Here is a 72,089-nt window from a genome sequence, read left to right on the forward strand (position 1 = left end):
AATCACATTATTTTATTAATTTGCTGTGTGTGTATCCTCATAAAACTCTTGTCCTCCGCTGCTGCGAGCCACACACACACTGCTTTCTCCTCCCACTGAACAGCTGTCCTGTAGCTTACTGGGGTGTGAGCTCCGATGCACCGAGGAAAGGGACACACACACACGCACACGAATCGCGCATGCAGAAACCCCCTGCTGGCTGATTCTGCCCACCAATCGAAGGCGGTAGGCATTATTTCAGCCGGCCAGATTGTAGTATGTACTCGGCCCCAGTTGGACAGCTGGGGAGGAAGTCTGAAAAAAGCGCCTGATTGCCCGTTGACCGCTGGAGATAGGCAGAGTACACCCTGGACAGAGAGCCAGTCCATCGCAGGGCAACACAGGAAAAACAATCACACACACACACACACACACACACACACACACACACACACACACACACACACACACACACACACACACACACACACACACACACACACACACACACACACAATTTAGACAGACCAGTCAACCTAACAGTCATGTTTTTGGACTGTGAGTACCTGGAGAGAACCCACACATGCACAGGGAGAACATGCAAACTCCATGCAGAAGGATCCCAGGCCGGGAAGCGAACCCAGGACCCTCTTGCTGCAAGGCAACAGCTCTAACCACTGCGCCACCGCACAGCCCTATCTGACCCATGTGTGAAACCAAATTCTGGTCCTGTACCCGACCATACCGACGCTACTGTGTAAGCGTTATTAGATCAAGTTCACCTCCAGCAAGACTAACACTTTAACATGCATAAAAAAACAAATAATTAAAAATAAAATCAATTTCAGTATGTTTATGGCAAAAGTTTGGTTTTCTGATATGCATGTAAACACAACGAATTTGAACGACAACCCTAGATTCCGCTCCTCGAGTGAGCTCTCCTTAAAGGTCATGGCCAGATTATATATTCATATATATAGGATGGGTTGCCAGACTAGGTCTCTATAACAGTGGTTCCCAAGTGTTTCAGCTTCAGACCCATAATAGCAATTGTGAATACATGCCACATGCCAATCTAAAATGCTTAAAAAGATAAATAATTCAGGAAATTAAAAAAAAAGTCCTTCAGCTTCAGCTCTGACCATTTAGTTGAGTATAAATCAACAATTGCTCTAAAAATATAGCTTCAGCAGTTGTTTTTCAATTTTATTTCACTTTCTGGAAATCACCTCTATACCCTGTGTCTATTTCTTGGTTACCCACACTGGGATCCCAATGCCGACTTTGGGTGTAGAAGTGTAATTATGTTGCTTTTAAGCTTAGTATATTACCTTTACTTATGACCAATAAGCTGTGATATTCTTTAGAAATATAGGGTATCACTCTGATTGGTCTTTGAATGTTTAATCAGAAGAATTAGGATTCTTTGCTTTTTCAGTGATCAAACACACTTCGTATCAATTCAGACAGTCAGGTTTATAAAAGGTAAGAAATTTATTTTCTAAACAAAACAAGACAAGTTAAATAAGACGAATGTGATGGATGATGATTGAATGGTGTGTGTTTATCATAACCTTGTATCTAGATGAAACTATGTTCTGGGTGTGAAACAAATTTGGTCTGCATTAAACTATGAAGTTGGTTCTTATCAAAACAGCATCAGACGCAATCTTGCTGTGTTCTACGTACCTCTGAGGAGACTCTCCTTCGGATCCGAGATCTCGGGTGGTTGGGTGACCCCAAGGTACCGAAGTTCGTAGAAAAGACCGCAGTACAACAAGGTCGATCTACAGTCGTCCCCCGGATCACAACAGATAGATGAAATTGTTTGCGTCTAGAACAGCTGTTTCTGAATAGCTGAAGAAACCGTTTGCTGTGTCAGCTGTAGCGTGTAGGTTTTGACAGCTTGTCAAGAGATGCGGTGGTTAGAGAGTTTTCCCCCGGCGGCGAGTCAGGAGTTCTGCTCGAAAACTAAAACTGGATCACTCTGCAAGTGATTCTGTTTTAACCCTTTAGGTGCCATAGTTTTTTCAGTAAAATATGAGTTTTTTATATCACTATTTAAAGAGCTTGTAGCTGAAATCTGGTTAGAGATAGAATAATATTGTAAATTAGAAAAATCTTCAGTATGAGCCAAATTTTGTCATAGGAACAAATTCACTCACATAATTTACATATTGTGACGTCACCAGGTGGCAGCCATATTGGATTGCATCACATTAGCAGATTTTTTTATGTTTTTGTCTTATTTCTCAGTGTTGTTATTGTTTAAGTTTATGTTTATGTTTATGTATTTAGCAGACGCTTTTATCCAAAGCGACTTACAAGTGATAATCGGCATATTGCCCTTGAGGCTAACAACAACAATAACAACAACAACGCTGACATCAGTCATGGAGAGTAGGGAACAAGGAGTGGACAGTAGAGAGGAGGGACGGGTGCAGGCAAGGTGCTAGTTACGAAGATGCTCTCTGAAGAGCAGGGTCTTCAGGAGTTTCTTGTTTATGATACATACCTACATATTCCTATGTGGACATATATATATATATATATATATATATATATATATATATATATATATATATATATATATATATATATATATATAATCCTCAATCTCAGGCTTTTTCCACAAGCCCAATGCAGAACTGAATGGCAATGAACGCTTTCATTTACGAGCTGCTCGAGCCCCCCCCCCGCCACCTGTCTTTCCCCGACCCCGTGGTTTCTCCCCCTCCTGCTCCAATTCCCATGGATTACACCCCCGGGACTGAATCAATCACCAGCGGAGTTTTCACCGGCCCAATCACCGCCACCACATCCCTCCCCACGGAGGTGATGCGGGACATCTGACAAGGTAAGGTCTGGATGGACTTCTTGTGTAATCGCGTCATCGCTGACAGACTCCCTGCTGCTGCGCACTGAAGCCATGCTTTCCGTCTCGCTTGAAGACCGCAGATCATCCAAATCTGCCAGTACTAGACGAAGAGCTTCGTCAGCACTGAGCATTCCTCTCTGCCTTGTTTTTTTCCTCTACCAGTCGCTTGCTCGCTTGCGCTTGTCTGCCACCTCGCAATGTAACATATTAACTGCATGAGGGATCATTTCTGCTGCTGTGGCTTATTAAATCCAACATTGATGCTTGTCGCTATTCTGCGACTTTGGCGCTTAAAGGGTTAATATTCCCATGTTATGACTTCAAGGCCAATCACGACAAAAGAGGTTTAGAGGTGTTAATAAACAAACCTCAGACCACACGTCGTTTCCAGATATAAGAATGTTCTAGTTCTGTGGATAAATAATCTTTGTGTGCAGTGACACTAACTTTAATTTATCTCTAATGAACATTGTATATGAGTGTAGATAATGATTCACTTGTTAAACCAAACATTACTGATCATAACATCAAAATGTTTTATCGTAATATTAACATTCATTTCAACTTCATTGAATTAGGCACAGGTTGTTCAAACATTAATATTAATATTCATAAAGCATTTGTTCATTCAACCATATAATTATTTAATGATTATTTAACTTATGAGTTGTACAAGTTCATCTTTCATGAGAGTGTGCAATCCTGCATTCTTATCAAAAGCAAGCTTTGTTTGGGAGGCGGACATCTTGTCCCCCCTGAAATGTCAACAAGGACAGCAGAATCTTCTTGCTTGTTGGAAGATAAAATGTAAAATCCACTTTAGAGGATGGAACTATGTCTGTAGATGACCGGTGGCATGTAGGTCAGTATGTAGGTGAAAACTGACCATTTCTGGATGTTCTACATGGGAAAAATTGCTCTACTACCTCACTTCATACAGAAAGTTGTTCTCAATATTTTGTTTTAGGAATTAGATGCCTAAAATGAGCTGTTTGAAATTATTTTGCACAGAACCATTTCTCACATACATGAGAACAGCAGCTCTTTTCAGAGCCCCTCCCAGATATCAGAGCTTCTCAGCTTATAGTAGCCTGAGCAGGGGATGGACTGGCACTGCTGAAATTCCTTTACGTGAGAAAGAGCTATGCAAGGTCTTGGTAAATGTGTTTTGTATTAACCATAAAACTGTTACAATTTAAGAATAAAAAGTCAAAAATTGTCCCTTTAGGTTCTAGTTACTCTGTGTAATCCTGACTGGTCGGCCGGACCCTTATGTGTTGATCTGGGTCCCTCTCCTAGCCTTTCAGGTAGATGTGACAGTGTTTGATTATTCTGAGCCTGGCTCTGCTTGAAGTTTCTTCGTGTTGAAAGGGAGTGTTTTTCTTGCTCCTGTCACCTGCTGTGCTTGCTCAGGTTGGGAGATTGCATGGAAACAATGATTCAGTGCAATCTGCTGATTTCCCATTTTACAAATCTGGTGCTTGATAAAGGCTCTGAATCAGATTACAATACAATCTGCTTGAAGTTACAGCACACACCTGGCTTTTACATTCTGTTTTGATTAAATTTTGGTGACCACTTTGTGTGGAGCCCATACTTTAACTGGCTCAATATTACTGTAATTGTAACTTTGGATTACTTCTTTTCCAATTGCTGATGTGATTGAGGGGGAAGTCGACTCATTCATTGTGCACAAGCTGAGTTCCACAAATCTGATTAGAAATCAACAAGAAACAGCCTGATTTTGATAAACATCACTGGGGTCAACATGCTGGTTTCACTGAACAAACAGGAGTTGAATAGCTTAACTCCAGGGGAGGCCAAATCTTCTTATGAGAGCAATGTGCAGGGTCAAAAGTGTCGGCATTGTTCTTGCAAGGCTGTTACAGTATCTCTCTGTGAGCACTACCCTATCATTACAAATCCGGGAACAACTTAACAACCCAATTGGGGAAAAAATGCATTTATTTCAGTTAAAAGCAGAGGTAAAGAAATCTAAAGGCAGGATTGAGCTGAAGCATGAGCTGCTTTAAAATAATGGGAAGCGGACAAATAAAAAGATGGGAATTAGAAAAAGAGCATATTTGGAGGAGGAGAGCAAACAGAATAACTTGAAGAGAAGAAAATGGGGGAAGAGTGTCTTCTGTCTTTTCTAGTTGCCATGGACACCAAGAAAGCTGAGTTGCTGCAATGCGAGCCTTATTCCCCCCTTTTTTGAATGGAAAGTCACACACACACACACACACACACACACACACAAACACACGCACGCACGCACACACACACACACACACACACACACAACAATCCAAGCATTACATCGGTTATTATCACCATCACACATGTGCACACACACAGCCTTAACTGCTGAAGCAGAGTAAACGTAACACCACCAGAATCCTGCAACAAGACGACGTGCAGAGATTAAGTCTTCAGGACACCTGTGAGTGTCTAATTATCACAAGGTTCAAGAGCCATGTCACGACACGCCAGCTTTATTAATACATGGTGGGTGCAAATGATATGCTAAGTTTATTCATGCTGTAATAATTTTATTTCGAGTACTCTGTTAAAATTCTTTGGAAGCTCCCACGTCTGTGTCCAAAAGAGACAACAATTTAGCATTTTTATGTGTATTTATTTGTATATATTAGATGAGTTTGGCAGCAAATTTAAGACATCCGCTCACTCTGCTTTTTGTTTTCCCGAGAAAATCCAGTTATCAGGGTTCAGGTAGAAAAATCTTCACTGACCAATTTAGTGCTCTGAGCCTCTCAGCGGAGTTTATTTATCAGTTGTTTTTGGGTTTCATGGTCAATGTTTCTTTCACAAAGCATCAGCAGGTCCTCAGTACTATTAGCACAGGTACATTAGTTTAATCTGAGGTTAAAAAAGAACTTTAACACACACACACACACACACACACACACACACACACACACACACACACACACACACACACACACACACACACACACACACACACACACACACACACACACACACACCCTTATTAATGCTTGAAGAAGTTGTCTTTCAGAAACTTCCCCTCTTGCATCCTGCAGGATCCTGACCTAAAGTGGTGCTTCAAGTCCAGGTTCCTCTGTCTGCTGCATCAAGAGTCACGCTCAGCCATGCTTCCTGTGTTGATGAAAGCCCTAGAAGGGTGTAAACTTCAGGTACTTTTTGACCTGAACATAATAGTTTTGCTTTTAAATTGAGGTTTTTCTGTCATGGGTGTTTAGACTGTATTCATCTTTGCCACAACGGACTTCTGTTCTCCAGAAAGAATTTGTTCCAAAGCTGATCTTAATTTTTACATCATATGACAAACCCAGCAGTTCATGTTTGATGACAAAAGAAAGACTTGTCTAATGGAAGGCAAATGTTATTATTTGTTATATAGAAAAGGGAAGCGTGTGTTTTTCTTTTTCATTTTGAAATTTTCAGTAGATTTGAAACTTTGAATGATGTCTGCATGTCAAACAAAACACACAGATGGCAGTATGTTAACGTAGTGTGTGGTTTTTAAGTTAACCCATACAATTGTATAGACCAAAATGATTTATTGTAAGTATATTTTACATTGCATGGTTCCTCTGCTGGGGTGTAATTTGTATGCAACCTCAAACTACTGTACACAACATAATTTGTCGTCCTGTCAATCACTGAAACGAATCAGTGAATGTGAAATTGACTGTGTTCCCATGGGGGGCTGATGGTTTGAGTAAATGTATATCTGGAGTAACAACACTACAATGCCCTCATGCACACGTTGTCACTGATTGTCCCACGAGAAATATGGAGGGATGTCTGCCTGTTGATTACAATAATGCAGAAAGGATCATTAAAGACAGTAAGACGAGTAAAAGATTTATTATCTGATTCGTTCATTTCTGGATATAAACCTTAGTTTAGAAAAATCTGATTAAGGTGATCGGTTTTGCAGTGATTTCAAATAGTACGCTGATTTCACGATGAGGCGTGCGTGCGTGCGCGTGTGTGAAGGGGTTGGGGTGGGGGTGGATCTCATTCTCTGATTGGCCATGTGGAGGAACGTAAAACCACACCAGGCTGCTCGGAGCGGTGATCGGGTCTCGCTACAGGTTGAGCTGCAGATGCAGGTGTTTTAATCAAAGTGCTATTAAACTTTTCCAGGAGATATTCTCAACATAACGGACCGCGGATGCAAAAAATATATATTTTATTTCTTTTTATTTTTTGCATCGAGACTCCGCGCACGCGTTTCAGCACGCTGGACAGCGCGTGAGCGCCGCAGAGGCGGTGAGTGGATTCAACCGGTGGCTTTCAGCAGGAAGAGCCGAGTGAGAGGAGTGTTTCAGTCAGCGTTACATAAAATAAAACCTCCGCTTTACTCCACGTGTGGGATCGCTCGTCCGCTTTCTGTGTCACTCGGACTAGAATTGCTTCCCTTGTTTCCTGTAAAGTGCGGAGCGGATCGTGTGTGAAGGCGTGCCGCGGTGGCTGACTCCAGAAGCCGGGGTTGACCAGCGTGGAGTGGGTGCCGACGAGAGACCCTCCATTTCTAAGGATGCTGATGGGAAATGCCTGGAGACAGAGATGACGAGATTTGTCAAAAAGCACTTGAACTCCTGTCGGATCTTTGCTCCAAGGGGGAAGTGCAGAACGAGAACTGTCTGGATTTTATCTACTACTTCCGAGACCTGGCGAGGCCACGCTATTCGGATTCAGGTGAGATTTCATTTGTTTCAGCGGAAGCTTTCAGACTCAACAAGAACACCTGGGCACCTAAAGCGTACATTTAGACGTTTTTCTCACGATAAATAGCGTTCCACTTATTCATCCCAAGTAAATCAGTTTATTATTTTTTAAACCAATTGAAAAAAAAACTATTTAAAATAAACCAATTCAAGGTAAATTAAACTGGCCCATAATAGCTTTTTTCCTGCCCTACTCTGTGCATTTCAGATTTGCGCGCTCCACTGAGTTGGACACTATAAGACTTTACAAGTTCCTATACATTTTAATTCTACACAGACTAAAACTATTAACTTAAAAATGTATTAAAACTGCTTTTGAGTGACATGAGAGCAAATAAATAGATACATTAAAAAAAAGGCCCCAAACGATCGCAGAAATCCTTACAACCAGTTTAAGCTTACTATCCGCACCTGGCTGGTCTGAATGTGACTGCGCCTGCGTGCAAATTGGCTTCAAATGAAGGTAGACAGGCGCAATTCCAGCAATCATCCACGGCATGCCCATTTCATCTCCATTAGTTTTCATCATTCACCCTGAGAAATCCAGTTTCCCCACTCTTGTCCCACTTCTTATTCACATCCTTCATCTTCTTTTCTCTTGTATTCCCAAATGTGCCATCCTCCTTCTCCTCCCTAATGTAGGCTGTTCTTCTATTTCCCATTGTGCTGACAGCTCAAAACGTGGAGTTGTGGGGGTGGGCAGTGTGGTCATCTATCACATTGTGTACAAATAACTTTTCATTTAAGTTTGACTGCACATCTAGCATGGGAGCACCTGTAGTGGAATTACAAAGGAACGTATAGAAAAATGAAGGTAAGTTATCCATGGAGCAGGAGAGTTCAGACTGGTGTGGATATTGATGTTTTATTCATTTATTGATCACTAATAGTGTTGGTTTTGAACAGGTATACTTTCATTGATTGGAAACTTACCATCAGTTCCATTTAGTTATTTAGAAAAGACGGACAAGCTCAAATTTCAGATTGTAATAAATCAAAGATGTGATCAAACCCAACTGTAAAAAAAAACAAAAACAAAAAAACATTTTAATCAAGGAATGAAAAATAGAAGTGGGGGTTTAATGGGCACTTGGTGGTAAAACAACTTTTGGTTTGACTATTCTGGAACGTCATACATACATTAACATTGTTACCTCTTTTTTAAAAACAAACAAAAATGAAACCACATAGGTAAACGTAAAACCCTTTAAATATATGGTTCACTCATTTAATCAATACATTTGCAGGGGTCTCTAGTATGAATGAATGCCTTGTAAGTCATATTCTGAGGTGGAAAGCCCTGGTGCACTCGTTTCAGGAACTAGAAGTGAGCGATATCAGAGATGATCTTCAGAAGGCAGGCTTTGAAATCTCATTTACAAACATTTTGACGTCTCACCTTGGATTGGCCAAAAACAACACGACTCTACCACTGACACTGAGGCTTTATCTCCACAAATGACACACACCTTGAAGGAGTTCTCCTATGTGCTGAAGTTGCTAATGGTTAGGTTCTGTTAGCCTAGACATTTCTGCTGTTTCCTGGATGCTAAACATACAACAGCCTTCTCAGCCAAGATGGGTGAGCCCATTAGTTAAGTGACCGTGTGATGTACATTCACCTATAGGAATATTAGGAACACCATACTAATATGGTGTTTGACCCCCTTTCGCCTTCAGAACTTCCTTAATTATGCATGGCACTGATTCAACAAGGTGTTGAAAGCATTCTTTTGAAAGGTTGGCCCATATTGATAGGATAGCATCTTGCAGTTGATGGAGATTTGTGGGATGTACATCCAGGGCACGAAGCTCCCGTTCCACCACATCCCAAAGATGCTCCATTGGGTTGAGATCGGGTTGGGACCATTGTAGTACAGTGAACTCGTTGTCATGTTCAATAAACCAATTTGAAGTGATTGGAGCTTTATGACATGGTGCATTATCCTGCTGGAAGAAGCCATCAGAGGATGGGTACACGGTGGTCATGAAGGGGTGGACATGGTCAGAAACAATGTTCAGGTAGACCGTGGCATTTAAACAATGCCCAATTGGCACTAAAGGGGATTAAAGTGTGCCAAGAAAACATCCCCCACACCATTACACCACCACCGCCAGCCTGCACAGTGATAACAAGGCATGATGGATCCATGTTCTCATACTGTTTACGCCTAATTCTGACTCTACCATTTGAATGTCTCAACAGAAATCGAGACTCGTTAGACCAGGCAACATTTTCCAGTCTTAAACTGTCCAATTTTGGTGAGCTCATGCAAATTGTAGCCTTTTTTTCCAATTTGTAGTGGAGAAGAGTGGTGCCCCGTGGGGTCTTCTGCTGCTGCAGCCCATCCGCATCAAAGTTGTGCGTGTTGTGGCTTCACAAATTCTTTGCTGCATTCCTCGGTTGTAATGAGGGGTTGTTTCAGTCAAAGTTGCACTTCTATTAGAATGAATCAGTTGACCAATTCTCCTCTGACCTCTAGCATCAACAAGGCATTTTCGCCCATTGGACTGCCGTATACTGGATGTTTTTCCTTTTATGCACAATTCTTTGTAAACCCTAGAAATGGTTGTGCGTGAAAATCCCAGTAACTGAGATTGTGAAATACTCAGACCAGCCTGTCTGGCTCCAACAACCATGCCACAACCAAGATTGCTTAAATTACCTTTCTTTCCCATTCTGACCTTCAGTTTGGAGTTCAGGAGATTGTCTTGACCAGGACCACACCCCTAAATGCATTGAAGCAACTGCCATGTGATTGGTTGATTAGATAATTGCATTAAGGAGAAGTTGATCAGGTGTTTCTGATAATCCTTTAGGTGGTGAGTGTAAATCTGTCGAGCTTCTCAAATCCTAGAGTTTCACTGTCTATTTTATATCAGAAGCTAATGCAAGAGATAGGTGTAGGAGACTGTTTTCATTTTCAGCCTGCTTAAAAACTCAAAGTGAGACTCAGAGTGAGTTTTTATGCAGGCTGAACAAAAAGTGCAAAACCCCTGCAAAAAGTGGTGTTTTTTCTTTCATTCTGACTTTTCATTTCTTTTCCCCAGTTTCTTCACTTATCCAGATGTGGCGAGTCCTTCTGTTAGCATTTGAAGAGTGTTGGTCCAAATATTGGTTTTTCAGATCAACACATCAATTAATTAATTAATTTGATCGCTTTCATCTAAAGTGCACTTTTCATTTTGCGGGTATCTAGCATGAGATTAATATTCAGATAGAACACAAAAACTAAAGACACTTTATAGTCTGGTGTTGTACCCATTAGTTTTATTGTTCTTGAAGTTTATCCTTTTGACTCCACAGGGACTTGTCCCATAAAAACAGAATGATGACCTGTAAAAATGAGAAGACAATGTTCTTTGCTGTATAAAAAAGTACATAATAAGAACAGTGCCATTTTTTTGTATGTTTAAGTAATAATTTACATTATTATTTTTATATGTGTGTGTGTGTGTGTGTGTGTGTGTGTGTGTGTGTGTGTGTGTTACTCTTGCCCCATTGACTTTAAGTGAGCATGGACATTTTTAAGATATCTTGGCCTTTTTAGTTTCATTAAAACTTTTTACAGATGACTCACTTGTGAACAAGATGGTTCATTCCAAGGGGTTAATCCAGCTAAAACATAGGTAAAAACAAACAAACAAACAAATAAATAAATACATGAGTGTATTTCCTGCTACGGCTGGCTTTTCTCAGTCCATTGTTCCTTTTCCTGAGTGGATCCAGGCTCATCCATGAACAAACTGCATTGTCATTTCAAATTAGCAATGAGAACTTTTGCCACTTTGTGTAAGGGGCCCAGATTTAGGTGAGTTTAATGTAGACAAGACCATGAATAAACACATTAATCAGAGAATAAAATTTTAGTTCTGTTTTAAGACTGATTAAGTGTGCAACATTTAATAATACTTCGGTGTGCATTACACAATAAGCTGCCATGTTAGCCATAGAAGATCAGGTGGATGTATAAAAACACGTCTGAATACTTACAGTAAAAGGAGCAATCCAGAGGCCAAAGTGTTGAGTCTGATTATGAATTTTTGATCAACAATAAACCATTCATTACCATTTACTGTCTGCGGAGAAATCTGTTGAAGTTACAGTCTTAGCTGAAGACATTGCACTTTATTTTTCAGCTCTTACTCACCTCCTACATGATCGCACCTTTGAAGGTTCTGTGCTCTAAATTTAGTCCACTCTCTTTTCTGTGATGTTGTCTCTGAACACCCCCCCCCCCCCTCCCCCCAGATGTCCAAAGATTCCTCTCCACCAGACAGTACTGGGGCAACCTGCCAAGCTGACACTGGGCTCAGTGTCCTCAGAAAGCAATTGCCTCACTTTCTCCCAAATCACACTTACTCCGGTATCCACAGAATCTCACAAGCACAGAAAGTACAGTTGGTCCGAGTTCCTGTGCTAACTCTTATGACTGCGCCTACACACAGACCCAGTCCTGCACGAAGCATAGCTGCTGGATTTGGAAGGTGGGTTACCTTAGCTACAACAGAAAAGGAAATGTAGAAAACTGCTTTTGCAAAGCATGTCTCCTTTTAGAACTACTGTGAAAAACATACTCTAGAAATGTCAAATGTATCTGCAATTCATGCAATTTCATTTTGAAAATCTCTTTATTTGCATGCAAATTGCAACTTTAAACCAGAGATTTTGTCAGACTGAATTTGATTGAAGATTCTTGGTTCGATGAAAGTATTCATGGAGCTTATTTGAAAACATGACTCTCTCTGTGTTAGAAGCGTATCATGTAAATCAGATGTAGCAGTTCATTTCAAAGAGGAAACATTTTGCCACTGTTTAGAATTGCAAATCATCATTAAAGGGGATGTAAGTAAATATCCATTTTTGCATACTTTTGAGCTTGCATGTGGGCCTCACTCTAAACCCATCCGTTCTATTTGTCAGGGTTTGGTTTCAAGAAATGTGGCTAAAATCGGCTGTTTCAGAGAATCCCCATTTGCGATGTGTTTAAATGGGAAAATGTGTGTAGAATCGCTCTACTTTCAGTCTCTTTTATGCACTTATTTGTAGTTCTTTATGTCAGAGCTTCTCAGCTTACAGCAGCCTGAGTGGGGGATGGGTGAGTGTGGCCCGCTCCTGCTTGTTTTCTTAAAGTGACAGAGCTCTGAATCGCTTCATTCTGGAAAGTCCTGAAATTGTCAAGAATAAAACTGCTGAAATCCCTTTATGTGAGAGGGATTTTGTGCAAAGAACTTCAAGGACAACTATTATGAAAATAAAAATAAGTCATAATATGTCCCCTTTAATAAGTTGAAACTGAAAAGTAGAAGATATTCTGGCAAATGACTTACCCCAAATAAACTTGTGCACATTTAAAAGCCTGATATGTCCCTACGATGCATAATATTTGTCAAGTATTTATGATCCTAGATAATATGGTTTGTGCCATTTCTAAATCCCTCAGTAATTGACACTTTAACGTAAAAATCAGATATTTTTTTAGTTCTCATTAAATGCATCATCAATCTGAATTTCAGTGTTTATAATGAAAAAAAGAGAAACGTTTCTACCTTATCCTGACATTTCTTTTGCTTTTATAAGATTTCACTTGCATATTTTTGAAAATCCCAATGCAACTTACCATTCAGCATCATCTGCACAAGCCTGATTAGAGCCACTTTTCTCTAATGCACAAACACATAAGATAAATGGAATAACGTCTCAGTAAGACCACACATACACAAATAGAGCTTACTGATTCTTTTAAGAAAGACTTTGCAGAGCTTTTAGAAATCAGATCAAAAGACCAAAACAGTTTAAATAAGTTAAATCAATGTCCATGTTGGAGTTTGAAGGTCTTTCAGAACCTTGCTGTGCACGCATAAAAGGCTGTGTCAACAGGACATGGAGTGTGTTTACAAATCAAGGGATTGAATTCAAAACAGAGGAAGCAGGGTGGCCTGAGCGATGGAATACTTTGGCGGTGGTAGAACTGGACAAATTAAGCTGACACGTCAGGGACTGCAGGGTGGTGGAACAAGGAGTCAAACAAAGCAGAAGCTGAGATAATTAGACTTTCTGATCAAATTAGCCATTTTCTAGGGCTTTCATTATTAAAAGAAAAAGCTACAGACTTTTAGTACTACAGTCTGGATCACCTTCCTCAGTACCATTTAGGTCTCTTCCAACAGCGCTACTCAGCTCAGTGCAGCATGTTACTTTTGTCTCTTTAATCAAGACAAAAGTAACATGGAGGTGATCAGTGTACCGTGGGAGGTGACCTGGGGGGTATACCACTAAGCAGGTCAATCTCAAAATTCAGGCTCTTTCAAAACTCTGTCTTAATTTCCCCATATTTGGTTCCACAAACGCTGCCAGCCTCAATAAGCCGGACAATAGGCACAACATACCTATGCTTACTTAAGTTAGCAGGTGAGTAATGTATGTGCAAGTGTTTATTTTAAAAGCAATAAAATTAAATATCAGAAAAAGTAATTAGTGGTAGTCATTTTAATTAACCCCTTAAGCCCACTAGCCTCCATTTTTGGGAGCACGCCTCCTACAGCAACATTTAACTTTCAACCATTTGTTATTACAGGCACTAACAGTAGGTCTAAGTTCATACGAGTGAGTAGTTAATATTTACGTTACTATTTAAGATTTTTTATTTCTTCTTTACAGTGAAAAGCTGCTGATGTGTAATTTTTAGGCATATTTACTTGTGTATATATGCATTTCATATATTCTGTTAACAGGAATAATTGCTAGCCCTTTGACACAAATTGTATTGATTTAGAAATTACTAAAATATTTTGCATTAAGTATACAACTCACAAGACTAGTAAACTGATATTGACCACACACTAATCTGTAAAGAATAAACTGTAAACACAAAAGCAGAAAAGTTTAGCTTTAGAAAAAAAGTTCAGACAAATGAAACAACCAGCAACAGCTTTTATTGGCCTTACAAAAACCTTCCAAAAAAAAAAAAAAAACATCAACACAATGCTACAGCCTCTTCAAAAATTCAGACGAGTCCAGAGCTTTTCTGAATTTCTCCGAGTATATGAGCAGTTCCATGGCATAGGACATCAGCTGCCTCTCACTAATGAGACAAAGATAAATAGCAATTAGTATAAATTACATTTACACCTAGAGGCTGTCATAAACTATGTGAAAACAATACATATAGGCATTAGCACTGTTCTTGTGTTTGTAGAATACCTCCAGGCTACCACATTGCCGTCGTGAGTTTGCTGCTTATTAGATGAGGAGTCATAAACGGTCAATTAAATAGTCCATTGTTACGTTTATTTTGGCCAAAAGGCTTGCATGTAGCCCATTAAAAATTATATAAAAATATTTTGCGTCCATGACGTCTTCCCCCACTGCCAATAATGCTTAATTTTATATAAAACTGTTTCAGAAAAAAATCACTAATATGCTTTCTATCAAACTATGTCTTAAACGTTCAAATTTAAAGTAAAAAATCTTCACAAGTTGTAAAAATATAAATCTGTCTTTACCTGAACCGTCATTTCCATCTGTTGCAACACGCATGCGAGCTTTCGTCTTCGTACATGCACGCGTGTTTTGTCAGGGCGTGTTTGGACGGGGCTGCGTCTGCAGCTAGACCTTACTCCAAATGATGGAAACTCGTCCATCATCATCACCATCCCGCTGGCATGGAAACATGCAAACGCTGAGCGTTCTTACTAAATAGCACCAGCTACACGGCTTTAATCACCCACCTTGTGGTCTCTATTTTAGTTCTGAGATCTTTGTAGTCCTCGTAAGCATTAATCAATAATTCCCACTTCTTTGGGGAGAAGAACAATGTACTTTTCCTTCCTTCCATTCTCACTTATCCAGTATCGATTAACAGGGGCTGCTTGCAGATGCACGTGAGCGGCACTTGCTCCTTGCTTGAATTTGAGAAAATTGAATCCACCTGACCATCATTCGTTGAACTGACAAATCTTGGAGTGAACAGGTGTGCTATGTCAAGCAGCAATTTATCAGTAAAGCCTAGCTGTTCTAAACTCGCTTTGTGGAGTACCCCCCTCTATGCTACATAGAAACACAGCTCAGCACAAACATGGTGGTGACGCTGAACATTCTGACCAGTAAACCAGGGAATGGCTGCAGCTGGCAAGCCAGCAAGCTCCAAAGCAACAAGTGACTTCACTCCATAACTAATCAGCGGCCTACAGTTGTGATGCCGACCCAACTCGGCCCTTGGAAGCACAACGAAGCACGGACTGAAAAGTAGACAGAAAGTAGGGAAAATACCAAACTATGCTTTTGGGAAAAGGGGCTAGACCAACCTACGCCCTGTCAGTCACTCCGAGCAGTGCTGTTGGAAAAGACCAAATTCCTTAACTAGAGTAAAACCAGAACCCCCAAAGGAGTTCAATGTTTTTCCCCCAGCAGCTAAGTGAATCAGAACAAAACAGACAGCTGTATAATTATAAAAAATGCATCTTTATGCATGTGAAACCACATGCAACAGAAGCTCATCAAGCTTTTCTCAGGTAGTCCCACACTTTGTGATTCAGTTTGGCTTTAAAGTGTAACTGTATCCACGAGGTAGAGATTAAAATAGAGGTCTGTGCTGACAAAACCTAATAGTGCCTCATTAATTCTTGGCTCAGTTGGCTTGGCAGCCTTGATTGAAGTTGCAGGACAACTGCTACATTGTAGCCTGGGGTTAGCTTCTGGGTCCCCTCTTTGAAATCTAAATGACGCCCCGTCTCAGGTGCTGAGGCTTTTAAGTTATCTTGTGGAGCATCACTTCCAGTGGAAAATGTTAGTACCATATTTTCATGACCACAAGGTGCGCCGAAAAGTCCTACATGTTCTCCAAAATGTACACCGCGCCCTATGGTGTGGTGCGCCTATTGTGTTGTTGTGAGACGCGAACGTAGTAGAAGACAAGGGGTGTGGTGAGAAAGTGCAGACGCGAGTTAAGACAGACCCCGAATAGTTCAAAAGGGCAGGTATGCGCGGTATGCTGAACATTGTTCTGACAACCCTGAGAATGGCACCTGCCAACATGCCTATGAAGCACAGTTTAAACTGCAAGCGATAAGCTACGCTTAGAAACACGGGAATAGAGCAGCGGCGAGAGAATCCAGCATTAATGAGTCCATGGTTCGCAAGTGGAGGAAGTTGGAAAACGAACTCCAACAAGTAAAGAGGATGCAGCTGTGTTTCAGCCGACACAAAGCCAGGTGGCCTGAGCTGGAAGACCGCCTCGAGCAATGGGTTAACGAGCAGAAGACAGCTGGGAGAAGCGTCTCTACTGTCACCATTCGTCTGAGAGCAGTAACGCTCGCACAAGAAATGAACATTGAACATTTTCAAGGAGGTCCGTCTTGGTGCTTTTGTTTTATGAAACACCGCCATCTTTCCATCCGGGCAATGACTACGGTGGCGCAACAACTTCCAGTGGATTACAAAGAAAAGCTGTCAATCTTCCACTCCTACTGCAGTAAGAAGATTGCCGACAAACACATCCAGCCCAGCCACATAACCAACATGGAAGAAGTGCCGCTCACTTTTGACATCCCGGTGAATCACATTGTTGAGAAGAAGGGGACTAGCACGGTACCGATACGCACAACGGGACACGAAAAATCTGCATTTACTGTTGTGCTTGGCTGCCATGCTAATGGACAGAAACTGCCACCTATGGTGATTTTTAAGAGGAAGACTCTGCCTAAAGAGAAATTTCCAGCTGGAGTCATCGTAAAGGCTAACAAAATGGGCTGGATGGATGAGGACAAAATGAAAGAGTGGCTGAATGAGGTGTACGTGAAGAGACCATGCGGTTTTTTCCACGCGTCACCATCCCTGTTGATCTGTGACTCCATGTGCACTCATCTCACAGACGGTGTGAAAAAACAGGTGAAGCAAATGAACTCGGAGCTCGCTGTCACGCTGGGAGGCTTGACAAAGGAACTCCAACCGCTGGACATTGGCGTGAACAGGGCGTTCAAAGTAAGGCTGCGAACGGCGTGGGAGCGATGGATGACAGAGGGCGAACACACGTTTACGAAGACTGGGAGGCAACGCCGGGCGAGTTACGCTGCAATTTGTGAATGCTTGGGCTAATGTGTCTACTTGTACTGTTGTTTGGGCTTTTGCAAAAGCACAAGGAGACGGACGACAACGAGGCAGACTCTGACTGTGACTGTGACGAGAGATAACCTGGCGTGCTTGACTGTACTCTAGCCCAGTTGTTCTTATCAGATACAGAAGATGAGGACTTTGATGGATTTGATGATTAATTAATAGCACTCAAATAAAGCACAACCAAACTCATATTTGCTCCCGCTGCCTTTTTTAATAAAACACAATTCAAATCACACTATTTTCTTAGGCCTATTAATAACACACGTGTGATTTTGTTCATGTGGAAAGTTTATGTGGTTAAATCCACCAACTACCGGTAAACACATTCTGAAATTCAACACAGCACATCAGCGCATAAGCGCATAAGAAGAGCACGAGCCGTCAGCGCACAAAATGAGGAAGTACACATGCGCTCTAAACCAGGTCTGAACCAGGACTAGACCAGTAAAGTGAAACATGCTTTTGGCTGTTTATAATTTTCAGAATGTCTGGTTTGCACTGATATGTTCCGAATCCTGAGCCCGCACAGATGTTTTACCGGTACATTTTACCGTGCCCACGCCCTATAACCCGGTGCGCCTTTTGTATGTGTTAAATACCAAAAAGACACCCGTAACTGATGCTGCGCCCTATAACACGGTGCGCCCTATGGTCGTGAAAATACGGTACTTTAAATGGACGCAGTCTTTCACATATTTGTAGGGTCTGTTTAATCCGACCCTGGCAGGGTGGGATACAATGCATTTAAACTGATGAAAGAACCCTGGGCACAGTGCATTACCGGGTCAACACAGAATCACATGTTTCTGAATGAACTGAATTGACATGTTTTTGATTGTCAAATTAATCTGAAGTGCTCAAATGAAACCAATTTAACATTTAGTGGTAGGAGATTGATCCTAGGTACAGACAGGTAGGTAGTGTTGATACAATTTCACAGCTCTGTACAATTCTACTGGGATTTTGATCTACAAACTAAACTGGGAGCACATAATCTTGAGAATTAGTACTGAGTAGGCAAAAAGAACTGAATCAAGCCAGAAGGTAAGCAGAGGAACAACAGCAAGCTTCTTCTTCTTCTTTGAAATTAGGCAGGCTAGACACCCATGAGGCATATTGCTGCCACACCAGCCAACAGACTGAGCCAGCACAACCCACTGCACACAACAGGCACACGAACCATCCCACCCCGTGTTTCCACTGAACCACCATCAACAAAAACCCACCACCTGCTCACACCCCAGTGAAAACACACAACTCCACACGGAGGCTCACCACATACTCACACTCCCATCCCCACCATCAACATCCACTGTCAAGGGTGTCCCACAATCCACAGCAGACTCAGAACCCCCAACACCCAGCAAACATGTTACCCCCTAACCTCCTCAGGGGACATGCCAGAAAAACCCAACTAGGCCCCACCACTGCTGTCACCTCACAAGCTACATCGGACTTGTTGGACGCTCCATTCTTCACCCTCCACAAGGCCTCAACTAGAAATGCCAAAAACTTCCTCTTATTCCTCACAACCACCACACCTGCCCCCTCATCCCCACCAACAGTTGACAAAGGCGCATGACAAGGCTTGGACGCACCACTATTCCGCACCTCTACACGATGCACCGCCTAAGCATACGACACCTTATGCTCAGCCTGAACCTTCCCCACCTCCACCACAGCCCTATACACCACACAGCCCCTATAAGTTGCTTGATGGTTCCCATCACAGTTACAACATGGGAGCGATAAATCACAACTCATCATGTTCACCCCCACACCTCCGACAACACACCCCCACCACACAGGCACCGGCCACATGACCATATCCCTGACACCTAAAACACCTCAGAGGAGGTTCCTCGTACGCCCTCACAGTGAAACTTAGGAAGCCCAACTGGACACGAGCAGGGAGCTTCACCGCAGCAGTGGAGTGGACCCGCGTGCGTTAAACCCCAGACGTCGAACAGCCACCATCGCTGCCCCATAAGGGAACCAAACACCTGCGATTCAGAGACCTTGTTGGAAATGCCGTACACCACACCCTTAACTATACAACCAGACCTCGACTCGAAAACCACGTCCAACCCCAGAAACTTCTCAAGCCGCAGTGCTTTGTGGGACTGGGACTCATTCCGGCACACCACCACCAACAGCCCACTTAACACCATGGTAGCGTCTAGCACATCCCCTACCACAGCACTCAGCTCCCGGGACACCGCCAATGGGTTAGAGGTATAAACGCGCACCTCCTACCGCCCTGATTTGCATCACAAAGCCACCCTCCTCCAGCCTCTGTTGCTTCAGCTGCGCATCCCAGTCACCATCTGACGCATCATGCCGTCCCCACGATCCCTCTTTGCTGCCCCCACCAACCGATACAGCACTCCAGCCCTACTCATCCCGTTCCTCCCTATTGTCCGCAACAACCGAGGCTGCTCCGAAGCGAAGCCGGGCCGCTGTCTTATGGGCTCGACACATGGGAGGCGACATCGCCTCTCCTCCATTCATTTTCAATGAGACATGCGCGACAAAGCGATAATCGCGGGTCTCCCTTCTACCAAGCGAAACGCGAAAAACGTGCGTGTGAAAGTTTGCACTCGTGCACGTGTCGTGCACGTGCGACCCAGCGACGCAATCCCAGAAAGTTGAAACATTTTCAACTTTTCATCGCTGTCGCTCGGGCGAGGACCAATCAACGGAGGTTTCATTCACTGACCAATGAGCGGACAGGATGCTCCGCACTTCTCCGAGCAAACATGGAGGAGAAGTTGATTATTATTCTGTTTATATAGTAAAATCAGAAGTAAGATTTCACATAACTCTAGCAGCACCTAGTGAAACATCATATCTACCGCTTTATTAACTCTGAACCGCTTAAATAACCTTAATTCCCTCCAACCTGACACAGCCAAACAAAACAACGGAAGTTTCGATTTCGCCATGGAACAGAACGCATAGACGGCTTTGCCGCTGGCCGCTGCCGCGGATCGCCTCCCGTGTGACAGGTAATAAAAGCGACAGCGACAAATTTCGCTGATCGCGGTCGTTTGTCGCCTCCCGTGTGTCGAGCCCATTACCGGGACTGTACAGGCCGTCGGCCAACCACCCGAACAACCCTCGAAGTCAGCCCAAACACCAGCCCGCTGTAACGCTTCTTCTCCACCGGCAGCTGTCTCTCTCAACCGACCTGCTCAGCCGACACCCACAACACGTCCGGTCCGGCCCTCAGCTGTCATGTTTTCCACAACAGTAAGCTCAAAAGCAGAATGCTATATAATCCAGGGAGGCTAATTGCTAAATGAGGAGCAGCTGAATGATTACAGATTGCTGTCAGGTGTGTCTAACGAAGTAACAAAGGAAAGTTGACTCAGAAGACAGATAACTAAAAGTGAAAATGCACAAACCCACAATCATGACGTCACTCTCATTATCAGCAACATCACAATTATTTGAGGGAGTAAAATATTTGGGGGCTCTGGAACATGTAAGGGTGAGAAAAATTACCCAAAAAAAAAGAGTGTCTCACAAAGCAAGATTCACATTTAGAAATGCACAAAAGCAGTGATGCATCAGTGAGGCTGAGATTAAATGTGCCATCCTGTAAGGTAAAAACAACTAAACAAAATCTAATCAGATGAGGCAGGAAGAGTTGAGTAGAGAACACATGAGTGGGCATTTCTATCAGACTGGAAAAGTGCCATCGTAACTTAGGTGAAGGTTGGCCGAGGTACAGGAGAAATCCTTCTGACTGAGTTGAGGCGAGCACAAACACATTATATATAATAATGAGAAAAATCTCAGACAGGATTGTGTCGGACATGTCAAGAAGCTAAACCAATGAACATTTTTATTGTTAGTTGTATGAAGCACACAGCGAGTGTGGAAAATAATATGAGATTATTGACACATGATGACTGGGGATGGTTTAGAGAGCTCTTGTGAGAAGGTGATTAGATTAAGGAACTGAGCAGTTTGTACTAGAATATTATCCGTACAAAGAAGTAGTTGTTTGAAAAATATAAAGAGAAGATGGACAAAAACGTTTATTTTAGTATGTACTTCACACATACTGTGATGCGGATGATTCGGATGCAGAGCTGCAGAATCTTCCTGCATGATTTTTTTTTTCCAGACGCCGCATGCAGATTGTCATTAAGTTAAAGAAATTACATGAGCCAGACAGGTAATGAGAGGTGTTATTTGTTGTTATTAATGACAGTGCAATCAGTTGGTAGTGTATAGTAGTTCGAAAAGACGATAATAGCTTTCGTATACCAGCTCCTCTCAATACACATAATTGATATCACGTGAACTCGCATGACCATGCAAACAACTTTTGGTAGATGTTCTGCACATGATCTGCAGCCGGTGTAAATAGTAGTCCATCTGCATTAATTTCATACTTAGTGTAAATGAGGTTCAATAAAAAGCCTTTATTACTGTGGTGCCTGCTCTCTTCAGGCCCTTGACCAGTTCCGTCCATGTAATTCTGGCCTGTTTCCTCACTGTTTAAAATGATTGGACTCCGTGAAGTGGAATCTTGCATGGAGCCCCAGGTCAAGGGAGATAGTCAGTGATTTTGTATTTATTCTATTTTCTAATGATTGCTCCAACAGTTGATCTCTCACCATCTGCTTGCCAGTTATAAATTGGCTCATTCAAGTCTCGTACAGGTGTGCAATTGTGTGTCTGGTGTCCTTAGACAGCTCTCGGTCTTGGCCATTGTTGAGGTTGGAGTCTGACTGTATGAAGGTGTGGACAGGTGCCTTTTATGCAGGTAACGAGTTTAAACAGGTACCATTATTACAAGTAATGATTGAAGGATCGATTAACCTCTTAAAGAAAAGTAACAGGTCTGTAGCCTAATTTACACCGAGTGTAGAACAGATGCAGACAGGGATCCATGCAGCTTCCGAACAGACTGCCATTTTCACGACCGCGGACCAGGTATGGAATGCTGCTCGCTCGTTCACGTGATAACAACTATATGAATAGAGAGGAACTGATTAATGAATGCCACACTTGTCTCCTTGAATCATCATGAACTGTAAACCAAAAGCTCTGTCATGAATAATAACAAAAGAAGCCTGACAGAATCATGCAACAAAGATTTTATTTTGAAATAAAGCTGATGCACCTCGCTGGCGCACCTCACTTCCTGTGTGGCTCATCATGTAATGTCTTCAATCACACGTGGTGCCTGGAAAAAAATAAAAACCAAATGGAAAGATTCCACAGCTCATATATTTAAAACAAAAATTATTTTTAACAGTAAGGGATACTTCCAATTAAATAATTATTTATTTGCTTTTGAATGATGCTTCAGTCCCTCATACAAAGCCTCATCCTTAAAAATTTGAATTTAACGCAAGACTATAGAGATTTATCATCATTTAGATCATCTTTTCTTTTTGGTTCTGTTTGAGGCAGACAGTTATCTGAATCTGCTGTTTTAGTAATTTTATGGGACAACCTGACTATAAAAATGCAAAAGTCCATCACAGAAGTAACAAATGCATGAACTATTTTCTCTGCCTTCCAAAGGGACAGGGAGTTTTTAATTTTGGCAGCAATATGTAAGTATGGCAAAACGGCCCTGGGAATCCTATAGTGACATCATGATTGCATTTATAAAACAAAGGAGCAAAGTTGTGGTGACAAAAATCTAAACAGCAAAAGCAACATGAATCACAGTATATATGGTTTTGCATCATATTAGGGCCAGGAGCACAGTGCTGCTGTATATTAATGCATGCCAGCCATCAGGATAAGCATTTTTGTCACATTAATCATCTCAGTCTTCACAAAGGTGCTGTATACCTAGCTATATCGTGTCCTGCCATGAAGCCAATGATTTATCTTCTGAAGAAAAATGATTTTTATAAAAGTCAGTTATTGAAAGCAAAAATGAGTCATAAAGTCGTTGACGACTCAATTGGTTCACACATCATCTCTGTTTCCAGTTGCACACCATGTGCCGGTGTAGACAAGTGCACTTGGAGAATATTCTGTTATTTTTTTGGAACTATAAGCTCATACATGACAGACTGAGATCTAAAATGATATGACCTTAAATTTCACATCTTCTTCACAAACTAAAGCCAATATAAAGCAAAAGTGTTTCAGTCTGACTTTAATGCAAATTAGGGGTGAAACACTTTGTACCATTTTTCTTACTTAAACAAGTCAGTCTTTATCGTTTCAGCCTTGCTGATACAGAATTTTTTTATGTATTTGAACAATATACCATTCAGCCCACAGGCTAAGCTTGGGAAGGCTGACATAAAATAAACATTTAAACGTCTGAGCACTGCTATACTGTTTATGTGTGCAGGTGTGAGTGGAGAGCTGCAGCTGCTTTTGTTTCAGTGCTTTATTCCTTTTCTGTTATCAGCACATGGAAGTAAATTGCAGCAGGCGCCCTTTTCTTGTCGGACAGATTCAAGGCTCAAATAGAAAATATAATAAATGCATATAATCATAAATAATTTTTCTGAAGTTTTTTTTTTAGAAGGCGCATAAAATAGGACTAAATCAAAAAGAGATTCCAGGATACAAAACAGAGGAAAGAGAACCATAGACTTGCACAAACCTAAGGTCACCTTAGAATCATCCTTCATGTACACTATCCCATTTATTCCACCGGACATGAAAGTGCTGCAAAACGGCTGAGGTACGTACTACGCAGCAATTAGCCACCGTTATAGCAGATGGGTTCCTTTCCACTGGCAGCAAAGCAAAGCATTTTGGACACATCCCAGAAGCAAAGGGACACTATCATTATGTTTTGAGTTTATTTTTTTAAGCCATATACTTCCACCCTGTGGGGGACACTCCAGGAGTATGGGGTGGGTGGCTTTCTGTTAAGGGCCATTCAGTCCCTTTACCAGAGGAGCGTGAGTTTGGTCCGCATAGCCGGTAGTAAGTTGGACCTGTTCTTGGTGAGGGTTGGACTCCGCCAGTGCTGCCCTTTGTCGCCGGTTCTGTTCATTACCTTTATGGATAGAATTTCTAGGCGCAGCCATGATGTGGAGTGTGTCGAGTTCGGTGGCAGGAGAATCTCGTCTCTGCTTTTTGCGGATGATGTGGTCCTCCTATCTTCATCCAGCTCTGATCTTCAGCTCTTACTGGGTAGGTTCGCGGCTGAGTGTGAAGTGGCTGGGATGAGGATCAGCACCTCCAAATCTGAGACCATGGTTCTCGACCGGAAAAGGGTGGCTTGCCAACTCCAGGTCGGGAGAGAGGTCCTACCTCAAGTGGAGGAGTTTAAGTATCTCGGGGTCTTGTTCACGAGTGAGGGTAGGAGGGATCGGGACATCGACAGGCGGATTGGTTCAGCATCTGCAGTGATGCGGACGCTGAGCCGATCTGTCGTGGTAAAGAGGGAGCTGAGCCAGAAAGCCAGGCTCTCGATTTACCGGTCAATCTATGCCCCAATCCTCACCTATGGTCATGAGCTTTGGGTAATGACCGAAAGGACGAGATCGCAGATACAAGCGGCCGAAATGAGTTTCCTCCGTAGGATGGCCGGGCTCAGCCTTAGAGAGAGGGTGAGGAGCTCGGACATTTGGGAGGGACTTGGAGTAGAACCGCTGCTCCTCCGGATCGAAAGGAGTCAGTTGAGGTGGTTTTGGCATCTGGTCAGGATGCCTCCTGGACGCCTCCCCGGGGAGGTGTTTCGGTCATGTCCTGCTGACAGGAGGCCCCCGGGTCGACCCAGGACACGTTGGAGAGGTTACATCTCCAATCTGGTCCGGGAACGCCTTGGGGTCCTTCCGGAGGAGCTAGTGGAGAAGGCCGGGGAGAGGATAGTCTGGAGCTCCCTGGTTGGGATGCTGCCCCCGCGACCCGGACCCGGATAAGCGGAGGAAGACGACGACATATATTTCCAAAACACCTCAAATTTCACAGAAAGGTAGTCAAACATGAAAGCAACGTAAAAACAACCAGTAACATTCCAAACAAAAGTCACGTGCAAATAACCATGCATCCTTTTCTGTGAAACCTATGTAGACGATGTAAATAGAACAGAAAATAAACCACAGACCTTTTTGTATACATGTTGCCTTCTTTTTCCTTGCTTGTTATGGTGTCGACTTAATCACGTGGTGTTGCAATTCTCTTGTGATTTTATGTCTTTTCGGGAGCAGTGGCACAGAACGCTTTTCGCTTCCATTTCAAGTCTGAATCATTTCCGAATGAAAGGGAAGTCACGGGTAAAGCACAGCTATTACATTACACACTGTTTTTATATATTGTGGAAAGAAGGGGTAAATTCCAACAGGAAGTCAGTCACCAAAATTGAACCTGCAATCTTCTTGCCTTGTGGTTCTGCAGCGCTGTTTGGACATGGGGTTGGAGGACCTTTACAGGTCCTCGTACCAAAAACTGGTAATACCCGTTGAAAGTATTCTTGAGAAAATTGCCAACATGAGAAACCACCATGAGTAGGCTTGCTCTTTGGCCCAGAGGACTTTGACCTCAAGTTAGGTCAAAATATGACTCATTCTGTTTTTGCATAGTGTGTGTGTGTGTGTGTGTGTGTGTGTGTGTGTGTGAGAGAGAGAGAGAGAGAGAGAGAGAGAGAGAGAGAGAGAGAGAGAGAGAGAGAGAGAGAGAGAGAGAAAGAGAGAAAGAGAGAAAGAGAGAGAGAGAGAAAGAGAGAGAGAGAGAGAGAGAGAGAGAGAGAAAGAGAGAGAGAGAGAGAGAGAGAGAGAGAGAGAGAAAGAGAGAGAGAGAGAGAGAGAGAGAGAGAAAGAGAGAGAGAGAAAGAGAGAGAGAGAGAGAGAGAAAGAGAGAGAGAGAGAGAGAAAGAGAGAGAGAGAGAGAAAACAATCTTTTATATAGCGCCTCTCAAGATGAAAATCACGAGGCACTTCGCAACAAAAAATAAGTATAAAAAAGATTTAAAAAAATAAATAAACATATGTTTAAAATGAGAAAAAATAAAAATTGTAAATAAAATAAATAAAATGTAAAGAAAGGGAGAGAGAGAGAGAGAATGAATAGGAAAGAGGGAAATCAGTGGATCCCAGGGAAGGCGGAATAAGAACAGAATAAGGAGAGGGTGGTGATGAAGGTCACGCAAAAGCCAGCTTGAACAGGTGAGTTTCAGCTGCTTTTTAAAGGAGACCACTGAGTCCACTGATCTCAGGCTCAGGGGGAGAGAGTTCCAGAGTCTGGGGGCCACAGCAGCAAATGATCCGTCACCTTTGGTCTTTAGCCTGGTGCTGCACAACCAGTAGGCTTTGATCACTGGACCTCAGGGACCTGCTGGGGGTGTAGGGACTGAGAAGATCAACAATGTATGATGGTGCCTGTCCATGTAAGGCCCTAAAGACCAGAACCAAGATATTGTAATGAACCCTGAAGTTGACTGGCAGAGGTACTGGAGACAGGAGAGGTCCCAAGTTCAAATCCTGAACAAACCACTGGAGAGGAAATGGAGTGAGGGGTGTAACACGACAAACACAATAATATGACACAGTTCCTGTAAGAGTGAGAAAGTCTTTATTTGTAGGCTTGGATGCATCAGAAAAAAAGTCTAGAAGGCTATGCAACTGTGGGGGTGAAAGGGAGTGTTGGGTTTTGCCACATCAAAGAAAAACCAAACCAGGGCTTAGCTGTCCCTTATCTTTAAACAAACAAAAACTAACCTATAAATCCTCGTCTAACAAAAAGTTTGCAAAATTTTAAATGGGTAGCACCAGCTTTTTTTGTGTTAGAACAGACAATTACTTTTTGTGAGAAATGGATAGAGTACCCCATGTTACCTTGTGCACGAACTTCTTTCCACCACAAATCATCAAAGGACAAAGCTCCAGAGCAGCATTTGTGTTCCAATTAATCAGCCCGGAGGAACAAAGAGGGGGAACCCTACAAATGTAAGGCTTTTATTGGGCAGTCTCAGTTCCTGATTGGTCCTTTTTAGAAGCACCTTCCAATCAAACCCAAAATTAGCACTGCATTCTGCACCTAAGGATACATGTAGAGAAAAGGGAGGTGGAGAGAAAACACAAATAGTCTAGCAGTCATGTAACAAGGCAATAGAGCAAACCCCTGCCTTATTGTTTTACTTGCATTAGAAGACCTTTATGTTGACATTATTTTCTCCTTTTTGTTTGCCTGAAACGACTTCATAAGTTCTTATTGTCTAATCCTGGGGCGCTTTTCTCCTTTCACCCTCTCAGATATATCAGTCAGCTTGCTGTCACTAGTGGTAACAGCCTGTGGCTTGGCTCTTTTTGGGGTTTCCCTCTTTGTGTCCTGGAAACTGTGCTGGATACCATGGAGGGAGCGAGGTCTGTCCCCCACCACCAAGGAGCCTCATGGGCACATCAACCCTACCATGAGCCCTCTGCCCTCACAGCCTGTCCCCAGACAGCCGGTTTACACTGCTGTGGATCCTCCAGCTCACAACAGACGTAAGTCGTCACATTGTTCCATCGCCAAAGAGCCCACCCCTGTGGCGTCTGTGGTGTCGGTGGAGGCTCCCATGACTCCTGTATCACCCCCTCCTGTCATCTTGGCCACACCAGAGGCAGCTATGAAGATTAGCCACACGTCCCCTGACATACCACTGGATGCTCAGAGTAAAAGTCGGGAAAATGGGGTTCACACTAACCCTCGTATGCAGAGGCAGACCACAGAACCTGCACCAGGTGGTTGCCCGATGTCTGAAATTGGGTCAGTATTGTTTCTTTAATAATTTCTTTGTCTGTGTGTGATTAATAAATCAATATTATTATGTGAGAACTTAAAGAGCAAGTCACCCCCTACAAGAAACATACTTCACTCCCACTTCATGTTTGAAAAATGCAACAAATGCTGTTGCTTGGCTGACCAAGAGGGCGGAGCCGCTAACAAATACACATGCACACAGGCTCACAATGGCATTATGACATCATAATATACCAGATGACATCATAGCATACCTCTTAACCAATAGCGGTGGCAGATTTAAATTCAAATACAGTGCAGAAATTTTCCCTGACGACGGCGCAACACTGACAGTTTTAGGCAGAATATTTTAATTTTAACCAAGATCCACTGAAGTTCCAAATTATTGACTACACGTGTCCGTAGCATGATTAGACACTCCTTCACATAGTTTATCAGCAAAAAACATGTGATTTGGGGGTGGCTTGCTCTTTAATATCCTTCAGTTCTAGTGTAGATACTGAGACATGTCTTTAAAGATAGATCATGTTCATTAATATCTATTGACCTTAATGCAATTTTATTGCTCTTTTCTACTAAATAAAAATGTTAAACATGTTATTTCAAAGTACTAGTTTTTGTTAGAAGATACAGTATTTTTTTCCATAATGCAATATCGTTGAATGATGAAGTAAAAACGCCAGTGGACAGCTGGTGTTTCAACATGGTTACAACATTTACTGAACTGAAGTGATACAATAATGTAATTTTTAGGCTTTTTTGATTTTCAGTAGAAAGACAACAAATATGCAAGTTTTCCGAACCTTCTCTAATGCATGAAATTGACCTTTTTAAAAATACTTTTGAGAGCATTAATGGCTTTCTTTGTCGTCCATTTCCCTTTGTCTACAGTCAAGGTACCATTCGAAGACACATGAACCTCTCTAACCCAGACTTCAATGTGGCACAGTTTCAAAGGCAGGACTCCCTGACTGGAATGGGCCTGGGCCTGGGCCGCCTTAAACCAGAGCTCTATAAGCAACGCTCACTCGAAGGGGATGAAGGCAATCGTAGAGGAGGGGACTGTGGATGCCTTCATTTTATTCTCAAATTTGACTGCGACTTGGAACAATTAATAGTTAAAATCCACAAAGCTGAGGACCTCCCAGCCAAGGACTTCTCTGGTACCTCTGATCCTTATGTTAAGATCTACCTGCTGCCCGATCGTAAGACTAAGCACCAGACCAAGGTGCATCGCAAGACTCTCAACCCTGTATTTGATGAGGTCTTCCTGTTTCCTGTGGCGTACTCTGAGCTTCCCACAAGAAAGCTTCACTTCAGTGTCTATGACTTTGATCGCTTTTCACGTCACGACATAATCGGTCAAGTAGTAGTGGACAACTTTCTGGATCTGGTAGATTTTCCCCGGGAGACAAAACTCTGTCGGGAAATCCAATACGTCTCCTCGGTAAGTGAGCACTGCTGGCCACACCAATGTCAAACATTAAGCAGATGTGTGTTAAAAGAATGTTTACACTGATGGGTTGAATGGTGGTGCAGTTGGTAGCATTGTTGCCTTGCATTGGGACGACTGCAGTTTGAATCCCACCTGTGCTGTGCGTGGAGCATGGATGTTCTTTCTATGCATATGTGGAATTTCTACAGGTACTCCGATTTCCTCCCACACACTAAAAGTTGATTTGCAACCCTAAATTGTCCTGAGGTGTGATCGTATGACCGAATGTCTCAATGTTATGGACTTGTGACCTGTCCAGGGTGTCCCCCATGTCTGACCTGGGGAATGCTGGCACCAGCTCCCTGTTACCGTACTGAAGCAAAACAGGAAACGCCAAAAAAAATTATTAGATCTTTTGAGGAGAAAAACAAAACAACTAAAAATTAGCCACAGTTTCAGTGATAAAATGAAAATCCCATTAAACAAATCTAACTTAATAAGTGCAAAGACGGGCTGTAACAGATGTTTGAAGTGAAAATCCTACTGAGAACCCTTTGGGAAACAGTACGATTCATTTTTAAAATAAAATAAGGTTACCAGCCTCGCCTTCGGATAAATTAAGAAGCTGCAGGTTTTTGCAATTGGATTGGTGTTTAATGACATTTGCTGTATCTTCAAGTATTAGCTCAAAATTTTTTTGAGTGGTTTGGGTGGTGCTGGTTGTACAAGAAAAATTGCATCTGGCCTCCTTCACACTTGCAGCAAGGCATGCGGGCTTAACTATTGATTTTCTTTTTCAGAAGATTCAATTAAAAGATTGGTGCACATGCACACGTTACACGTCACAAATCAAATCAAGTGCCTTCTACGGCATAGTGATTGTAATGAATAATTTAAAAAGTGATTTAAAGAAATATACACAGCTAAAGCATTTGTTTATCAAAACACTGACCCTATCAACAACAGTACACTTGTATTAAGTATATGTCGTTCTGTTTGAAGTTAGTTTTATTTGGAAATGTAGTCTGATAGTGCAGCCTCTTCTGAGTTGTCATTCAGTCTGGTTACCTTGGCAACGTGTATATAGGAGCAGAGGAAGTTCTGGAGGGTTCTCATAGGGTTTGTGCGGCTTTTCTGTCGCTCCACAAAGGGTCCCAAATCACAGCATAGGTCTAGAAGGATCTCCTTCAGGAATCAGATCAGTGCACTGCACTTATGGAAGATCCGTTCCTTCCAGAGTGCACACTGCCAAATCCTCCCCAAAAGGAAATAAACAAACAAAAACAAACCAAAAAAAAAATAAAATAAAATAATAATAATAATAACAAGAAGTAAAAATCACAAGGCTGTTTTCAAGGACAATAAATAAAAGTCATATACTAAAACAATAAATACATAAAAATATATAATGTTTAAAAAGTTCATAAAAAATGGGAAGAGTAAAATTAGTGGTTAAAAAATAACATCAGCCATGATACAATGTCAGGTTTTCGTTGGTCAGAGGTGTCTTTTATAGGTTTTATCACCAATATGTGACACCGCTGTTTTTCCACCAAAATAATTATTTATTTGGGTAAAATAATTTGTGGATGAGGAGCATGTGTGGACGACCGAGACCTTCTGTGTTGTAGTTCCCTTGTTCTACCACTAGATGCTGTTCCTACACATGGCGTGAGGTTTTCTTATATTTAGGAACATTTTCACACACAAGTGCAAAATGAAGAACTCCCCACAATACGTTAATTAGTTCCTACACACAAAATATGCACGGGTCTGATAAATTACAGGTGAAAAATGAGGGCCTTAGTCTCTTAAGTTCTGTTGTTCTTTACCAGTGGTTTGACAGTTTGAGTTTTATAATGATAACAAAACACAAAGAACACCAATTGGTATTAATGATACTTGATTGATCTTTATCAGGCAACTTAAAAAAAAGAAGCAGGTTGCTCATCAGTAAGGCAAAGAATAAGTCATGCAATCAACATTGCAATGATTTGGTTTTGCATTAACAAACAGCACTCTGTCAGCAGGGCACCACGGGGAATCAAACTCTGTCTCATTTGAAGCAGAACCATTATGAGAGCTTTGTACCTTTTGTTGTGACATATGAAAGTAAAGCCAAAGCTATAACAAGTGCATCATGTTGGTGTTAAAAATGTTCTTTAAAACCCCAAATGCTGTGAGGGTGTACGCTTACTTTATTTCAGTTTTACACAACATAACACAACACATGCCAAAAATTGTGCATGTTGTTCAACTTTTAATTTGTTTTAGAAAGAGTTCTCTGCAAAATTATACATTTAAACATACACCAATTTTTGATCTCCAACTTTTGCTGGGGTGGTTCGCAGCTGGGATGAGATCAGCTCCTCTAAATTCGAGACTTTGGTCTTGAGACAGAAAAGGGTAGATGCCTTCTCATGTTAGGAGGGTCCTGCCTCAAGTGGAGGGGTAAACATTCCAACACAGTTCAATTCATTAAGCCAATCAGTAAAACATTTTGTATGTAAGGAAGATACTGACTGGTGTCAGTATCTTTACAGCAATCCTCATAGTAAGCAAGCATGTAGCGACAGTGGAGAGGAAAACTCCCTTTTAACAGGAAGAAACCACCAGAAGATCCTGGCACAGTATAAGCAGCCATCCGCTACGACTCACTGGGGATCGAGAAGACAGAGCAGACACGCACGCACGCACGCACACACACACACACACACACACACACACACACACACACACACACACACACACACACACACACACACACACACACACACACACACACACACACACACACACACACACACACACACACACACACACACACACACACACACACACACACCTGTCTAATGATTTTACCAATTAGAAGCATATTTATGGTAAAAATAGTTGGTCCAAGTACTGAACCCTGTGGTACTCCACAAGTAACCTTGGAGTATACAAAATATTTGTCATGTACATTAACAAAATTAAATCCGTCAGACAGGTAGGATTTAAACCAGCCTAGCGCTGTTCCTTTGATCCCTTCAACCTGTTCAAGCCTTTCTAAAAGAACATTGTGATAAACTGTGTCAAAGGCAGCACTGAGATCTAACAAGACTAGAACAGACACAAGATTCTTTTCTCAGCCATGAGAATATAACTTGTAACTTTCACTAATGCGGTTTCAGGTCTCTAAAACCAGACTGAAATTCCTCAAACAGATCATTAGGGTTCAGATGCTCACATACTTAATTGGCCACTATTTTCTGCTGAGGGCTAAGGGAATAGATGGTTCAGATCTATGATTCTGTGTGTTTGGCAACTGTACTGAAAAGAAATTTAGGCTTGTTCTTATTATCCTCGATTAGTGATGAAAAAGTATATGGTTCTAGCTTGTCGAAGCTTATTTTTATAAAGCACTAGACTATTTTTCCAGGATAAGTAGGACTCTTCCCGGTGTGTAGAGCACCATGCTCTCTCCAATTTTCTAGTTTTGTTTTAAAGTATGTAGTTCAGAATTAAACCAGTAAGCCAACTTCCTGTGCTTAATTACCTATTTCTTTAAAGGGTTAACGTTATGTAATGCCACAGAGGGCAGAAGGTCAATAGGCAGATTGGTACTGCATCTGCAGTGATGCTGGCGGTTTACCAGTCTGTCCTGGAGAAGATTTACTGGTTAATCTACGTTCCAACCCTCACACATGGTCACCAGCTTTGGATAGTGACTGAAAGAATGAGATTGCGCATTCAAGCGGCCAAAAATTCTCCGCATGGTGTCTGGGCTCTCCCTTAGAGATAGGGTGAGAAGCTCGGTCACCCAGGAGGGGCTCAGAGTAGATGCGCTGCTCCTCCACATCAAGAGGAGCGAGTTGAGGTGACTCGGGCTTGTTAGGATGCCTCCTGGTTGCCTCCCTGGTGATGCTTTTTGGGCACGCTCAACCGGGAGGAGACCTAAAGGAAGACCCAGGAGGGACTATGTCTCTCGGCTGGCCTGGGGGCAACTTGAGATTACCCTGGAGGAGCTGGGGAGATGGAAGTCTGGGCCTCTCTGCTTAGGCTGCTGCCCCCCCGACCCAACCCCGGATAAGTGGCCAAAAATGGATGGGTGGATGGATACACATTCTCAAATGCAAAACATCAAACAATGATACATATTGGATGCTTGACAGTATGCCTCTTGAAGAACTGACAGCTGAAACTTGAAAAATTCCATGCAAAATTAATTTATGTCATATTTCAACTTAAAAGGTGAAAATAATCTGAGATAGACTCGTTCCATGCACATACAGATATTCCAAGCCTTTATTTATTATAATTGCAATTATGGTTTACAGTTTATGAAAAGCCTAAATTCAAAATGTGTGACAATTAGAATATTAATTTCATGTAGTTTCTCAATTTATTATGATTAATATTATGATGATGATGATTAGGGCTGCACAATATATCGAAAAATTATCGTCATCGCGATAACAGGACGTGCGATAGGCCCATCGCAAAGCTCGTCAAAAACGGCGATAAATGTTTGGTTCAAACATTTCCATCCGTGTCATACATCAACTTTTTGTAAACCAGCTCTGTTTTTATGCGGACATATTATTTGACCAATCAAATGTAGCCCTTCTGATATGCGGCCAATCAGATGGGTCTGTACTCGTAATACGCCCGCCCCCTACGAGCTGCCCCGCGCTGCTCGGCTGTCTCGCCATCCGAAGGTTGAGATGTTTGCCAGCCTTACATAACCGCTCGTGTTTTCGGCACCACCACTTCCTCCATGCGCCGACACCGGAGCGTTGGAGACGGTGCTGCCGAGCGGCGCTTCCCGGGCTGAGCTTACTTTGGGCCGCCGTGCCGCCGCCTGGTTCACCTGCTCCAGCACAGACTGTATCCCCAAAATTCCACTATCTCCGCTCTGCCCCCGCTTTCCGCTGCTGCTCGCTTCCCTTGTTCGTCATGCTGGCTCAGATTAACGAACGCACTTTGTGCTGAGGTTTCTGGCTCCGGTTAGCTTCCAGCTAAAGGGCTACAGCACTCTCCTCCCAGTCCCACCCTGCTAAAGAGGGCCTGGAAAAGTTCCCCCACACATCAAAGTGATTTTTCATTTATGAGCTTTTATAACCTTGTTAATCAGGATAGTTGATTTGCTGCTGCACATAAACTGTCAGTCAGAAGCTCTGCTAGCCGGTTATCTTAAGAGGAGCTAGTTCAATTTGTTAGCTTGTTATCAGAATCATAGTTGCAGTTTCATCACCTGAGCTGCTTTTTAAGATCTAGGTAAACTTGTTCAATTTGGGGTTAAAAACAAACGTTTTCACATATTTTCCATGTAGTTTTTTTTTTACCAGTTCCTCTTCTGAAAGGTAGACAATTGTTTTTCTCTTTCCCTCAGAAAATCTTAATATTCTCCTAGTTTGGCCCAGCACAGTTCACTTCCCAATTACAGCAACAGCCTTATATCATAACCACATAAGTGGAGAAAATGTTCAGTAGTAATGAGAGAATTTGCTGTTGCATTTAAGTGATGTTAACTATTATTTAACATTTAAACTTATTTTCAGATTTTTTTATTTATTCAAAAACCCTGGTAAGGGATATTTATCTGTATTTGGAGCATCAGAAAAAGTTTTATGGTGGAGGTGATGTTTTAAAGTCACTGATAAACTGCATGCATGCAGTTTGTAGTTTTGCTGCTAATACAGTAGCAGGCGCAGCTGCATATTTTTGCAATAAAAATGTTATGTTGTAATGGAATTAATGCATTAGTTTTAGTTTGTTTTTAACCCAGAGCAGACGTCACACGCCAGACGACATCAACACTGCATACTTTAGTATTTGGTTATTTATCGTGAGTAATATCGATATTGCAATATTAAGCACTGCTATCGAATATCGCAGGTTTTCCTAATATCATGCAGCCCTAATGATGATGATTATTATTATTGTAATTTCAGTTAAGTCCCAAAATCAATCCATGATTCTAAGGCAATTTCAGGGTTACTTTATGAAAAACGTCTTTCTGAAGACGTGTGCACCTCCAAGAAGGACAATCTTCTGGTTTTCTTTGAACTGTTGGATTTCCAGGAATCTGTTTAATTATTTTTCCAATTCCTTCTTGATGAGGCCAAGTGTACCCAATATGATGGATATTGTTGTGGTCTTCATCCCCCACATTCTTGTAACTTCTATTTCCAGGTCTTTGAACTTTGAAAGATTCTCAAGCTCCTTGACAGTGAAATTTTTTCAGATGGAATGGTCATGCCAATTATGATGCTGGGGTCTCATTTATCAAACATGGCATAGAATCCTTACTAACACCGTACTTAAGCTCAGCACAAAAAAAAATTACTTACGCCAAGCAGGTTTGTGATCTATCAAACATGGAGTACGCACAGCTGCATGCAATCTCCGCTTCATAAATCGGAGACTAACAAGAATGTTTCTCAGCTGCATTTTAGTCACATCCCGCCCTCATCACACCCACTTACTGCCATAAATAGTCAATGTAAAGTACTTTGTGGATCTCATGCATATACATAAGTCGGCTGTTGCAGAGCTCCGCCAATGACATGGTGACCGTAGATCAAGGCAGATCAAGGAAGCACAATTTCACAGAAGCAGAAATTGAGGTACCTGTAGGTGAGGTGGAGAAATGAAAGAAAGTGCTTTTGCAAAACAAATAAGAGAAAATCCACAGAGTGGCACAGTGTTGCTGAAACCATCAATGTTATGAATTCTTCAGAGAGATCTATGGCGGATATTAAATGAATGGTCCAATCGGGATTCAATCCCCAGACTCCCAGGTGTAAGTCACGCACGCTAACCAGTCAGCCAAATGGAGATCTCCCCTGTACAAGTAGCCAGGGCACATGATCAATCCAGTCACAGTGACAGGACACACTGTCACAGACGCATGACATTCTGTCTCAATCTGTCCCCCTGTCCATATTCTGCGCTTCAGGCTGTGTGTGTGTGTGCACTTGTGTGTGTGTGTGTGTGTGTGAGTGTGCACGCATGTGTGTGCGTGTGGGGGGTCTTGTTCCGTGTGAAAACGAAACAGTACAAGTGTTAATGCTGCAGGATTTCATAATTTCATCCTTCTCAGCAGCAGCACTGCAGGTGCTCTCCATGTCCAAAATGTGTGTAAGCAAGGTCCTTAGTCAACTTAAAGTTGCACACATTTTTCCGCTGTTTTCATTCTTAAATCCCAAAGTTTGCGTGGAAAGTTGCTTACGCAGTTTTCCGACCCCGTTTTGTGCTTCAGCAAGCTTGATAAATGAGGCCCCAGGTCTTTATTCTAAATGATGATGTCTGGCCTGTTGGCCATGACTTTATCAATGTTTACTGGCATGTCCCATAAAACTGTGATGTTGTTTTCAGTCACTGTTAGTGGTTGATGTTCATACCACTTATCTGCATCTGATAGGTGAAAATGCTTGCCGATCTTCCAGTGGATGTAGCTTACTGCTTTGTCATGCCTATGGATGTACAGAATGTGGTCAATGGTCTCTTCTTACTGACTGCACATTCTGCAGGTGTGGTCTGTTCTGTCTTTCATGATCTTGTGGTGGAATGAAATTGTAGACAGGCTCTGATCTTCTGCAGCTATCAACATTCCTTCAGTTTCTGCCTTCAGTCTCGCACTGCGTAGACACTGATGGGTTTGATCTTGCTCTACATCTGCTATTTTTACTCTTAAAGGATATTGCCTATGCATCAGTTTTTCCTCCCATGTTTCTCTCATCCTTTTCAGGGCCCATCTTTTTTGCTCCCTGTTTTAGTTCTCTTGGAAAAGCTTATTACAATTTCTTCTTGTCTTGCCATTTCTGGAATGTTTAGCTTCTGTGCATTTCTTGTAGCTTCTTTTTTGACAGAGTACAACTTCCTACTAGCTTCATGTTGATGAACGAGGATCCGTAATGCATCTTCTGCTGTTTCCAGATTGTGTACAGTTCCACAGTTGTTGTTTTATATGTCATCTCCAGCTTGGTGAGTTCTCTGTCTAATCTTTCATGGTAGGTACACCCTTTCGACATCTGCCTTTGGGTGGTGCATTCTTTCATAAGTCAGCAGCATTCTGGTCTTGGTATCTAGCTTCTTAACTTCTTTGAGTTGCCAGTTGATGATATTAAAACTGTATGTAACTGTGGCAACAGCTAAGGTGTTGATAGCTTCTATCTTGTTTGTGGTATTAAGTTCACTCTTGATGACAAGTCTGACTATTCTGTAGTACTCTTTTCATGTTTTCTTTCATGGCAGCATGTTGTATTCCATCTTCCTCATTGACACAAAGATATTTGTATGCATCCTCTTGATTGAGCTCCATTATGATATTCTCTTGGTTCAGTTTTATGGCTGATGTTGATGTCAGTTTTCCCTTTCTGAATGTTACCTTTGCATATTTGTCAAGTCCAAATTGCATGTGGGTGTCATCACTGAAAAGCTTGACTATTTGCAGTAGTTCCGCCAGTTGGTTGTCGTTTTTGGCATAGGTCTTGAAGTCTTCCATGTAGAAGAGGTGATTGGTCTTCATATCTTGAATCTCGTATCCATGTTCACCATTGTTTAGCATGGTGCTGAATGGAGCTAGACATAGGCAGAAAGGAAGAGGTGATAGTGTGTCTGCTTGAAAGATACAACATTTCACTTTTATTGGTCTTGTCTTGATGGATCCTTCCTCATAAGTGGGCATCATAGTGGTCCTCCGTAATTCCATACTTGTCTTCATGAAGTTGATGAGAGTTGGGGAGATTCTGTATACTATCAAAGGCTTCCCTGTAGTCTATCCATGCTATACTTAGGTGTTTTCTCTTCCCCTTGCTATCTTCCAATATCATGTTGTTGGTCAGGAGTTGGTCCTTGCTACCGTAGCTTCTTCTCTGGCAACATTTTTGATCTGCTGGTAGTATGTTGTTGTTTTCAAGGAAGGTGCTGGATACCGGCCCTCCAGGCCCGGAATTGAATACCCCTGGTCTATAGCCTTGAGCAACAGATATGTTTCGCCCTGTGTTAGCCATGTTGGGCTCTTCATTGGTATTTTTATGATCTATGTGTGCTCTCTTGCAATATCTTCATGTATGACTTCAAGATGTTTAAGCCAGACGTTTTGTACTTTGTCTACTCCAGGTGACTTCCAGTTATTAGCTTTTTTCAGTGCCAGTGTTACATCTGTCTTGCCACTCTGTCCACTGTCCACTCCTGTATTGGTCATCAAGGTGTTTCTTTTCTTCCTATACCTTACTCCAGAACTATTCTACTTTCCCCAAATATGTTAGTTTTTTGATTTCTAACAGTTTCTTGAAAAATTTTCTGTAAAACTTATTTGGGTCAGCATTGAAAACCTGGTTGTATCTGAAATGCTTATGTGTCTTTTCATATCTTCTGATTCTTTATGCCTTAGTCTGTATCTGTTGCTTGAGCTTTTCAAATGCTTCAGTGATGTCAGTTGTGTCCCAAATGCTATACCTCTTCTTAATTTGCCTCTCTTTTCTCTGATTGTCAATGTAGCCTTTTTCGATCTCCATGAGTAAAGAAAGGTCTTTTCTCTTTTTTAGTATGTATTTCTCATCGTCTTCCTTTTATTTGGGCTGCTTTCTCTTTCTTAGTCATTTTACTTTCTTAGTGCCACTCATGCCTATGATTACTGTCGCTGCTGCATAGCCTATTTCATTAATTAATGTGAGGTCCAGTGGCTCAGAGTGGTCTTGTTTGATGTCTTGTATTGTTCTGTTGGCTAGTCTGATGAGGTTCTTGATATTTTTGTTTTAGGAAAACTTAGACAGCTTGTCTCGGTTCTCCAGCTTCCACCCATTTCTGGAGTATGGTGTCTCGGACCATTCCAAAGTTTGCATTTTCTTTATCTGTTCGGTTGGTAACAATTTCAGTCACTCAACTTACTTGTTGTTCTTGAGGTTGGTCTTCTTCATTCCTGATATAACTTAGAAACTGACAGATGTATTTATCGACGGTTACGAAATAAACGTACTTCGATGATAAAAAAAGGCAAAATGTGAGTGTTATCTTCAGGAGGCAATCAAACTTAAAATGAATCATAAGAAACTTTGGAGAATATTCTCGTTGGGGACAGAGAATAAAAATTATACTGATTTGCCATTACACCTCAGAACAAATACAGGGATCATTTCAAATAAGGATGAGATGGTAAACCATATGAATGAAAACTTCATTGCTGCGGGGGAACTATTTAAGAGAAACTCCGTGGATCCAAAAACTTCAGAATCAACTGAGAGTTCAGATATACTGCCAAATCAAAATTTACAATCCAATTCACAGTTTATCTTAAAATGTGTCACTAAACAAGAGGTTCTAAAAAATTTAAAGTCACTAGACACTACAAAGTCAGCAGGACCAGATAAATTAGACTCATACTTTATTAAAATCACAGCAGATGTTATCGTTGAACCAGTGACCTACTTATACAATTTGAGCATATCTTCAGTTTCCTTACCAGATATTTGGAAATCCGCAATAGTATGCCCCATTCTAAAAGGTGGGGATTCAACAAATGTAAATAATTACAGACCAATATCAAAGCTTTGTATTCTGGCCAAAGTACTGGGAAGTCTTGTGGCAACACAATTAAAATTACATATTAGATAATAATATACTTAACCCTGTTCAATCAGGCTTTAGGAGAACTCATAGTGCAGTGACCACATTCCTGCAAGTTCTTAATGACAGCTACGAGGCTTTGAATGCAAAGAAGTCCGGTTGTAAACTTTTTCTGGACCTATCTAAGGCATTCGACACTGTAGATCATGGTTTACTGTTGCAGAGACGGAAGGAAATAGGATTCTCGGTGCAAGCTTTATCATGGTTTAAAGATTATCTTCAAAATAGAACCCAATCTACCCAGATGGGAGGAAGGAACTCACACGCAGAACGAATAATAAATGGGGTACCCCAAGGATCTATTTTAGAACCAATTTTATTTTCCATCTATATTCGTAATCTTTGTTTAGATATTGCAAATATCTCACATCATTTATATGCGGACGACTGTGTACTTTATTGTTTTGAGAGGTCGTTGGACAATGCTTTTGAAAACTTAAAGCAAGCTCTCCACGAGATTGAGCAAAGGCTGAAGTACCTTCGTTTGGTATTGAATCCAGAAAAATCTAAATGAATGCTCTTCTCAAATTCAGGTACAAACCTCTTAGCCAATAGAGATGGCAGATTCAAATTCAAATGCAGTGCTGAGTTTTTGCCTGACGATGGTGCATCGCTGACAGTTTTAGGCTAATTATTTAAATTTTAACTACGATTAACTAAAGTGCCAAATTATTGACTGAACGTGTCTACAGAGCAATTAGACACTCATTTATTTAGTTTATCAACAAAAAAAAAGTTGATTTGAGGGTGACTTGCTCTTTAAGAACTTCACAAGGTACAACGATTTAAACTGTTTCTCATCTAAAATATATTGGAATAATAATTGATAAAGACTTGACTTTTAAAGAACATATTTCTCAATTACGAACTAAACTTCACGCCAAGCTTGCATTCTTATTCAGAAATAGAAAACACTTTTCTTTAAAGGCGCGAAGGACATTGGTGAACGTTACCTTCTTGCCAATTGCTGATTACAGGGAGGTAGTGCATAGAACAGCAGCAAACTGCCACCTTTCTACCCCAGATCCTATATTTCACAGTGCATTAAGGTTTATAACTGGAGCATCTTATCGCACACATCATTGAGTTATATCAAACTGAAAATAATCTCTTTCTCAAAAATAATCTCTTTCTCATCACATAGGAAAAAAACAGAAAACAAACGTATCCAGGAGTTAGAGGAAATCATCAAGTCTTTAGAGGTATCCACAGAAGAAGAGTCAATGAGCAAATTACGTAAAGCTAAATTAGAACTTCATGGAATTATTGACAAAAAGACACAATTTTTAGCACAAAGACTATGAATAGAAAACTTCGAACATAGTAATAAATCAGGTAAATTCTTAGCTAGCCAATTAAAAATAAATAAAGAGAAAACTACCATATCTGCTGTTAAAGACTCAACCGGGAATATAGTTAATGACCCTGAAAGAATAAACAACACCTTCAGAGACTTTTACCAAACTTTGTACTCACCACAGATAAACCCATCAGATAATGAGATCAATGAGTTCCTTGACAGGATAACACTTCCTAAATTATCAGACAGCCAAGTTACAGTCCTGGACTCGCCACTAACATCAGCGGAGCTCCAGGAAGCCCTTAAATCCATGACTAATAGGAAAGCTCCAGGTCCAGACGGGTTCCCAGTAGAATTCTACAAAGAATTCTGGATCATTCTGGCTCCAACATTTTTCAGAATGGTGAGGGAAATCGAAGAGAGCGGCAGATTACAGCCAAACATGAATTCAGCCAATATTAGTCTCTTGTTAAAACCAGGCAAAGACCCAGCATTTCCAACCAGCTATCGCCCAATTTCTCTTATTAATGTTGATCTCAAAATAATTTGTAAAGCCCTGGCCAAAAGATTAGAGAAGGTAACCCCCTTCATAATACACCCTGACCAAACTGGTTTCATTAAAGGTAGACAGTCATCCACAAACTCACGTAGATTACTTAATTTGATAGATTTCTCTTACAGTAGAAACATAGAAACTAGTATATTATCTCTAGATGCAGAAAAAGCTTTTTATAGAGTTAACTGGAAGTTCTTATTTGCAACTTTACATAAATTTGGCTTTGGGAACTTCTTCATAAACTGGCTAGAAACATTATACAGTTCACCAACAGCACGTGTCAGGACGAACGACCAAATATCAGCTAGCTTCTGTCTTCAGAGGGGGACCAGGCAGGGATGCCCACTCTCCCCCTCACTTTTTGCTATCTTTATCGAACCACTAGCAGCAGCAATTAGGCAAACAACAGATATTAAAGGGATAAAGTGTAAGAAAATAGAACATAAGATCAGTCTTTATGCAGATGATGTTTTACTCTTTCTCCAGAATTCTCAATCCTCTCTCTCCCAAGCAATAGAACTGATAAACTCTTTTTCAAGAGTTTCAGATTACACTATAAACTGGTTAAAATCCACAGTTCTACCAATTAATTTCTCATTTGTCAATTTGCTTAATACACAATTGGAGTCAGGGAATATCACATACCTGGGAATTCATATCTCTTCCAAGTTAGCAGATCTAACCAAACTAAACTACATCCCACTTTTAAGGAAAGTGGAAGATGATCTTGCAAGATGGAAATCCTTACCAATATCACTCATGGGGAGAGTGGCTACAATTAAAATGATGGTGTTACTGTTACGTCCCCGACATGAGATGTTAAAAGTGTGAAGGATGGGGAGAACATAAGAACTGGTGGAGGAGTTTAAAATGGGTTTATTTGTACAAAAGGTATTAAACACGAGCAAAACTGATTTCTCTAAAAGGTTAACAGTACAAAGCAAATTATCAACTATAAAACACCTGGTAAAAACGTATGTTAAAAGTTTTACCGCAACGAAGGTGTTTTAAAATCCTGAAGTTGATAAAAGTTCAAAACAATCCCCTGACTAAAAACACCTGGTAAAAACTTATCTTAAAAGCTTTACCAACACGAAAGGTGTTAAAACTGAAGTCAGGAAAATTGGCACAAACAAAGTTAACCTTAAAAACCGAACATACAAAAGATCCCACTGGATCATTCACAATTTCTCCTCAAGAGTTAAAAACTACTTCTCTCCACTGGTCAGGCTTGCAGCCGTAACAGTTACCCAGAATAAATTACTTATTCTCGATGATCCCAAACAAACCACCAGCTGACTGGTTTAAATCTCTGGACTCCTCAACTACTAAATTCCTTTGGCAGGATAAACCTCCACGAATTAGCTTAAAAACGCTTCAGAAGACCAAAGACAGAGGAGGTTTGGATTTACCCAACTTTTATTATTATTTCTTAGCCAACAGGCTGCAATATATACCAAGATGGTTGCAAGATAACCCATTAGACGAGTCCTGGTTAGATATAGAACAGACACTTTGCAATACGATAGAGCTTTCAGACTTACCATTTATTAGCTCAAGCATAAGAAAACATGAAAGCTTCAAAAGTATTAGTATCAGCACCTCTCTGACAGCATGGTGGGAGTATCTTAAAATGACAGAGTCTTCACTAGTACCATGCAGACGCACACCTATCTGGAACAATCCTGACATTTTGCAAAACAACAAAATGATGAACCTTCCGGACTGGAAAAATAAAGGAATCCTATACCTGGAACACATATATGAAGGATTGGACTTCATCCCATTTAATCAAATAGTCTCCCAATTTGGAATGGATAAGAATAGCTTTTTAGAATATCACCAAATTAAATCTGTAGTCAAACAAAAATTTAAGCTCAATAAAATATAATTACAAACACCACCAAGGGTATTAGACTTTTATAATCTCAAACCCCCCAAACTACTGTCTAAAGTATATAAGACACTGTCCAAAATAGACGATAAAATTGCAATCCCTATTGAAAAATGGGAGGTGGATCTATCAGTTAGCTTTGACCAGGACTTCTGGTCCCAAACTTGTTTAAAAACTTTTAAAATGATCAGACACCCCAATTTACAATTAATTCAGTACAATATTCTACACAGAGTACACTATACAGGTCATCGGATGTTCAAGATGGGGTTTGTGTCGTCTGACACCTGTACACACTGCACAAACAACATTCCTGACAATTACATTCATGTACTGTGGTCCTGCCCACCTGTCCAGGAATTTTGGGGTAGAGTATGTGAGGATCTGTCAAAATGTCTGAAATGTCATATCCCAACTTCCCCCTCTCTTTGTTTACTGGGGAAGCTGGACGATGTCCCGATTGCAACATCTTTGGTTCACGTGGTTCTGACTGCCATATGCATCGCTAAGAAAACTATCCTCTTGAATTGGAAAAATAGAGAAAGTCTCTGCATTAACCAGTATAGAAATCTTTTGTTAGATCATATTGCACTTGATATAGCCTCTGCTTCCACTTCAGATGAATCTCTCTGGGCTCCTTTGATCGGTTCCATCACATAGCGAGGGTGGGGGGCCGTTGATGTTGTCCTGCAGGATGGTGTGGGTGGGGGGGTGTGGGGTCTGAGTTTGGAGTATCTGGATGTTCCCTGGAGGTGGGTTCACTGGGGGTGTCTGGGACTGGGGGGCCGTTGCCCCCCTCTGGAGGTGCTTGGGTTGCCTCGGGGGGTGGACTGCTGGCGGTTGCGAGTAGGGCCTCTTGGGGATCTTGGCGGCGGCCATGGGTCACTGCCTGGCGGCTGCAATGCCCCTGGGCGGCTCTGGGTGGGGGCCTGGGGGCTCGGGGTTTGGGGGTGGTCGGCCCCGTGTGGGGATCTGGGCGGGGCCTTGGGGGTCGGGTCCTGACATGTATGCTGCCGGGAAGAAGGCAGGGACACCCAGCAGTGCCTGGCCCGGGTTCGGGGGACTCAGGTAGGCCTTGGCTCCTCTGCCGTTCCATCACAGGGGAGGGGGAGGTCCAGGAGGGGGAGGACCCAACCTTACCTGGATGTCCCATGTCTTATATATTCTGGAAGTTGTGCAAATGCAGGGGTGGGCATAGATATTCTGCTGGGGTGGGGCTGGGTTGTTGCCCTCGGACTCCGTGAGGCTCTGTAATGCTGCTGCTTTGGGCCCTGGCAGGATGGGCTGGGGTCTCCATGCCCTGGGTGGCAATTTGACAACAGAGGTGCCAATTGGGGCCAGTAGGGGAGCTGGCTCCCTGGAGGGCTAAGCCCAACCAGCCATTCCTCCCCATCCCCGCATATTTCTCTCCTCCTGCTCCCTCACATCATCACACAAACATACACATAGGACCTTGGGGGGTGGGCAAGTCAGGGAGTGCGGGTATGGACCCCATTTCCGCATTCCTGTGGAAACCTGCCCCCCAATTTTATTTGCACCTTATACACTTCCACTGACAACATTCCACACAAACACACACTTAGGGCCTTGGGAGTGAGCACATTCAACGGCATTTGGCAGGGGGATATTTCAGCCTCCTCCCGAGTGCCGGTGCCCACTTCCAATTTTAAACCGCACTTAGACACTGATGGCTGAGTGTGTAAGTGGGGTGGTGCGGTGTTATCAGCTGGCATATGCTGGATGATGCCCGCACTGCCCACTCACCACAGCCATGGAATACACCCCATGATCACACAACACTATATTGGAGCAGGCGGAGGGAGACTAGGGGTCTTAGCCACCTCTGTTGTTGCTAGGCTTCCTGGGGCTGGAGGCTAGGAGGGAGATCTGGCCGTCTGGTTGGGGTCTGGGGTGGTGGGTTGCTGTGCTCAGCGTTGGGCGGGGGAGCCTGCTCATCAGCACCCCAGCAGAAAGGGTCAAACTCTGGTTACCAGTGATGGTTGTACCCAATGTGCAGCAGTACCGGGACCAGAGTGAATAGGGTGTGTATGGGGAGCATGAGTGGGTGTCCGGTGTGCATTTTTGTAAGTCTTGGGTTGTATGTGCATGTGTGAGCATGAGGGAGGGAGCGTGTGACTGTGTTTGTGTATGACTGTATATGTCAGGTGGGGCCTTTGGGTCCTCCCCTCTCCTGGAACTTCTCTTGATGATATAGATCTCTGTCCCCCCTCGCCCTGCCACACCTGGTGTGGGGGCTTGTGCCTTGGTCTGCCTGAGTGTTCGTGGCAACTGGGTCTGGGGGTTTAAGATTTTGGCATCTGCCTGTTAGATCCCGGTGGCTGCCTGGTGGGGTCTGGGTCCCTGGGCTCTGCTGGGTCCCCGGCGGGGGTGGTCGCCCCTGGATCCCGGGTCGCTGGGTCCCGGGCTCGGCCGGCTAGGGGGTGGGAGGCTGCGGGCGGGCCTGTGGGCTTGCCGCTGATGTCTCCGGGGACTCTGCCGGCTGCTGGTTGTGGCCCCCCGGGGCGATCCTCTGTGCCTCTCGAGGGGGGCGGGGGCCTTCCTGGTTGCAGTCTCCTTATGGTTCCTGCGTTCTGGGGCAGCGCCTGGATCTCTGGGACTTGGAGCTCCCCCCGTCTCCTGCGCATCTTTGGGGGGCGGATCTGTGGTCCCTCACACTCTCTGTTGGGCGCTCCTATAGAAAAACCTTAAATAAACAAGCGCGTGTACACACACAGGTGCTCACATGGTGCTCTCAAAAGTATGGGCTTGGGCACGTTCAACACAGGTCTTAAGACTATGGCGGGCACTTAATGCATTGTGATTTATTATCGTGATTCTTCAATTAAGCAATGTTGATTATATATATATATATTTTTTCTTTTCATCAAGTTGACGCAGTGATAGGTAGATCTTGTTGTATTGTTGTTGTGTCCCTTTTTTGTGTCCCTTTGTTGTTGTTTTTTTTTGTCTTTTTTCTGCAGGTCTGGAAGCAGACTCTTGTTCATTATTGTTTGTTTTTGTGGAACCCCCTCCCCTCTCTCTCTCCCCACCTTTTCTTTTCCTCTCTCTTTCACCTCTGTCTCCGTGTCTGGTCGGAATTACAAAGCATTCAACAACAATAACAATAAAGTTTTAAGTATCAGGCGTGACATTAAAAGCAAATGCTTTGATGCTCCACCTGAGAATAAATCTGTAAGGCTTGTCACCAGCATTCAGACATCAATTCTGCTTGCTTCACAGCTTTAATTAAAATTGCTGTTTGTGTGTTAACTATGTGGACAGGCTGTCCTTAGCCCTCAACCTTTGGTTCCAAGTTACAATTTTAAAACCTTTGGCCTGACTCCCGGTTTTCTGATGGTGTTTAATATTTATTTAGTTTTTTTCTGAACTCCACACTTCTTCACCAAAATCAGGAAGCAAATTAACAAGTAACTTGGCAGTTAGCTATTGCATTGCAGTGACTTGCAACAGAAATGGTGATGGAAACAGACAGCTCCCCCCCCTCCCCTTGTTCTTGACACTTCTCAAACACACACAGACCGGATGTGTGTTTCGTTATACAGCAAAACTCACAGAAATGCTTGTCCTCAGACATTTAGCACATAATAATCTTACATACAGGCTAAAAGCAGCATAAAGGGAGGATGTTTACTGCAGCGGAGACCACGGAGATTTGCATGGCCTCGATTGCCAGAGGGACTGACCATATTGTGTGTTTTATTGCCAGATTTGGCCCATTTAGCTCTACAGAAAAAAAATTAAAAAAAAAAAAAAAAAAAAAGATTGTTTATTGATGGAAGAACATGAGTCATTTTACAGATTACAAGAACAGCATCTTCAATTGAAATGAGAAATAAGCAATATTTTACTAGGGCTTGTGTTGTTTTTAAAATGCAAGAAACTGCAAAGCTTCATTTTTACGTTAGAACTTAAGCAAACACTCAAATCGTTCCCTCCTAAATACTGTTGAATCTGTGTGGAACATGAAGCATGAAAAGCCCCTAGCTTCTCTCTGGGATCACATTTTCTGGAGGGCATGCCAGTTAATCCATCATGTACAGGAAAAAAGAAGAAAACTGTGCTTTAGTCTGGATTAAAAGCTATACATGTAAAATTTATCCATGTCTCAAAGCTACAGATGGGTAGAAAATCAAGATTTGTCTGCTTTGGTGTAAAATGTCAAAGTTACTGAGCTAAGAGAGCTCATTTACCTCCAGCTCATCACGCAGTCACACTTTCTCTGGAACATTTAAGATAAATAAGCTATATTTAAAATGTGCTGCCTGCATAAATATGCATCTGAGCTGTGGTGTGATTTGCAGTAGTTTATTGTGGCTTTACAGTAATGACACGCACGCACGCACACACACATTTATTTCCTAAAAGATGGAATATTGTTTATGCTTATAAATTGTTTTTGTTCTTGCTAGTGGATTACAGCACAAACAACAGCTCAACTGTCTTTGAACTACAGTGAAACTAGATTACCTGTGGAAAAACCACACATGCATGGGGTAAACACACAAACTACACAAAGGCCACAGCTGGGATTCAAACCTGCAACCTTCACGCTCTGAGGCAACAGCTAACAACTGCCCTACCTTTCATCCACTCTTCAAACTTTAACTGGGTTTAGAACAGACACAAATTCCATTTTTCTTGTTTTTGTTTACTTCTTTCTCATTAACTTCAAAAACAAAGTTGGTAACACACATTAGCTGCTGTGATTTAGTGCAGTGGTTTGGGGTAAGCAAAGAAATTTAAACATTTGCATTTATTAGCCAGCTGCAACTTCATGAAAGCATGACTGATTTGTAGTCTGAATGAAGAGGGTGAACATTTCTTGTACTGACTGTAACTGGGAGGGAGACTGCTGCAGGAGGACTGGGCTGCCTGTGAGTACTCTGGAATGGGGGATGGCCACCATGGCACTGCTTGTTCAGGAGCTTACCCAGATAGCAAACTGATTCCTGACTGGATCCGCCCTGAAGGTAGCGTAAGCTTCAGAATTGATCCGCAAAACCAACCCTTATCTACTTGCAATCCAGAATAGATCTGGAACGGATCATGGTCACAAATCTGGATCAGACCCAGAAAGGAGTTTGCTGGGATCAACTCATTTAGACACGTAATCTCTTCTTGGTCCGTTTTGGACCCATTCATGAAACACATCACCTGACTCGGTTTGCTCTTTCATAAAATAAATGATCCAGACTTTTTATTACCCAGATGAATTAACTTTATTTAATAATCCAAAATCCTTAGAGTGTCAAGAGTAAATGAAGACATGTGGTAGCTGAAAGTTATCTCTGTGAATGTTATTAGATGGTGCACTTTGCCATTTTAGAATTAAACTTCTACATAATATTTATTATTAAATATATTCAGTTGAGTTCAGTATGTATTCATTTCAAGCAACATCATGTTTCCATCACAATACTCATCATAACTGGTCAACATCGTCATCTTCACCATCATTCACAACAATATCAACAACAACACTATCATCATCATCTGAAAAAGATTCTAAAAAAATTATAGTAAATAATGATCAGTAGTGGTTGCTTGAAAGGGAGTGGGAAGAAGAAAACTTATTTAATCCCACCCCCATTTAACAATTTATAATTTTGAAATTAACCAGTTAAATTGTGATTAAGACAATTATTATATTGAATACCAACAATGGTAACAGATGACTGTAACATAATGATACAACCGCAACACCAACAGTGATCATAAATAACAATTTGACAGAGAATGACCACAATGAGCAAAAGTGCAGACTGCCAAAGTACATTTACGACCCCATACACTATGCATTGTGAAAAGACCTTATGTTTGTTTACTTGTTTAAACTGATGAATATGTTTGCATTGCCTGTAGTTTGTGTCCATACTGTTCCCGTTTCACCCCACGTACAGACACACAAAAACTTTTACAAGTGGTCCTTACTTTAGGAATTACAAAGTGTCCATATCTTCTGAAGCTATGGGCTCTGTCATTAGTTGTAAAAATATGTTGCATTTTCACTGGCAGTAATTTATTAAACGCTTTATATGGGATTATAGCTGTATTATATTCTACAAGATCATGAAATTTGAGCAACTTGGATTGGATGAACAAGTGATAGGTATGAGCTAAAAAGCCAACTTTGTGAATGATCCCCACAGCTCGATTCTGTACTACTGCTAATGAATGTGTGGCATTCTGGTAAGTGTTTCCCCACACTTCACAATACGTGAAGTAAGGAAGCTTAAGTATATCATATAATGAACGCAGTTCATTCACATTTATGTTTATTTATTTGGCAGACGCTTTTATCCAAAGCAACTTACAATGTATAACTTGTAGGGCATGTTGTGATCTGTGGGGGAAACCGGAGTGCCCGGAGGAATCCCACGCATGCATGGGGAGAACACGCATCTCCACGCTGAAAGGCTGCAGCCGAGTTTCGAAACTGCGACCTTCGTGCTGCGAGGCAACAGTGCTAACCACTGCAGCACCATGCAGCCCATTTATGAATGGTTTAGCTTTTTTTAAAACCGAGAGGCCTTTTGAGATTTTAGCTTTTATGTTTCTGATATGGGGTTTCCATAACAGATTACTATCAGTTATTAATCCCAGGAATTTGTTTTCATTTACAGTTTCAATAGGGATACTCTCAATTTTTACATTTCGATCTAGATATCATTTTACCAAAATACATATTAAATGTATTAGAAAAAGAATCCAAACACATACAAAATCAAGCATTCTCAAACAATATTTTTTTCTTTTACGTCAGTCTCCAAAAGTCTCCAACATTACCAGAATGTTGTAAGATTTGCTGCTAATCACTTTAAAAAGTCACTAAAGATAAAAAAAAATGTAGTCACTAAGCCCCAGAGTTAATAGTAATATTAATAATAGTCTGCTTCTGCTTGTTTTCCTACAGGGCTTGTGTTGCTGGAATTAGCGTCACTTTCTTTTGGCCAGTTATTGTTTTGGAAATTGAATAACCGAGAGTAAAACTGGAACTGTGTTTCTAAACAAGATTCACAAATTTCATACAATCTCAATTATTCAAACTATTACGCTAAGATTTCATTGGTAGATAACACAAAATTCAAAGTACCAACACATCTCTCGAGCTAAGTGATGGATCAGCGAGAACTTGTACACATTTCTTCTCACATATCTGTGGGCTCTTACAATTCTCACTTCATTTGATGGAGTTATTTTCAGAGCAGGTGATAAGTGAGCTGCAGCTGAACAGTCTTCATGCTGGCTTTCACTGAAGCAACGTGACATTCCAGAGTTTTTTACGGTTAAAAGGAAAAAAGAAATTTTCTCAACTCTGTGGAAAAAAAGCCAGATACTGCTGGCTAGTGTGCATTAGGATATCAAGTAAGATATCATCAAGGTTAAACTCTTGTGAGAGGGTATGTGTTCCTGATGTGTTTTAGGATAACGTGGATCTTGGGGATCTGATGTTTTCGCTCTGTTACTTGCCGACTGCCGGCAGATTGACCATTACCATGATTCAGGCTCGCAATCTCAAGGCCATGGATATCACTGGAGCATCTGGTAATAAAAGTCAGATAACCATCTACAGCTACAGACCTCAGATAGGATCCTGAATGTGAATAGATGCTTTCTTACTCATTTGTCTCGTTCCTACAGATCCATATGTGAAGGTTTCACTGATGTGTGAGGGTCGCAGGCTGAAGAAGAGGAAGACGTCAACAAAGAGGAACACTCTGAATCCCGTCTATAATGAGGCCATTGTCTTTGATGTCCTTCCAGAAAACATAGAGCAAATCAGCCTCTTGATAGCCGTGATGGACTATGATCGGTACTTTATTTAAATTAGACTTAATCAGCACCACTTTTGCATCTTTTTTAATTTGATTCCTCCCACAACAGAAAAGATATGAGCGATTTTCTTTTCTCATTCTGTGTTTCATATATCATTATGTTTTATGCAAGGCAGGCTGAGATTCCATTCCTTTTCTTGTTTCCTCTTCAACCTATAGGGTCGGCCATAATGAAGTCATTGGTGTGTGTCGAATAGGCAACGATGCAGACAGCCTCGGTCGAGAACACTGGAGCGAAATGCTCACATATCCCCGAAAACCTGTTGCCCACTGGCATCCTCTTGTAGAGGTGAGTGGAATTTTCTTTAACGGATGTGATGTGTGTTCCCATGCATGAAAGACTGACCAGGTTTCAACATGAACATGCTTTTGCTTTGATTTCCACAAAGTGCAGTTATTTGCCGCAGAGCCTGTCAAAACAAACAGTTTCAAAGCTTGACTAGGACTTGTTTTAGATGTTTAGGCCTTTATGCCAAAAATACATTCTGAATGAAAACATGTCTTATTGGTGGTAAGAACATAGGATTGTTGCTCCAGTATTTGGTCAAAGAAATGAACTGTGGTATGTGGGTGAAACAAAAAAGAAAATCAAAAGTAATACACTGTTCCAAAACTGTCTAATGCCTCAATCACATTGGAAGGAAGGTTGGACTTAAACATATTTCATTTCCAGTTGGCTGCAATATTGTCAGTTTTCCTCTTTTCAAAATAAAGGAAAGAGGAACGTTGCTACAGTTTATTATAGGGAGCCTGAGTCTCCTCCCTTTCTGGTCGGCTCATGGGTCCCTGGGAGAATGAAAAAAAATTAATGCAAGTCAATGCCTCAGTCACATGGCACATGGCCCCGCCTAGACAGTCGGGGATGCTGGCAATTTGAGGCTGTACCCCATGAGGGGTTGGCAGACATTGTGGGACAACTTAAGCCTTCGGGCTCTACTCTGGATGCCATACCTTCCTGTCTTGTGAAGGCAGTTTGGACTGCTATTGCCAATGAGTTCTGGGATAGAATTAACTCCAGCCTGTTTTCGGGTGAAGTTCCACATTGTTTTAAACATTGAATCATGTTGTTGTATTTTTGGATTGATCTATTATTGTTTGCGACAGAAAATAATAAGATAACTTATTTTATTAAAACTTTCAGAAACAAATGACTTAGTCAGTCAATCAATATTTCAACCAATCAATCAAAACTTTATTTATAAACGCGCATTACAACATTCAAGGGTTTTGCAAGGCACTGAACACCAAGAAAACCAGAGTTTGGTATAAATACACAGAAATCTAAAAACAGCAAATAAAAACCAAGTTATCACCACAGTGACGTTGTTTCTCATTAGTCAAAAGCCCAGATGGTGTTTTAGTTTGGCCCCAAATAGAGAGAACCTTGATGGAGCGCATCTTCAGCAGCAGCCCGTTGGTCTCAACCTTGTAAAAGGTCAATCCCCTCACTGTTAGAACCTTGATTGAGGGACCACCAGTAAATGCTGATCCAAGGAGTGTAAAGCTCTGCTTGGCTAATGAGGGGTCAATAGATCACCTAGACAACAAGGAGCAAGACAGTGGGTCGAACAAATAATAAAAAGTCCATCCATCCATTTTCGGCCGCTTGTCCTGGGTCGGGTTGTGGGAGCAGTAGCCTAAGCAAGGGGGCCCATACGTCCCTCTCCCCAGCCACTTGGACCAGCTCCTCTGGGGGAAACCTAATGGGCCACTCCCATCTGCACCGGGTCGGGCCGGGTAGCGTAGGTTGTTTACATATCTGGGTGGCCTGGTATTTTTCCGGGCCAACCAAGGCTCATTCTCAGCCCTCTTCTCGAGGGGGTCTGCTTCAGGCCGACCAGGGCCAACACACCCACTGCTGACAGCAAATTCACACCTTCCATTAGAGCAAGCCTCTGATTGGTGGGTAGAATCAGCCCACATGGGCTTAAGAAAAGGATGTGTGGAGTCAACCGGGCCAGGCTGGGGCCGACTGGGGCTACCCGGCCCGGGCCGACCCGGTACAGATGGGAATGGCCCATTAGGTGTTCCCTGACCAGATGGGAAACATAGTCCCTCCAACATGTCCTGGGTCTCCCTTTAGGCCTTCTCCCAGTTGGGCGTGCCTGGAAAACTTCACCAGGAAGACACCCAGCAGGCATCCTTACCAGATGCCTGAGCCACCTCAACTAGCTCCTCTCGATGTGGAGGAGCAGCGGGTCTAATCCAAGCCCCTCCCGGATGACTGAACTTCTCACCCTATCTCTAAGGAAGAACCTAGCCAAACTAATTTTGGCCGCTTGTATCCGCAGTCTTGTTCTTTCGGTCACTACCCAAAGCTAGTGAGCATAGGTGAGGGTAGGAACGTAGATTGACCGGTAAATCGTGAGCTTTGCCTTCTGGCTCAGATCTCTCTTCACCATGACAGACCGGTACAACGGCCGCATCACTGCAGACACAGCACCGATCTGCCTGTCAATCTCACGCTTCATCTTTTCCTCACTCATGAACAAGACCCCGAGACACTTAAACTCCTCCACATGGGGAAGGTCCTCATCCCTGATCTGGAGAAGGCATTCTACCCTTTTCTGACTCAGAATTGGAAAAAGAGTTGAAAAAAATTACCAAAAGTAAGATTATAAATTGAATGGGGAGTCGATGTAAGGTATAAGTAAGTAAGTAAGTAAACTTTATTTGTATAGCACCTTTCCCAGGCATTAGCCACAAGGTGCTTGAAAACACTAAAAGTTTAAACAAAAAAATGAGTAAAATAAAAACTGTGAATAAAAACTGTAAATAAAAACAATTTATATAAATAAATAAAAAACATATCATAAAAGGCCAAGACCACACAGAAAACATAACAGCCCTAAAATAACTAGACGAATGCCTGAACAAATAAATGAGTCTAAAGCACACTCTTGAATTTGTCAACAGAATCAATAGAATGCAGAGTGAGGGGTAGGTTATTCCAGAGGTTAGGAGCTACAGCTTCAAATGAGCGGTCACCTCTAGTGCGATAGTAAGTGTGAAGAACTTTAAGCAGATTAAGATCCCCACTCCTCAGAGCCCGCACAGGGGTGTAGGGTTGGATCAGGTCTCTAATGTAGGAGGGAGCTTGTCCATGCAGGGCTCTGAAAACCAGAACCAAAATCTTAAACTTGAACCTAAAAGACACAGGCAGCCAACGGAGTTCCTTTAGGATGGGGGATATGTGAAACCTCCTTTTCATGCGCGTCAGGATTCTTGCAGCAGTGGTCTGCACTAGTTGCAGACAATGGAGCTCCTTCTTGTTCGGACTAGAAAATAAACTATTACAGTAGTCTAAATGGGATGACGCAAAGCATGAATGAGGATCTCCAAATCATTTCTTGACACCACACGTCTAAGTTTCGAGATGTTCCTTAATTAAAAAAGGCAGTTTCTCGTTAGCTGCATACAGTGCTGCATAAAAGACCTTTCCTTCTCAAAGATGACTCCTAAATTTCTAAGGCTTAACTTCACAGATCGGCCCAAATAACCCCGGTACTGCTTAATCCCCGGGACAGAACCAACAGGGGCAACAACCAGAGTTTCTGTTGTGTTAGCATTGAACTGCAGGGAATTTTCATTAATGCATTTCTTTATCTCCACTAAACAATGAAGCAAAGTGTCTAACTTATTCAGCTCAAACTGCTTAAAAGAGCAGTATAGCTGAATGTCATCAGCAAATAGGTGAAATGAAACATCACTAAACCTTTGAATGATCTTACCCAAAGGGGTCAAATACAACAAGAAAAGAACAGGACCCAGGACGGAGTCTTGGGGCACTCCACTCAACAGTTCTGCAGATTATGACCTTATTTGGTTTGCTGTAACACTAAAGCTACGTTCTGATTAATAAGAGGAGGACCACTGAAGAACTTTCCCTGATAGTCCTCTTTGGTCCCTCAGTCTCATCAGCAGAACCTGACGATCAACTGTATCTAAGGCTGAAGAATGGTCCAAGAGTACCAGAACAGTGCATTTTTCCAAATCAGCAGCCATCATAATGTCACTGGACACTTTCAATAAAGCTGATTCCATAGAATTATGTTTACGGAAACCAGACTGAAATGGCTCAATGATGTTACTTTGGTTGAGGAAGGTAGACATCTGTTCGTTGACCACCTTCTCAAGAATCTTAGAAAGAATCTGAAGCTTGGAAATAGGTCTATAGTTGCTAAGGTCAATTGGATCTAAACCTACTTTCTTCAGTAGTGGCTCCACAATGGCATGTTTAAGTGCGTTGGGAAACACACCAGTTGTTAGAAAGAGGTTGACCATTTTGGTAATACATGTTCCTATTACCTCAAACACTTTTCCGAGAGCCTACAAAGAATGATGTCGGATGAACAAAATGAAGGCTTCCTCTTAGCCACTAGTGCTGAAATGTCAACAAGCGTCATACTCTTGAAAGAGCACCACATACAATATTTTTTTCTTTTTTTTTTTTTTTTTTTTTACCGAGTCCTGTCTGGCTGTGAAGCAAACAGAATTAATGTCTGAATGCTGGTGACAAACCTTACAGATTTACTCTCAGGTGGCGCATCAAAGCTTCTGCTTTCAATGTCATGCCTGATACTTAAAACTTTATTGTTTTTTAAATGCTAGTAATTCTGACCACACACGGAGACAGAGATGAAAGAGATAGGAAGAGACAAAAGGAAGGGGGGTTCCACAAAAACAAACAATCAATGATGAACAAGAGTCTGCTTCTAGACCTGCAGAAGGAGATAGAAAGAAAAAGAAAAGGGACACACAGCAATACAAACGGAGCAAGCTATCACTGCATCAGCCTGTTGAGGAAATTCAAAAACATTGTTTTACTGAACAATCACGATAATAAATCACAGTGCATTAAGTGCCAGCCACAGCTGACATGTGTTGAACGTGCCCAAGTCCAAACTTATGAAACCACCATGTGAGCACCTCTGTGCGTACTGCGCTTGTATATGTAAGGTTTCTCTATAGGAGCGTCCAATAGAGTGTGAGTATTGAGTCAATTTTTAGTCAATAAGGTTTTGCGAGAGCACGCACAATCACGAGAGGATAATTAAACCCTCCGCGCATGTTTTAAACTATCCGCGAGTGTGAAAAAGCACCTTGCACGTGTTTAGAAAGACCGGAGAGCAGATTGTATCCAGTCAAGCACAGATAATTGTTTCTGTTGCTCGTAAGTGTGTGTACTACGCGCGTGGAACTGTTAACACACGCTCGCGCAGCCTGCTCTGCTCTCGAGTAGAAATTCCGCTCTCTTGGACAAATTTCACTTTTGACAGTTTGGGGGGCGGGTTCCAAGGAGCCGCCTTCCCTAACGTGATTGGTCACTTTCAGACAGAGATCTTCACCACATTTTCCCACAGTACTTGTTTCCGTGCAGAAAACATCTTTGATCCAACTGAGGCAGAGTTCCTGCAATGGTTTTCTGAATGATATTTATTTCCAACTGAACGAGCATTCAGCAAGCCAACGTGAACTGTAGATGACGTCATGAGGGCAGTGTTCGTGTTGCACATTGGGATTGGACGAAGGCAGGCTGAGTGGGCATGTGGTTTCCTGCTGGTCCTTGCGAGTCGAGCCGGCGGCACAAACACGGAAGTAGGTAATGGCCACTCCATTAAACTCCAGACCACAGCTCCAACGCCGTGAAGTAACCAGGACACTTTTTTGAGTCCAAGCAAGCGGCAGCGTGGACACACCGTCGCACTCCTCAAGGAGAGGAATCCGGCGCAGGCATCGAACGCCGTCCCGGCGGCTGAAAACAGTGAAATTCCTACGCGCTGTAGCACACCTACGTTTAACCTGGACACCAGACCGTGAGCCTCTCTTTCTGGATCTCCTATGGGGGTATATAGTATTGGAGTGATATGGTCGCGCCTACAAGAGTGATGGGGTGTAGAGCCATTGTGTTTTAAACAAGTTGCAGGCAGTGTAAAGTTGTCTGAGGTAGTCAATGGTAGAAGGCACTACAGTAATCCAAAAGTTATCCGACAAAGGCATGGGTAGTTTTCTCCAGGTCGCTGCGGCTAAGAATGTTTTTTACTTTAGCTAAAAAGTGGAGCTGAAAATAACCGGGCCTAATCAAAGCATCTACATTTCTGTTAAGTTTGAGAGTGTTATCCAGTTTAACCTCCAGATTCTTCACCACTTTTGAAGTCCACCCTATTTCAGGTGTCCAAAGAACAAAATCAGCCTTAGCAAACACTAACAAGGCTTTAACTTCGTAATCTTTAAAGAATGAAAGCTAAACCTCACTTAGTAGTGAAGTAATTTGAAACACGTTGGAAGATGTTTGCATGTAATAGCGTGTAATAGCCCTTTTGCATTTCATTTTTATATTATTATGGCTGAACCATAATTCTGATCTAATAGCATCTCAGAATTGTGAAAATGTGTATCCTCTTTGGGAAGACTTTGTGTGTATGTTTGCAGTATACGTCCATTTTAATAACCCTCGGTTAAGAGGAAGTGCTATTCTTTCAAAGCACTCAGAAAGCAATGTTAAACTGAAAGTGAATATCTGGATCAGATGGCTGGGGAAAAAAAAACACTCTGCCATGGTTGCCATAGCAATGACCACAGCAATCTGCATAAACCAAGCTTTTCAGACAAGAATGCCAAGAATTTAATAAGTGAGCAGTTTTTAAATGTTTTGAGCAAAAATATTGATTGAAAAGCAAAAGTAAAACCCTGACCTTAAGTTTACATGATACTTTTGTGGGTTTTATGATTTATTATCATGCTTTTACCACACAATGCTTAAATTATAACAAGGTGAAATTTAACTGTACATAAAAGTTATATTGTTAGAATAATGGACAAACTGAGCTCTACTCAGTCTGCCCAGGTAAGCGGTCTTGCCTTGAAATCCTTGTAAGTTGTACTCTGGGGAAAAAAATAAAAAATAAAAAAACTCAGATGCACCTGAATCAGGAAGTAGAGGTCAGCTGGAGGAGAAAGTAGCTTCAGGCGACAGGATTTAGATTATTATTTTGTGATTATTAGATAACTCACCTCTGATTGGCTAACAGCAACACTAATCTACCACCGACTTTGTTTGCAATGTTTCATCTCCACAAATAACACAAGTCTGGAGGAGTTCTGCTGTGTGGTGGAGTTGCTAATGCTAATAGTTAGCTTCTATTAGCATTCTCTACCATTTCCTGGAATGTGTATGAACATTAAATGACAGTGTGATGTAGATCTGTCTGGATTTTCAAATACTAAAATTGCATCAGTTACTTTCTATCAAAAGCTAATGCAGGAGATATATGTAGGAGACTATGTTAAGCCTGCATGAAAAACTCAGAGTGACTGATTATAATCAGAAATAATAATTAGAAAAATGTTTTTTTAGTGTTCAGCACTTTTAAAATAATGGCTCCTTTTGATTTGTGTTCTTTTGACTTGTTTCACAGCTTTTTTGTATGATTCGTGTGTTTATTGTTTTGTTTTCAGTACCTTGGGACCTCAGGTAGTAGCCAGGGAGGATCCTGCAATTCTCTAAAAGCACCTCCTTCTCCGTAGCCTTCAAAAACAGTTACTTACCAGAAGAGTACCGATCAACACAAAGCTGCTGAGTGCTGCTGAGAATTGTTCACACATAATTTTAACAAAATTGCAAACGTTCACTTAAAAGCTATGTGAAGGACGGACATTAATTGTCTTGTGTTGCATGTCAAATGACCGCAAGGATGGATGTTTTATTTTTTTTTTATGATGTTCTTTTAGAGAAACGGGTGTAGGCAGACATTTTAGGTCTGTGCTATTTCTGGATTTCTTGCATTCATGATTTTTTGATTTAGTCATTAAGTTTTTGTTATTTTTGCATCGTCTTGGTACTTGTTTCAATAAAGTGAGTCTGTGTTTGCAAACTACTAAAAACCAGTTGAACTGCCATATTGTATTTTATGTTTATGAATTATATATTTTTTATTTTGGTGTTGAAATGGTGCATGAGATCATAGTTTGGTAGGATATCTTCTCCTAGTTTGATTGTTTCTGTTTTTGCAATACAATGTGTTGTTCTGTCAGTTGATGTGCAGTGAGATTGAGTTTCTCGAGGAAATATCTGTAAGTAAAATATGTTCAGTGTAAGAAATAAATAGTGTCTTATGATAAACTGACCCTGTTTTCCAAGTGCTTTTGTGAATTTACGTTTGTGTGATTTTTTTTAATGAGGTAAAGATGCATGCAAAGCTCCCTTATCTGCTCCCCAAGGTTTAGATGTTTATGTGAAATGCTAAAATGTTCAAATTAAAATGTAAACATTGCCCATTTTCAGTAACTCATTGTACTAAAAGTTAAACGTTTGATGACGAATTTCATTTGCTGTAGACATTACTATGAATTTGACAGAGAACTGGAGAAAATCCTCAAAATGAAGCTGTCAAGAAGCATCAAAACATCAGTCATCCAATCTCAGACTTGACACAGGCCTACCTGGGTCCCCAGCCAAATGCACCCGCCGAGCCTAAAATGGTCCAAATTGATCTCTGCAGAGCAGACAGGGTCTTGGTTTTCAAAGAGATGTAATATTTGGAATATCTTGATAAATATTTCAAAGTAGTTTTCTGAAATGGATAAGAAGATAACAGACTTTTTACCCTATACAGGCATCTAATAAACCTATGTACTTAAAAAGAAATCTACATTTTTCACTCTCATTTCTCTTGTGAGCAGTTGATTTAAGAAAATGCTCCATATTACAAGTACTTGAATGCACTGGCAGGCAACAAACTGTGCAGATCTTCTTCCAGGATATTTTCTGGCTCACTAGGTGAGAAGAAAATTGAAACTCACCTGGAACTTAATTACTACTTTCCAATCTGTGTGCCCTTCTTTTCCCATTTAATGCAGCTTACAGCAAGACTCAGGTTTACAATGCCTTTAATACTGCAGGTTTCAGGCCTCTGCTGTTTTCCTTTCCTTATTTGTTGGTTAGAGGCTAGCCAAAAGATGAGTGGAAAATGCTAGAAATGCTTCTAGCTGAGGAAAAAGGGGGATTTAATCTGCTATTACATGCAAAGACCAAATCCTCAAATGTGCATAAATGGCAGGCAAGCAAGTAATTTTATTTCCAAGAAAGCAAAAAGGCTAAGGTACTAAACGTATGGACAATTGTCCACCATAAACAGTTAACCGTAATGATGCATCCTTCTTTTTTGTCATTCAAAAATAAATGTAAATGGTAAGATTTCTGTGTATTTCAGCATCTGTTAAATGTTCATGAAACAGTTAAAATCAAACATTAAGCTTGCAAAACGGTTGGTAATGGTTGGTCGTATTGCTTTTAAAATCAAACGACTCCACAGTACATGGACACATTCTCATATTCTCCCCTGTCTGGCAGTCCCCTAGAGCAGTGGCGCTCATAGCTATATTTTATAGGGGTGCAGGGAAAAATTCTGGGTGGTTCCTGTGTTAACTTTTGTGAAAGTTTCACCTGAAGTTGCAAATCTCTCAAGCATTTTTTATTACATTTTTTTTATTAAAATTTTTATTTCTCATGGACTTCCCTTTTATTACACTGCATGTTGATACAATGCTGGACTTTGTTCTCAAAGGCCTCATTAGTTTTACCAAGTTACTAACTGTGGTAGCGATCTTATACTGGCCTAAGCCACTGATTGACACGGGTGCTGTCTGGAGCTCCTTAACGTTTTGACTGATTTTTGATATTTACTTCTGTTTTTCTTGTTGACTGGCCCATTATTTTTAAAGCTAAATAAATAAGTAAATAAATAGCAGATGGCTAATAAACATGCATCAATATTTACATCAAATAATAAACCTCATACATTTATCTGTAGTTAAAATTGTTTTAAACTGAAGTGTTGTCAAAAAATGGATTTTCTTGCTGAGTGTCAACTAAAAGAGAAAGAAAGAGTGTGCGTTGGTTGTCACTGCAGAGATAGAGGTGAGTGGGCTGCTTGTTAAGGTCTTGTTAGTGGGTTCTGTGTATGACACATTACTGATGCGCTGCACTTCCGTGATTTAGCCAAGCTGATGGTAACCAGGCGCAAGAGAGAATTGTTTTCACAGATTCTCGTACCTGGTAAAATATTATCTGATGTTTACTTTACATAGGCAGGATGTTCCATCTGAAAAGCTTTGGACTCTATATATGAAGCGTTACATAAAGGTCTTTTGATTTGATGACTTAATGATTAAAATGATTTATTGATTTTCTCTCTATTTTTAGTTTTCCATTATGGGATCAATGGTGGTTTCAAAGAACCTTTTTAGGTCATGTAGGAAACTAGAAACATCTGCAAATGAAATACTTCTATGAACACTTAATTGATAAAAGTTGGGTCTGAAAACATCAAAGATTTAAAATATGGTTTGATTTCTATTTAACAGATATTTTTTGCTGTCCAAATAAAAGAAAGTGTGTTTTACAATCTACTGTTGCCTAGTCAACGAATGATGGTTGGAAGTATTTTCACAACTGTGTTTATAAAGCAATTAAAACTGAATAATTAAAGTAAACCAGACCCAGTTGGTTTGCTTTGGAGCAGCACAGAGCTATAATACAAAAAAAAATGCAAGTTTGTGTGCTCACATGTATGCAAATGTGTGTATTGGTGTGTATCTGTGAGTGTGTTATTTGCTTCTATTTGTGTGGGGTCCTGTCCAGGATATAGACCCTGACCCTCCTCTCTCTCCATGACTCCTGTAGCTCCCTGTGACCACAAAAGGGGACATAGAGGTAAGGAAAATGAAGGAACAGATTTGTGTCCGTCTTTCAAAAATGCATATTTGTTAAATAGTGCAGTAATCAATTAACCAATCACTTTTCACACCACGCACCAGGTGTCTCTACATGTTCGCATGTGCTGCAATAAAATTGGCTTAAGATTTATATAAATGCTATATTCAGGATGGTCAAAGCTGAGCAAGTGTGGTTTTCTATTATTTTATAGCTAACAGACACAAATTTTAATAATAGTTTTGTTCTATAACATAAGAGAAAAAGCATTACCTTTGATTTTTAAAAATTGTAATTCTCAAAGTTACAGGACCAAACATTTTAGGATGAGCATACCAACTTTCTTTTCTTTATTAATGTATTGCATTTTCGGTTTTCAACTACCACTCTGCTCTTTCAAGTGCAGCAGGTTCATTAAATGCTTATCGCAACAGTGCCACTTGCTGGTAAAATCAAACAATGAAGAAGAGAAGAGAAACTGAAATGAAAAGTCATGCTGCTTCCCAAAATTTTTGTAAAAGTTTCTTTGTTCATTTGTTTTATGTTAAAATTCATCAGAGTAAATTGTGTCACTAGCCCAATTAAAAATGCTTTTTGTTTAAAACAGCATTATTTTGGGTCAACATTTGCACAAGTCTCTGTAAAAAGTTAGTAGATGGCTTTTGTTGCGAACTGGCACTGGAATAAAAATAAGTCAAACACAGAGCTGAATTTAACAACTCCAAATGTGAACATGAACATCGTGTGCATGACAAAGTTGAGGCTGGTTACATCTCTGGTCACAAAATGAGAGGAGAGGAAAAACCCAAAAGCCACACTCTAGTTGGGGGATGTCAGGATGGCTGTGAGCTTTCAGACCAGCCCTGCCCTTCTGAACACCCTTTTTTCTGGGCCCAACCTTAACGCTCTTCTTCACACTGGTGAATGAGGGCCCATTAGGACTGTTCTGCAGGACAGAGTGTTTCCATGGCATCACATGCCAGCCACATGTTGGAGGCTGCCCTCGAACAAATGGAGGACATTATCACTGGTAAGAAATTTTGCTTCAGTTTCAAAGTCTCAGGAGACTGCCCAGTTTTTAATTTCAGGCTTTTCATAAGCCACATGAGCTCACTGCAGAAAACTCAGTGAGTATTCATGTGGCATTGTGAAGCCCTCCTAAAGATGTTTAAGTTGGTGCAGATTTTTTTTTACTGTTTTTTTTTCTCAGTCAGTTGTTTATTTAAGCTTTGTTCTTATGTATTTTGCCTGTTCTTATTGTGTTTCTTGTTCAAGCATTTGGCTTTTTTATGTACAGCACTTTAGTTAGCTGCCATGCTATTTTGAATGGTGCTTTATAAATAAATATGGTATGGTATGGTATGGTATTTATCGTATAGAGCAACATGAACCCTGACTTACTTCCCAACATCTTCCTCCCAGCTGTTATTTCTTGCAGAGGTGATACGTTTTTAGTTGCTACTTATCTTTTGATGTGCTACAGGTAAAAAAATTTAAGATCTAATAATATATGCTGCTACCAGCTCATTCTAATATTATGGTGGGAACCAATAAGCAAAGAAAACAGCTAATAATTACACACTATAAAATGCACAGTAGGCATCTGTTCCTTTGCTTATATTATATTAACCTTTTTTGTACATTTTGGTTTAACTTAATGGATTTTAAAAAAGTACTTTTAGAGAAGTACTTTTCTATTTAGTAATTAAAGGTGCAATTGGTAAGAATTCAACTGTGAAATAATCACAAAACAATCTAATCTCACAATTATATTGGAAGGAAGGCTTTACTGAAAGCCATTTCATTGTCATTCAGCGGGGGGGTTGTCAGTTTTTTTTTTGTTTCCAAAAAACGAAAGCGGGACTTAAGTTACGATTTACAATTCATGCGTTTGCGAGGCTGCTGAATCTGCAGCGAGCCAACGCAGCAGCGCCAGAATTTGTAATTGCACACCAACAGGCAAAAAGCTCCAGAGTGTTTAAAGAAGCAAAGCCAGTAAACAGGAGTGACGCCGGGGACACACCGGCCGCGGAAGCGCCGAAAAGCGAATCGCTCACGAAATTCGGCCGCTGCTCACCGCTCCTCAGTTCAGATCAGACGCGCCCCAGTCGAGGCGCGCCTCGGCTCAGCTGTAGTTTTTGTTTTAAACACTTGGTGTCCTCCATTTCCTCTCTGCCTTTTCTCAGCTCTTTTCCTCTATGTTTGAGTGTTTGTACGTGTGTGTGTGTGTGTGTGTGTGTGTGTGTGTTCGTGTGGTTTATCTGCAGTGTCTGATTACGAACACATTTAACTATTGTGGAATTTTATTTTGAAATGCTTTATTTTGTTAACGTTACCGGCCTGCCTCTTATGTCTAGGTTTGACTTCCTGCCAGAATCGACGCGATTCACCCGCGGCTCGCAAAAAAAAATAGAGCCGACGCCGAAATGATCGCTGCACGGCGCGGGCTGGAGCGCCGGCGCGAGGCGATTCGCGGTGCTCTGGCGGCCCATGTGGTCTATAGAATAGCTTAACAAGGGCGCCGAATGAAGGCGGTCCTATTTTCGCGGCGCTTCCGCGGCCGGTGTGTCTCCGGCGTGACACAGAAGTTATTTATTGTACTGCCAAGAAGCTACGACATCTTTTTGTTTTCCTCTAATATTGAATAAAACAGACTTGAGGCTAATGTTTATCTAACATTGCTAGAAGTGAATTAGAAGCAAATTGTCAGCTCTGAAAACATCTCAAGCTAAAATGTTCAAATATCAACAACTCAATATTACAGTGAAATGTACAGGCCAAAAGTTTGGACACACCTTCTCATTGAATGTGTTTTCTTTATTTTCATGACCATGGCCATTTACAAAGGGGCTAACAAGTGCTGAACACCTCTGGGAACTCCTTCAAGACTGTTGGAAAACCTTTTCAGGTGAATACCTCTTGAAGCTCATCAAGAGAATGCCAAGAGTGTGCAAAGCAGTAATCAGAGCAAAGGGTGGCTATTTTGAAGAAAATAGAATATAAAACATGTTGTAGCGGAATATAGTTGGTATATTCTTACACTTTATTAAGGTCCAGAGATTAATCTTACCTTAGAATCAGAAGAGGTTGTTTTTACCACAGGGAATTTTATTCAAACACTTTGTATTGACTTAAAGACAAGAAAAGAGAAATATGGGACGTTTAAGAATATTTATTTTTATAATTATTCGAAACAATCACCAGGACTAACTCTCTATGATGGATGCATATGGATTTGGATGCTGAAGTGTTGGTGTGTGTGTCAGTTCAGAATCTCCATCTGATGCAGGCGAGTCTGGGTGTAAGATGTTGTTTTGAGTAACTAACCATGAGGGACTTCAGGAGGAAGAGACATGAAACACCATCTATGCCGAACTACGTACCTTCGGAGACTCCCGTGTATGATCCGGAATGCCAGGTCCTCGGACCCTCCTTTGGTGCTGCAACTGATAGCACAGCGTCTGCAGCACGACAAACCAGTCTACGGATCAACTCCCGGTTGCAACGGCAGGTGTCAGCGTCACGTAGAGAGTTCAGCTTTTATTCTGAAGGAACCGTCGTCTTGTTGATAAACGACAGAATTTTCCAGCTTGGCAGTTCTCAGCTTAAAAGTAGAAAATACAGCTGGCCAGTCTGTACTTTACTTAGCGATGATGGATTTGAGAGCTGGTCGAGTACTTGGTTGGAACTGCGTTGAACCAAGTTGAACTACGTTGAAGAGCTTCGTTCGAACTGCGATGGAACTGAATTAAAATGGCTTTGTTCGGTTTTATTAAGCTTATTTGTTTATAATTCTTAACAAATCAGAGTGGATCGATTAAGTAAACACCACAGACTCTGCCAGCAACAGAAAAGAAGTTCTGATTGGATGAGGGAGCAATGTGTCATGTGTTTATCTTATGTGGATCAGAATGTCTAGCTCAGTTAGTCCTGTTATTCATTAAACACATAATCATAACATTGTGATTTCACAGATAGGTCACTTGATTATTATTGACCAACAGTTGTTTTGATTAGTTTTATTAGAAATAAAGTTCTTTGATTAACTAATGAAAAGCATTCTTCGTCCTTCTTCTGTCTTCTTTGCTGGAATGTAAACACCAGGAACAGGCGCACAACCTTGGCAATTTGTGCACACTGTCACTGTGTCAAAGGGCAGCTGTTAAGGGCAGAAATGGCATATTCATAACGCTACAATTTTTTTAGTTATTTCACCTTTTTTGGTTAAGTACATAACTTCACATGTGTTCATTCATAGTTTTGATGCCTTCAGTGAGAATCTACCAATGATCATGGTCATGAAAATAAAGAAATCAAATTCAGTGAGAAGGTGTGTCCAAATTTTTGGCCTGTACTGTATGTGTAAAGTGAATGAGTCAATTAATAGGCAATGACTTGCTTTAATGAGTCGTTCTGAACTATAACAGCAAAATGGCAAACTCCACCCATTCTAATATCTGATGCGTACTACCGTAATGAATGTAGTAAGTGCTACCTATCGAAAACACCCAAGAGTGCTAACTCCAAATATGACAATGTATTTAACTACTTATCAACTCAATGTGTGTGACTCCATATGCTTGTCATCTAGAATATTCTGGTGCTGATCCGTAACTGGCAACAGCCATGAAAGTCGCAGGAGTGAGAGTTATATTTTTGCTTAACAAATGGACTGCAGTAACCACATTTGGCCACTGAATGTCATTCTTATAAATTGCGTTTTTAACAATATGGATTACTTATTTCATCTGATTGCACCATCTAGTGGCTGACAAGCATATCACACTAAGACTTTGTTATAACTTCCGTAGTTATGTCCGAAAGCAAAGCCTGTCATTTATGAATGCGCTCCTCTAGCTGACAAAACAGAGATAAAAACTCATGTTATGTTGTGTCTTCATAAGTTTACATTTTAAAGATTTATTTTTACATGAGATAGATCACCGACACCGCGGTGAGATACATCCTTAAACACTGGAGCACACTCTGTGGTTGACGTGTACGTAGGGGGTGTGTCATGTTCTGTGTCCCTTTGGTCCTCAGCCCCCTCCTGTTCTCCCTCCAGGTGTCCCCTAGTCGTTCTGTGTCCTTGTAGTCCCCAGCTCCCTCCAGGTTTCTCCTAGTCACTCCTCTGTAGTTTTCATAGGTTCACGTTTTCATTTTATTCCCCTAGTGTGTGTGTATGTTTTTGATCCCACTGTTCTCTCCTCAGTTCTCTCTCCCACGCACCAGCTCCTCGTCTCCTAATCATCCAGCCCCCGTGTATACAACCCTGTCTCGTCTCTCAGTGTGTGTCGATCCATAGTTGTTTGTCAGCGTTGTTTTGTCCCCCCTCTAGGTCCCCCCTCTAGGTCTCTGCTCATAAAGGGAGCTTTTGGGTTTTTCTCCGTGTTAGATATTAGGCTTGGCTTCCTGTCCTTTTTGGATTTTTTTGGTTCATCATCCTAAATAAAAGATTTTACTTTCTACAACTGCTCCTGCCTCGAGTGTTCTGGTGTTCTGCATTTTTGGGTCCTAACCTCCTCCCGTTCTCAACCTGACAGGGTGGGCCTAATGCCACTGGTTAATGCTGACTAGTGCTCAGTTCAAATTGCACGGTGCTCTCCAGCAGTGGTTCCCATCCTGGGGTCTGTGACCCCCAAAGGGGGCCCTGCAAAGATTGCAGGGAGTCCCCAAATTTTTTTGTAAGCCAAAGTTGTGAGGTTACCAAAATTATATTTGTAAAAAATTTGCATTTCTAAAATCCAGATAACACACCCAATAGTACAAGCAAAACTCTGTAAGAGGCATTTCTGGATGTCTGTATAACAATTCTAATTAATCACTTTTAATGTTTGTATTTCAATGTAGGAGTTGGTGGGCCCTGGTTTGTCTTGGACACAGGAAAAAGGGTCCTCATGAAAAAAGGTTGGGAGCCACTGCTTTACGGGACGGGGGAATGCTTAGCAAAATAAATAAATAAAGTATCGGCTACTTTTTATCACAGTACATGATAAGACAATCACTTTTATGGATTTCTGGTGACATATGTCCTGAAATGGGAAATCTCCAGACAGCAGCTTTCAACAAGCAGGATTGGGGAGCATTAGTGCCCCCAATGAGGGAATTCTTGTCTTTCTTCGTCTTCTTTTTCTCACATGATTATCATTTCAGTCAATCATGCTATATGGCAGTTTAATAAAACCTAGTATTTTATTACATTTTAGTATTTTTATTCCAGGTAAATTGGGTGGAGGTCTGTTAAGTGCTCTAAAAAAGTTAGATGACCATTCTTCAGACTGTATTCAACGCCTGCCCCTCCCCCCACTCCCTGACCCCTCTGCTGAGGCTCTTACTCTCTTAGGCGGACCGAGGCTTCCAGGGCCCTGCGGGAGAGCCAGGACAGTCAGGAGGATCAGGTTACTCTCAGGAAACAAGTCTCCTCCGATACAGCCCAAATGATAAAAACTGGCTGCAACAAGATGAAGTTTGTGCTGTTGCATTTGCCCTGGAAGGCTCTCGGCACAAATCACTGACAACGTAACTGTTAGATGTGCAAATTGTTTGTGCACATTTGAAAAATCCCTAGTTGAATTGTATAGTTTTCCATAAAAGGGGGAATTGAGATATTTGGCATTCATTTGTGACAGCATGCTTCCTTCCTTGGTTGTAGTATTTGCATGATGCTGTCTTTGATCCTGGCCATCAACATCTGGGGGCCTGCTTTCCTGTCTGCCGAGAAGTGAACTGGAAGCAGGATCTAATAAACACCAGTAATGAGATCCAGGACTTCTGATTAAAGCACAAGCTTCCACATTCCCTCATTTGCTCTTATGTTCTCTAATTTCTATCAATTACTTGTCAGAAGCCCATTTCAGTGTTTCACGTAAGCTACACCATGTGTGCCCCCCCTTTTTTTTAGATATGATGTTGTCAACTCTACCTCACTTTCACTCTCCTCCACTGCCTCCTCCTCCTCTTCCATGTCGCCTTCGCTGACTTCTTGCCCTGCACCACATCTGAGAAGCATGTGTTGTTGAGGAGAAAAAAAAAGTTTCCTCTCCCCTTTTGCCATTTAGGAAGGACTACAAAATGAGCTTTCCTGAGAGGTAGTGCCAGAACACTGAAGACGGACACAGAGAGAAGGAAGGACAGCGCTAAAAGGAAATAGTGCACAGAAGAAAAATAAACATCTTTCATGATAAACAGGGGGAAATGTGCTGCTGAAATGAAGCACCTGGAGCATTTATGAGAAAGAAAAAAGAGGGGGGGGGGGGGAGAGAATAGTTAAGAGAAAAAAAGGAAGGGGTGGGGGATCAGGGGGGAGAACAGCCAACTGGCACAGCTTGACTTATTCAGTTGAGCTGTAAAAGTCTGAGGCAGCCTCAGCTCCAAACCACACGGACATAGATCCCCTCTGCAATCTCTGCAGAATGGGGTTGTTGTAAAATGAGCAAAAGCAGCTTAAAATTAGTTTTTCTGTGTTTATTCACCACACACGGTGCCTTACAGCATTGGCTAAATTCTGTTCGATGTTTAAAATCCTGACGTTGACTACAATGGGCTTGCAGGATGGAGTATCATATTGATTTCTACAAACATTTTGCCTGGCTCAGGAAGGTAAGACATTCCCCACTTGCATGTCTGCTCTTCTTTCGTTCACACTTTCACTCAGGCACTCAGAGCTTGTGTGCATTTTGTTGCTTTCCCAGTGTAATTACAGTCGCCACAGTTGGTAATTTAGAAGAAGACATAGTTTGTCTTTGACCAAAGAGATGCTGCAGTCACTCATCCAATCTACTATGATTGTTGTGGAGAGAAAAAGGTTCATGCAGGAAAAATCAAAAATCTGAAAGAAATAAGACGAGCTCATTACAGAAAGTTCAACCCTTCTTATTTTGAGTGATTTTGTTTGTTTGTTTGTTTGTTTGTTTTGAAAACAACAACAGTGTAGAACTGAAGCAAGTGCACTGGCGGTTTGCTAAATATAAGTTTTACTTTTATCATTCTGTATAAATATTAATAAAGGGACATACATGAAGTACATGTGACAGTTTCCATAAGAAGTATGTGTGACATACTGTAGCATGCTGTAGCAAAAATGCACTCATGTTTCATCTTAGTCAATACTAAATTTTCTTTTGAAGATACTGAATACGTTCCATGGCAGCTCGTGGAAACAGAAAAGGAAAATAAACCACAATTTGTTCTTATGAATAATCTAATTTAAAATCACTCAAGCAGTATGCTTTTGCAAAAAACACCCCAAAAATTTGCAAGACTGTTTCTGAGTGAAGAAAACACCAAACTTTTAAAGAAAACAAATCAATTTGGTGAACAATCGTATCACATTATATCCCTCTGACTGCAACCTTTCACCCTCAGAAAAGGTCAGAAGCTAAATGGATCTGGCACGTTCTCTCTTGGGTTACTTTAGACTGGTAAATATTTCTAAGCTCTGATCTGGAAGTTTTATGGGAAACTGTAAAAAAAGGCTAACATGTTAAATCTAGAACCACAAAGGAAACAGAATCACTGCACATGTGCAGCCAGAGTTCACAGATCTGTGGTGAGTTTTTGCTTTTGTCTAACTTTTGTGCAAAGCTTTAATCTGAAAAACAAAACAAAAAGAAAACGTGTAATACTTTTTAGACCTCCAGTCTCAACTGCAGAAAGACCGGGCACCAGCCCCCCCCCCCCCCCCCCCCCCCAAAGAAAATAAACGTGAAACATATTTGATTGATAAAAGGTGGTTCCAACTTGTCAGAAGTTTTTATCTCATGTATTTATTTTTTCACGCTTCCTAATACTTGCCACGTGATTCTGAACAAGTACACATGACATTCCAGGCAAAGGAAAATTAAGAAAAGTGGAATTTCAATTGATTAATTTGGTCAGAAATACTTGTTTGTGAAGAGAAATGATCTTGAAGTTTTGTTAAAAATTCAGACAACAAGGATAATCGTGTTCTAATTAAATTAATTGTAATAAACGCAAAAGTTCTAAAGTAAGATTATCTGAAATTAACATTTTAGTCCCTTTAAAATGAAATCAGCCACTTACTATTAAAACACTGAACTTAAATGGAGAAAAAAAAACAAATACATTCTAAAAATGAGGATTTTTGAATAAAAACAGGAAAGATTATTGCATTAAAATATTATTTCTATAATTATATTTTTCCTTGTAAAATATCCCTCATTTTCTCAGATTAATAGAAAAGTATAAAACAGAAACATTTGAATGCTTTTCTTTTTATTGGTGGTCAAATGAATGGGTTAATAATCTGATCTTGTAGTAATAAAATGTTGTTTCCTGTTTTAGTCTTTTAAGCCAGGCCAA

At 41.4% G+C, this 72,089-nt stretch overlaps 2 protein-coding genes across 4 annotated transcripts in view; both read left to right on the forward strand.

Moving 5' to 3' along the window:
• Positions 1-7,281: 7,281 nt before the first annotated feature.
• Positions 7,282-59,761, forward strand: syt9a (synaptotagmin IXa). Of its 2 annotated transcripts, XM_054732159.2 has the most exons (8): positions 7,282-7,570; positions 27,910-28,143; positions 28,258-28,405; positions 29,291-29,846; positions 51,644-51,764; positions 51,861-52,032; positions 52,214-52,343; positions 59,513-59,761. In XM_054732159.2, the coding sequence occupies exons 1-8, from the start codon at positions 7,423-7,425 to the stop codon at positions 59,579-59,581; spliced, it is 1,578 nt and encodes a 525-aa protein (XP_054588134.1). In that variant the 5' UTR covers positions 7,282-7,422; the 3' UTR covers positions 59,582-59,761. The 2 variants fall into 2 exon arrangements, with proteins under 2 accessions (XP_054588134.1, XP_015808389.1); XM_015952903.3 differs by having other exon boundaries at positions 27,910-28,405.
• Positions 59,762-70,121: 10,360 nt separating this feature from the next.
• Positions 70,122-72,089, forward strand: part of ppfibp2a (PPFIA binding protein 2a) — a 24,459-nt gene continuing 22,491 nt past the window's right edge. For both annotated transcript variants that reach the window (XM_015952894.3, XM_054732156.2), the window contains exon 1: positions 70,122-70,367. In XM_015952894.3, the coding sequence (XP_015808380.3) occupies positions 70,320-70,367 (48 nt within the window). In that variant the 5' untranslated portion in view covers positions 70,122-70,319. The remainder of the gene's footprint in view (positions 70,368-72,089) is intronic.

The sequence above is a fragment of the Nothobranchius furzeri genome, chromosome 9, assembly GCF_043380555.1.
Source record: "Nothobranchius furzeri strain GRZ-AD chromosome 9, NfurGRZ-RIMD1, whole genome shotgun sequence".
Lineage (NCBI taxonomy): Eukaryota > Metazoa > Chordata > Actinopteri > Cyprinodontiformes > Nothobranchiidae > Nothobranchius > Nothobranchius furzeri.

Bases quoted from the DNA above. Each gene is read 5' to 3' on its own strand.
- syt9a (XM_015952903.3), top strand. From the start codon at position 7,423: ATGCCTGGAGACAGAGATGACGAGATTTGTCAAAAAGCACTTGAACTC. The intron at 52,033-52,213 runs GTACTTTATTTA...TTCAACCTATAG, and splicing joins GCCGTGATGGACTATGATCG to GGTCGGCCATAATGAAGTCA. The intron at 52,344-59,512 runs GTGAGTGGAATT...TTTTGTTTTCAG, and splicing joins ACTGGCATCCTCTTGTAGAG to TACCTTGGGACCTCAGGTAG.